Genomic DNA, 72,089 nt, shown 5'->3' with positions numbered 1-72,089 from the left:
AGGTTGAAGCTCAGCTTTATTTAGTTGAGGGCAACACCAGGGAGGGGCAGAAGCCGTTAGTAGGCCCTAACCACCATTTTGTTTTTTAAAAACCACTTAATGAGAGCCGGAAGGTTGAAGCTCAGCTTTATTCAGTTGAGGACAACACCAGGCAGGGGCACACAGACAGACACCTTTAGTAGGCCGGAAAAGCCTATTGCATTTTTTAAAATGGTAATTTGGAGCAGAAGGTTGAAGCTCAGCTTTATTTAGTTGAGGACAACACCAGGCAGGGGCACACAGACAGACACCTTTAGTAGGCCGGAAAAGCCTATTGCATTTTTTAAAATGGTAATTTGGAGCAGAAGGTTGAAGCTCAGCTTTATTTAGTTGAGGGCAACACCAGGGAGGGGCAGAAGCCGTTAGTAGGCCCTAACCACCATTTTGTTTTTTAAAAACCACTTAATGAGAGCCGGAAGGTTGAAGCTCAGCTTTATTCAGTTGAGGACAACACCAGGCAGGGGCACACAGACAGACACCTTTAGTAGGCCGGAAAAGCCTATTGCATTTTTTAAAATGGTAATTTGGAGCAGAAGGTTGAAGCTCAGCTTTATTTAGTTGAGGACAACACCAGGCAGGGGCACACAGACAGACACCTTTAGTAGGCCGGAAAAGCCTATTGCATTTTTTAAAATGGTAATTTGGAGCAGAAGGTTGAAGCTCAGCTTTATTTAGTTGAGGGCAACACCAGGGAGGGGCAGAAGCCGTTAGTAGGCCCTAACCACCATTTTGTTTTTTAAAAACCACTTAATGAGAGCCGGAAGGTTGAAGCTCAGCTTTATTCAGTTGAGGACAACACCAGGCAGGGGCACACAGACAGACACCTTTAGTAGGCCGGAAAAGCCTATTGCATTTTTTAAAATGGTAATTTGGAGCAGAAGGTTGAAGCTCAGCTTTATTTAGTTGAGGACAACACCAGGCAGGGGCACACAGACAGACACCTTTAGTAGGCCGGAAAAGCCTATTGCATTTTTTAAAATGGTACTTTGGAGCAGAAGGTTGAAGCTCAGCTTTATTCAGTTGAGGACAACACCAGGCAGGGGCACACAGACAGACACCTTTAGTAGGCCGGAAAAGCCTATTGCATTTTTTAAAATGGTAATTTGGAGCAGAAGGTTGAAGCTCAGCTTTATTTAGTTGAGGGCAACACCAGGGAGGGGCAGAAGCCGTTAGTAGGCCCTAACCACCATTTTGTTTTTTAAAAACCACTTAATGAGAGCCGGAAGGTTGAAGCTCAGCTTTATTCAGTTGAGGACACCAGGCAGGGGCACACAGACAGACACCTTTAGTAGGCCGGAAAAGCCTATTGCATTTTTTAAAATGGTAATTTGGAGCAGAAGGTTGAAGCTCAGCTTTATTTAGTTGAGGACAACACCAGGCAGGGGCACACAGACAGACACCTTTAGTAGGCCGGAAAAGCCTATTGCATTTTTTAAAATGGTAATTTGGAGCAGAAGGTTGCAGCTCAGCTTTATTTAGTTGAGGGCAACACCAGGGAGGGGCAGAAGCCGTTAGTAGGCCCTAACCACCATTTTGTTTTTTAAAAACCACTTAATGAGAGCCGGAAGGTTGAAGCTCAGCTTTATTCAGTTGAGGACAACACCAGGAAGGGGCACACAGACAGACACCTTTAGTAGGCCGGAAAAGCCTATTGCATTTTTTAAAATGGTAATTTGGAGCAGAAGGTTGAAGCTCAGCTTTATTTAGTTGAGGGCAACACCAGGGAGGGGCAGAAGCCGTTAGTAGGCCCTAACCACCATTTTGTTTTTTAAAAACCACTTAATGAGAGCCGGAAGGTTGAAGCTCAGCTTTATTCAGTTGAGGACAACACCAGGCAGGGGCACACAGACAGACACCTTTAGTAGGCCGGAAAAGCCTATTGCATTTTTTAAAATGGTAATTTGGAGCAGAAGGTTGAAGCTCAGCTTTATTTAGTTGAGGACAACACCAGGCAGGGGCACACAGACAGACACCTTTAGTAGGCCGGAAAAGCCTATTGCATTTTTTAAAATGGTAATTTGGAGCAGAAGGTTGCAGCTCAGCTTTATTTAGTTGAGGGCAACACCAGGGAGGGGCAGAAGCCGTTAGTAGGCCCTAACCACCATTTTGTTTTTTAAAAACCACTTAATGAGAGCCGGAAGGTTGAAGCTCAGCTTTATTCAGTTGAGGACAACACCAGGCAGGGGCACACAGACAGACACCTTTAGTAGGCCGGAAAAGCCTATTGCATTTTTTAAAATGGTAATTTGGAGCAGAAGGTTGAAGCTCAGCTTTATTTAGTTGAGGGCAACACCAGGGAGGGGCAGAAGCCGTTAGTAGGCCCTAACCACCATTTTGTTTTTTAAAAACCACTTAATGAGAGCCGGAAGGTTGAAGCTCAGCTTTATTCAGTTGAGGACAACACCAGGCAGGGGCACACAGACAGACACCTTTAGTAGGCCGGAAAAGCCTATTGCATTTTTTAAAATGGTAATTTGGAGCAGAAGGTTGAAGCTCAGCTTTATTTAGTTGAGGACAACACCAGGCAGGGGCACACAGACAGACACCTTTAGTAGGCCGGAAAAGCCTATTGCATTTTTTAAAATGGTAATTTGGAGCAGAAGGTTGAAGCTCAGCTTTATTTAGTTGAGGGCAACACCAGGGAGGGGCAGAAGCCGTTAGTAGGCCCTAACCACCATTTTGTTTTTTAAAAACCACTTAATGAGAGCCGGAAGGTTGAAGCTCAGCTTTATTCAGTTGAGGACAACACCAGGCAGGGGCACACAGACAGACACCTTTAGTAGGCCGGAAAAGCCTATTGCATTTTTTAAAATGGTAATTTGGAGCAGAAGGTTGAAGCTCAGCTTTATTTAGTTGAGGACAACACCAGGCAGGGGCACACAGACAGACACCTTTAGTAGGCCGGAAAAGCCTATTGCATTTTTTAAAATGGTACTTTGGAGCAGAAGGTTGAAGCTCAGCTTTATTCAGTTGAGGACAACACCAGGCAGGGGCACACAGACAGACACCTTTAGTAGGCCGGAAAAGCCTATTGCATTTTTTAAAATGGTAATTTGGAGCAGAAGGTTGAAGCTCAGCTTTATTTAGTTGAGGGCAACACCAGGGAGGGGCAGAAGCCGTTAGTAGGCCCTAACCACCATTTTGTTTTTTAAAAACCACTTAATGAGAGCCGGAAGGTTGAAGCTCAGCTTTATTCAGTTGAGGACAACACCAGGCAGGGGCACACAGACAGACACCTTTAGTAGGCCGGAAAAGCCTATTGCATTTTTTAAAATGGTAATTTGGAGCAGAAGGTTGAAGCTCAGCTTTATTTAGTTGAGGACAACACCAGGCAGGGGCACACAGACAGACACCTTTAGTAGGCCGGAAAAGCCTATTGCATTTTTTAAAATGGTAATTTGGAGCAGAAGGTTGCAGCTCAGCTTTATTTAGTTGAGGGCAACACCAGGGAGGGGCAGAAGCCGTTAGTAGGCCCTAACCACCATTTTGTTTTTTAAAAACCACTTAATGAGAGCCGGAAGGTTGAAGCTCAGCTTTATTCAGTTGAGGACAACACCAGGAAGGGGCACACAGACAGACACCTTTAGTAGGCCGGAAAAGCCTATTGCATTTTTTAAAATGGTAATTTGGAGCAGAAGGTTGAAGCTCAGCTTTATTTAGTTGAGGGCAACACCAGGGAGGGGCAGAAGCCGTTAGTAGGCCCTAACCACCATTTTGTTTTTTAAAAACCACTTAATGAGAGCCGGAAGGTTGAAGCTCAGCTTTATTCAGTTGAGGACAACACCAGGCAGGGGCACACAGACAGACACCTTTAGTAGGCCGGAAAAGCCTATTGCATTTTTTAAAATGGTAATTTGGAGCAGAAGGTTGAAGCTCAGCTTTATTTAGTTGAGGACAACACCAGGCAGGGGCACACAGACAGACACCTTTAGTAGGCCGGAAAAGCCTATTGCATTTTTTAAAATGGTAATTTGGAGCAGAAGGTTGCAGCTCAGCTTTATTTAGTTGAGGGCAACACCAGGGAGGGGCAGAAGCCGTTAGTAGGCCCTAACCACCATTTTGTTTTTTAAAAACCACTTAATGAGAGCCGGAAGGTTGAAGCTCAGCTTTATTCAGTTGAGGACAACACCAGGCAGGGGCACACAGACAGACACCTTTAGTAGGCCGGAAAAGCCTATTGCATTTTTTAAAATGGTAATTTGGAGCAGAAGGTTGAAGCTCAGCTTTATTTAGTTGAGGGCAACACCAGGGAGGGGCAGAAGCCGTTAGTAGGCCCTAACCACCATTTTGTTTTTTAAAAACCACTTAATGAGAGCCGGAAGGTTGAAGCTCAGCTTTATTCAGTTGAGGACAACACCAGGCAGGGGCACACAGACAGACACCTTTAGTAGGCCGGAAAAGCCTATTGCATTTTTTAAAATGGTAATTTGGAGCAGAAGGTTGAAGCTCAGCTTTATTTAGTTGAGGACAACACCAGGCAGGGGCACACAGACAGACACCTTTAGTAGGCCGGAAAAGCCTATTGCATTTTTTAAAATGGTAATTTGGAGCAGAAGGTTGAAGCTCAGCTTTATTTAGTTGAGGGCAACACCAGGGAGGGGCAGAAGCCGTTAGTAGGCCCTAACCACCATTTTGTTTTTTAAAAACCACTTAATGAGAGCCGGAAGGTTGAAGCTCAGCTTTATTCAGTTGAGGACAACACCAGGCAGGGGCACACAGACAGACACCTTTAGTAGGCCGGAAAAGCCTATTGCATTTTTTAAAATGGTAATTTGGAGCAGAAGGTTGAAGCTCAGCTTTATTTAGTTGAGGACAACACCAGGCAGGGGCACACAGACAGACACCTTTAGTAGGCCGGAAAAGCCTATTGCATTTTTTAAAATGGTACTTTGGAGCAGAAGGTTGAAGCTCAGCTTTATTCAGTTGAGGACAACACCAGGCAGGGGCACACAGACAGACACCTTTAGTAGGCCGGAAAAGCCTATTGCATTTTTTAAAATGGTAATTTGGAGCAGAAGGTTGAAGCTCAGCTTTATTTAGTTGAGGGCAACACCAGGGAGGGGCAGAAGCCGTTAGTAGGCCCTAACCACCATTTTGTTTTTTAAAAACCACTTAATGAGAGCCGGAAGGTTGAAGCTCAGCTTTATTCAGTTGAGGACAACACCAGGCAGGGGCACACAGACAGACACCTTTAGTAGGCCGGAAAAGCCTATTGCATTTTTTAAAATGGTAATTTGGAGCAGAAGGTTGAAGCTCAGCTTTATTTAGTTGAGGACAACACCAGGCAGGGGCACACAGACAGACACCTTTAGTAGGCCGGAAAAGCCTATTGCATTTTTTAAAATGGTAATTTGGAGCAGAAGGTTGAAGCTCAGCTTTATTTAGTTGAGGGCAACACCAGGGAGGGGCAGAAGCCGTTAGTAGGCCCTAACCACCATTTTGTTTTTTAAAAACCACTTAATGAGAGCCGGAAGGTTGAAGCTCAGCTTTATTCAGTTGAGGACAACACCAGGCAGGGGCACACAGACAGACACCTTTAGTAGGCCGGAAAAGCCTATTGCATTTTTTAAAATGGTAATTTGGAGCAGAAGGTTGAAGCTCAGCTTTATTTAGTTGAGGACAACACCAGGCAGGGGCACACAGACAGACACCTTTAGTAGGCCGGAAAAGCCTATTGCATTTTTTAAAATGGTAATTTGGAGCAGAAGGTTGAAGCTCAGCTTTATTTAGTTGAGGGCAACACCAGGGAGGGGCAGAAGCCGTTAGTAGGCCCTAACCACCATTTTGTTTTTTAAAAACCACTTAATGAGAGCCGGAAGGTTGAAGCTCAGCTTTATTCAGTTGAGGACAACACCAGGCAGGGGCACACAGACAGACACCTTTAGTAGGCCGGAAAAGCCTATTGCATTTTTTAAAATGGTAATTTGGAGCAGAAGGTTGAAGCTCAGCTTTATTTAGTTGAGGACAACACCAGGGAGGGGCAGAAGCCGTTAGTAGGCCCTAACCACCATTTTGTTTTTTAAAAACCACTTAATGAGAGCCGGAAGGTTGAAGCTCAGCTTTATTCAGTTGAGGACAACACCAGGCAGGGGCACACAGACAGACACCTTTAGTAGGCCGGAAAAGCCTATTGCATTTTTTAAAATGGTAATTTGGAGCAGAAGGTTGAAGCTCAGCTTTATTTAGTTGAGGACAACACCAGGCAGGGGCACACAGACAGACACCTTTAGTAGGCCGGAAAAGCCTATTGCATTTTTTAAAATGGTAATTTGGAGCAGAAGGTTGAAGCTCAGCTTTATTTAGTTGAGGACAACACCAGGCAGGGGCACACAGACAGACACCTTTAGTAGGCCGGAAAAGCCTATTGCATTTTTTAAAATGGTAATTTGGAGCAGAAGGTTGAAGCTCAGCTTTATTTAGTTGAGGGCAACACCAGGGAGGGGCAGAAGCCGTTAGTAGGCCCTAACCAAAGTTGAAGGCCAAATGCAGTTTAATTTCTGATACTATAGGCCGAAAGCCAGAAGGTGGAAGCTCCGATTTAGACAGTGGAGGACAATTTGAATTAGGGACTGCAGACAGACTTAGTAGGCTGTCCCCTGTGGACCATGCATCCAACACATTAACCCATTGCGCCGTAATGGACACGTAATCTTCCGTGGCCATGCCTACAGGTCCATGCGTCTGTTGTCAGGTGCACCTTTGTACTCACAGATTGCCAGAGTGCATGGACAATGCGGTCTTCTACATGCTGGTGGAGGGTTGGGATGGCTTTTCTCGCAAAAGAAGTGTCGACTGGTTAGCTTGTAGCGTGGTACAGCGTAGTCCATCATGGCCTTATTAATAGTAAATAAAATATATAACTAGGCTCTATGAACTTTTAAATAGGTTCCAGGGGTACACGGGCAGCATTGGTGTGGTCAGTGGAGGAGTATTGCAAGTAGGGGCTGCAGACAGGCTATCAAAGGCCTAAAATACCAAACAGTAGGCACTCATGGCAGTTTTACATCGGTTACATGGATACACAGGCAGGCACTCCAGGCAGCATTGTGGTCAGTGGAGGAGTATTGTAAGTATGTAAGTAGGGGCCGCAGACAGGCTATCAAAGGCCTAAAATAACAAACAGTAGGCAGTCATGGCAGTTTTACATCGGTTACATGGATACACAGGCAGGCAATCCAGGCAGCATTGTGGTCAGTGGAGGAGTATTGCAAGTAGGGGCCGCAGACAGGCTATCAAAGGCCTAAAATAACAAACAGTAGGCAGTCATGGCAGTTTTACATCGGTTACATGGATACACAGGCAGGCACTCCAGGCAGCATTGTGGTCAGTGGAGGAGTATTGCAAGTAGGGGCCGCAGACAGGCTATCAAAGGCCTAAAATAACAAACAATAGGCTCATTGCAGTTTTACAGCGGTTACATGGATAGACGGGCAGGCAGCTTGGTGGTGAGTGGAGGAGTATTTAAAGTAGGGACCGCAGACAGGCTTCAAAGGCCTAACATAAGAAAATGGGCTGGCTGTAGGCACTTTATAATTGGTTCCAGGGGTACACGGGCAGCAGTGGTCTGGCCAGTGGAGGACTAGTGGAAGGAGGGACCGCAGACAGGCTTCAAAGGCCTAACATAAAAAAATGGGCTGGCTGTAGGCACTTTATAATTGGTTCCAGGGGTACACGGGCAGCAGTGGTCTGGTCAGTGGAGGACTAGTGGAAGGAGGGACCGCAGACAGGCTTCAAAGGCCTAACATAAGAAAATGGGCTGGCTGTAGGCACTTTATAATTGGTTCCAGGGGTACACGGGCAGCAGTGGTCTGGCCAGTGGAGGACTAGTGGAAGGAGGGACCGCAGACAGGCTTCAAAGGCCTAACATAAAAAAATGGGCTGGCTGTAGGCACTTTATAATTGGTTCCAGGGGTACACGGGCAGCAGTGGTCTGGTCAGTGGAGGACTAGTGGAAGGAGGGACCGCAGACAGGCTTCAAAGGCCTAACATAAAAAAATGGGCTGGCTGTAGGCACTTTATAATTGGTTCCAGGGGTACACGGGCAGCAGTGGTCTGGTCAGTGGAGGACTAGTGGAAGGAGGGACCGCAGACAGGCTTCAAAGGCCTAACATAAAAAAATGGGCTGGCTGTAGGCACTTTATAATTGGTTCCAGGGGTACACGGGCAGCAGTGGTCTGGTCAGTGGAGGACTAGTGGAAGGAGGGACCGCAGACAGGCTTCAAAGGCCTAACATAAAAAAATGGGCTGGCTGTAGGCACTTTATAATTGGTTCCAGGGGTACACGGGCAGCAGTGGTCTGGTCAGTGGAGGACTAGTGGAAGGAGGGACCGCAGACAGGCTTCAAAGGCCTAACATAAAAAAATGGGCTGGCTGTAGGCACTTTATAATTGGTTCCAGGGGTACACGGGCAGCAGTGGTCTGGTCAGTGGAGGACTAGTGGAAGGAGGGACCGCAGACAGGCTTCAAAGGCCTAACATAAAAAAATGGGCTGGCTGTAGGCACTTTATAATTGGTTCCAGGGGTACACGGGCAGCAGTGGTCTGGTCAGTGGAGGACTAGTGGAAGGAGGGACCGCAGACAGGCTTCAAAGGCCTAACATAAAAAAATGGGCTGGCTGTAGGCACTTTATAATTGGTTCCAGGGGTACACGGGCAGCAGTGGTCTGGCCAGTGGAGGACTAGTGGAAGGAGGGACCGCAGACAGGCTTCAAAGGCCTAACATAAAAAAATGGGCTGGCTGTAGGCACTTTATAATTGGTTCCAGGGGTACATGGGCAGCAGTGGTCTGGCCAGTGGAGGACTAGTGGAAGGAGGGACCGCAGACAGGCTTCAAAGGCCTAACATAAAAAAATGGGCTGGCTGTAGGCACTTTATAATTGGTTCCAGGGGTACACGGGCAGCAGTGGTCTGGTCAGTGGAGGACTAGTGGAAGGAGGGACCGCAGACAGGCTTCAAAGGCCTAACATAAAAAAATGGGCTGGCTGTAGGCACTTTATAATTGGTTCCAGGGGTACACGGGCAGCAGTGGTCTGGTCAGTGGAGGACTAGTGGAAGGAGGGACCGCAGACAGGCTTCAAAGGCCTAACATAAAAAAATGGGCTGGCTGTAGGCACTTTATAATTGGTTCCAGGGGTACACGGGCAGCAGTGGTCTGGCCAGTGGAGGACTAGTGGAAGGAGGGACCGCAGACAGGCTTCAAAGGCCTAACATAAAAAAATGGGCTGGCTGTAGGCACTTTATAATTGGTTCCAGGGGTACACGGGCAGCAGTGGTCTGGCCAGTGGAGGACTAGTGGAAGGAGGGACCGCAGACAGGCTTCAAAGGCCTAACATAAAAAAATGGGCTGGCTGTAGGCACTTTATAATTGGTTCCAGGGGTACACGGGCAGCAGTGGTCTGGTCAGTGGAGGACTAGTGGAAGGAGGGACCGCAGACAGGCTTCAAAGGCCTAAAATAACAAACAATAGGCTCATGGCAGTTTTACAGCGGTTACATGGATACACGGGCAGCTTGGTGGTGAGTGGAGGAGTAGTGCAAGGAGTGTCTGTCCCAGTACTCCCAAAATATAAATAGATGTTAATGTCTCGCAAAACAACCAAAACAAAAAAAAAGGTGGCATACTTAGGTACAGGGGTGGGCTCATCTGCTGAGTTTCTGACATAGTAATTTGGCAGTAACTATTTAATGGTGCCAATATAGGACACAGACACAGACTACTTTAAGTTGCATCATAGATGTCTACAAATTTGTATTGTCAGTGCCAGACATTGAATGATGTCAGCGAATAGACTAAAGATTGGTGGAGCTGTGCGACATAATTTTGCATGTGGTAGAGCACATTTTGAGCTGGGGTAGGGGGGAACTCTCTAGAGGCCGGCGGGACCGCCCCAGGGCCCCTCATGTTACAACGGTGTGTCTGACGTTGGGTGCGCACCACCACCGCCAGAGACACTACATTGTACTATGAGGGACCCAGTAGCAATGCCGTCAACCAAAAGCGAGCACACCCACCTCTTCAGACAAACAGCAGTCTCACGGGTGCTTGCGCCAAGTCGCGATACCACGGCCCCGTGTGGGGAGTTTGGCCATTTAGGGAGGTGTAAACATGTCGTATGCTGTACAATCAGCTGCAGCAAATTAGACATTAGAAAAGTAATTCACAGGCAAGAGCCTTTCATAGGAAAGCTAGGTGTCGGCCGGGCAAGGTGGGGCAAAAGATTTCGAAATCCAGTTGTGGTTCATTTTAATGAATGTTAGATCGTCAACATTTTGGGTAGCCAGACGAGTCCTTTTTTCGGTTAATATTGAACCTGCAGCACTGAATACTCTTTCTGATAGGACACTTGCTGCCGGGCAAGCAAGCTCCTGCAATGCATATTCTGCCAATTCTGGCCAGGTGTCTAATTTGGAGGCCCAGTAATCAAATGGGAATGACGGTTGAGGGAGAACATCGATAAGGGATGAAAAATAGTTAGTAACCATACTGGACAAATGTTGTCTCCTGTCACTTTCAATTGATGCAGCAGTACCTGTCCTGTCTGCGGTCATAGCAAAATCACTCCACAACCTGGTCAGAAAACCCCTCTGTCCAACGCCACTTCTGATGTGTGCACCCCTAACACTCCTAGTCTGCTGCCCCCTGGAGCTCGTGTGAGAACGATCACGTGCGCTGTGTGCTGGGAATGCCTGAAGCAAACGGTCAACAAGAGTTGATTGTTTGGTTGCTAATATTAGTTCCAAGTTCTCATGTGGCATAATATTTTGCAATTTGCCTTTATAGCGTGGATCAAGGAGGCAGGCCAACCAGTAATCGTCATCGTTCATCATTTTCGTAATGCGTGTGTCCCTTTTTAGGATACGTAAGGCATAATCCGCCATGTGGGCCAAAGTTCCAGTTGTCAAATCTCCGGTTGTGATTGGTTGAGGGGCAGTTGCAGGCAAATCTACGTCACTTGTGTCCCTCAAAAAACCAGAACCCGGCCGTGACACGCAACCAATTTCCTGTGCCCCCGGGAAAGGTTCGGCATTAAAAATATACTCATCCCCATCATCCTCCTCGTCCTCCACCTCCTCTTCGCCCGCTACCTCGTCCTGTACACTGCCCTGACCAGACAATGGCTGACTGTCATCAAGGCTTTCCTCTTCCTCTGGTGCAGACGCCTGCTCCTTTATGTGCGTCAAACTTTGCATCAGCAGACGCATTAGGGGGATGCTCATGCTTATTACGGCGTTGTCTGCACTAACCAGCCGTGTGCATTCCTCAAAACACTGAAGGACTTGACACATGTCTTGTATCTTAGACCACTGCACACCTGACAACTCCATGTCTGCCATCCTACTGCCTGCCCGTGTATCCTCCCACAAATAAATAACAGCACGCCTCTGTTCGCACAGTCTCTGAAGCATGTGCAGTGTTGAGTTCCACCTTGTTGCAACGTCTATGATTAGGCGATGCTGGGGAAGGTTCAAAGACCGCTGATAGGTCTGCATACGGCTGGCGTGTACAGGCGAACGTCGGATATGTGAGCAAAGTGCACGCACTTTGAGGAGCAGGTCGGAGAACCCAGGATAAGTTTTCAATAAGCACTGCACCACCAGGTTTAAGGTGTGAGCCAGGCAAGGAATGTGTTTCAGTTGGGAAAGGGAGATGGCAGCCATGAAATTCCTTCCGTTATCACTCACTACCTTGCCTGCCTCAAGATCTACTGTGCCCAGCCACGACTGCGTTTCTTGTTGCAAGAACTCGGACAGAACTTCCGCGGTGTGTCTGTTGTCGCCCAAGCACTTCATAGCCAATACAGCCTGCTGACGCTTGGCAGTAGCTGGCCCATAATGGGACAACTGGTGTGCAACAGTGTCATCTGCCGATGGAGTGGTTGGCAGACTGCGTTCTGTGGAAGAGCTGTAGCTTCTGCAGGAGGACGAGGAGGAGGAGGAGGAGGGGGTGCGAACGCCTACAGCCAACTGTTTCCTAGACCGTGGGCTAGGCACAACTGTCCCTAAATTGATGTCGCCTGTGGACCCTGCATCCACCACATTCACCCAGTGTGCCGTGATGGACACATAACGTCCCTGGCCATGCCTACTGGTCCATGCATCTGTAGTCAGGTGCACCTTTGTACTCACAGATTGCCTGAGTGCATGGACGATGCGCTGTTTAACATGCTGGTGCAGGGCTGGGATGGCTTTTCTGGAAAAAAAGTGTCGACTGGGTAGCTCGTATCGTGGTTCAGCGTACTCCATCAGGGCTTTGAAAGCTTCGCTTTCAACTAACCGGTAGGGCATCATCTCTAACGAGATTAGTCTAGCTATGTGGGCGTTAAAACCCTGTGTACGCGGATGTGAGTATAAGTACTTCCTTTTTCTAAACAGAGTCTCATGTAGGGTGAGCTGGACTGGAGAGCTGGAGATCGTGGAACTTTCGGGTGTGCCGGTGTACATGGCAGACTGAGAGACGGTTGGAGACGGTATTGTTTCCGCCGGTGCCCTAGATGCAATATTTCCTCCTACAAAACTGGTGGTTCCCTGACCCTGACTGCTTTTGGCTGGCAAAGAAACCTGCACAGATACTGCCGGTGGTGCAGAAAATGGTGGCCTTACAGTGACGGAAGGGATGTTGCGTTGCTGACTAGCTTCATTGGCCGAGGGTGCTACAACCTTGAGGGACGTTTGGTAGTTAGTCCAGGCTTGAAAATGCATGGTGGTTAAGTGTCTATGCATGCAACTAGTATTTAGACTTTTCAGATTCTGACCTCTGCTTAAGCTAGTTGAACATTTTTGACAGATGACTTTGCGCTGATCAGTTGGATGTTGTTTAAAAAAATGCCAGACTGCACTCTTCCTAGACTCGGATCCCTTTTCAGGGATTGCAGACTGAGCTTTAACCGGATGGCAACGCTGTGCTCCAACAGGTTTTGGCTTTGACACGCGTTTTGGGCCAGATACGGGCCCGGCAGATGGAACCTGTTGCGATGTTGATGCCTGCTGCGGCCCCTCCTCCACCTCCGCTTCTGAACTACTGCCGCCTGCACCCTGTTCCCCCAATGGCTGCCAATCGGGGTCAATAACTGGGTCATCTATTACCTCCTCTTCGAGCTCGTGTGCAACTTCGTCTGTGTCACTGTGTCGGTCGGTGGTATAGCGTTCGTGGCGGGGCAACATAGTCTCATCAGGGTCTGATTGTGGATCTGTACCCTGAGAGGGCAATGTGGTGGTCTGAGTCAAAGGAGCAGCATAGTACTCTGGCTGTGGCTGTGCATCAGTGCACTCCATGTCAGAATATACTTGTAATGGGCATGGCCTGTTAAATGTTTCACTTTCTAAGCCAGGGACGGTATGTGTAAAGAGCTCCATGGAGTGACCCGTTGTGTCGCCTGCTGCATCCTTCTCTCTTGTTGTAGTTTTTGCTGAGGAGGACAAGGAAGCGACTTGTCCCTGACCGTGAACATCCACAAGCGACGCGCTGCTTTTACATTTACCAGTTTCGGAAGAGGAGGCAAAAGAGCTAGAGGCTGAGTCTGCAATGTAAGCCAAAACTTGCTGTTGCTGCTCTGCCTTTAAAAGCGGTTTTCCTACTCCCAGAAAAGAGAGCGTTCGAGGCCTTGTGTAGCCTGACGACGAAACTGGCTCCACAGCTCCAGACTTAGGTGGAATATTTTTATCCCCACGACCACCTGATGCTCCACTACCACTACCATCATTACCAGCTGACAATGAACGCCCACGACGACCTCTTGCACCAGACTTCCTCATTGTTTTAAAATCTTAACCAAAGTAACTTTATTTGTTGCTGTCAAACAACTTACACGGTGAGCTATAACTTCAGTATGATTTCAATATCCCTTAACAGGTTGGTGAGACCACAAGGAAAATCAGGCACAATGTTACACACTCTGTTTTCTGTGGCACAAAATCACAGAGATGACACACACGCAGGACTGTCACTCAAGCACTAATGTCAATATTAATCTCCCACCTAATTTTTTTTTTTTTTTTTCTCAGGGAGACTTTAGAAACCAAATAATATAAAAAAAAAAAAAAAAAAAAAAAGGCTTTCTATGGCCCACAATTAGAGAGAGAGAGGTGGCACACCCAGGAGTCAAGACTGGCGCACAAGCTGAAAGGGCAATATGACTCTCCCACTGTTTTTTTATGTATTTTTTGTTTTTTAAGGGAGACTTTAGAAACCCAATAATATTTTTTTAAAAAAATAAATAGGCTTTCTATGGCCCACTGAATGAGAGGGAGAGAGGTGGCACACCCAGGAGTCAAGACTGGCACACAAGCTGAAAGGGCAATATTACTCTCCCACTGTTTTTTTATGTATTTTTTGTTTTTTAAGGGAGACTTTAGAAACCCAATAATATTTTAAAAAATAAATAAATAGGCTTTCTATGGCCCACTGAATGAGAGGGAGAGAGGTGGCACACCCAGGAGTCAAGACTGGCACACAAGCTGAAAGGGCAATATTACTCTCCCACTGTTTTTTTATGTTTTTTTTTTTTTTTCAGGGAGACTTTAGAAACCAAATAATATTAAAAAAACCAAAAAAAAAAATAGCCTTTCTATGGCCCACTGAATGAGAGAGAGAGGTGGCACACCCAGGAGTCAAGACTGGCACACAAGCTGAAAGGGCAATATTACTCTCCCACTGTTTTTTTATGTTTTTTTTTTTTTTTTTTCAGGGAGACTTTAGAAACCAAATAATATTAAAAAAACCAAAAAAAAAATAGCCTTTCTATGGCCCACTGAATGAGAGAGAGAGGTGGCACACCCAGGAGTCAAGACTGGCACACAAGCTGAAAGGGCAATATTACTCTCCCACTGTTTTTTTATGTATTTTTTGTTTTTTAAGGGAGACTTTAGAAACCCAATAATATTTTTTAAAAAAAAATAAATAGGCTTTCTATGGCCCACTTAATGAGAGGGAGAGAGGTGGCACACCCAGGAGTCAAGACTGGCACACAAGCTGAAAGGGCAATATGACTCTCCCACTGTTTTTTTATGTATTTTTTGTTTTTTAAGGGAGACTTTAGAAACCCAATAATATTTAAAAAAATAAAAAAAAGGCTTTCTATGGCCCACTGAATGAGAGGGAGAGAGGTGGCACACCCAGGAGTCAAGACTGGCACACAAGCTGAAAGGGCAATATTACTCTCCCACTGTTTTTTTTATGTATATTTTGTTTTTTAAGGGAGACTTTAGAAACCCAATAATATTTAAAAAAATAAAAAAAAAAGGCTTTCTATGGCCCACTGAATGAGAGGGAGAGAGGTGGCACACCCAGGAGTCAAGACTGGCACACAAGCTGAAAGGGCAATATTACTCTCCCACTGTTTTTTTATGTATTTTTTTTTTTTTCAGGGAGACTTTAGAAACCAAATAATAAGAAAAAAAATAAATAAATAAATAGGCTTTCTATAGCCCACTGAATGAGAGATAGCACACACAGCAGTGGCACACAAGCCCTGACTGAGGCCAATATTTTTCTCCCACTGATTGATGTAGTGTTTTTGTGTTGAGGTAGATTTTAGAACACAAATCAAGGAAAAAAAAAAAAATGCTTTCTATGGCCCACTGAATGAGAGAGAGGTGGCACACCCAGGAGTCAAGACTGGCACACAAGCTGAAAGGGCAATATTACTCTCCCACTGTTTTTTTTATGTATTTTTTGTTTTTTAAGGGAGACTTTAGAAACCCAATAATATTTAAAAAAATAAATAAATAGGCTTTCTATGGCCCACTGAATGAGAGGGAGAGAGGTGGCACACCCAGGAGTCAAGACTGGCACACAAGCTGAAAGGGCAATATGACTCTCCCACTGTTTTTTTATGTATTTTTTGTTTTTTAAGGGAGACTTTAGAAACCCAATAATATTTAAAAAAATAAATAAATAGGCTTTCTATGGCCCACTGAATGAGAGGGAGAGAGGTGGCACACCCAGGAGTCAAGACTGGCACACAAGCTGAAAGGGCAATATTACTCTCCCACTGTTTTTTTATGTATTTTTTGTTTTTTAAGGGAGACTTTAGAAACCCAATAATATTTTAAAAAAAAAATAAATAGGCTTTCTATGGCCCACTGAATGAGAGGGAGAGAGGTGGCACACCCAGGAGTCAAGACTGGCACACAAGCTGAAAGGGCAATATTACTCTCCCACTGTTTTTTTATGTATTTTTTGTTTTTTAAGGGAGACTTTAGAAACCCAATAATATTTAAAAAAAAAAAAAAAAAAAAAAAGGCTTTCTATGGCCCACTGAATGAGAGAGAGAGGTGGCACACCCAGGAGTCAAGACTGGCACACAAGCTGAAAGGGCAATATGACTCTCCCACTGTTTTTTTATGTATTTTTTGTTTTTTAAGGGAGACTTTAGAAACCCAATAATATTTAAAAAAAAAAATAAATAGGCTTTCTATGGCCCACTGAATGAGAGGGAGAGAGGTGGCACACCCAGGAGTCAAGACTGGCACACAAGCTGAAAGGGCAATATTACTCTCCCACTGTTTTTTTATGTTTTTTTTTTTTTTTTCAGGGAGACTTTAGAAACCAAATAATATTAAAAAAACAAAAAAAAAAATAGCCTTTCTATGGCCCACTGAATGAGAGAGAGAGGTGGCACACCCAGGAGTCAAGACTGGCACACAAGCTGAAAGGGCAATATTACTCTCCCACTGTTTTTTTAGGTATTTTTTTTTTTCAGGGAGACTTTAGAAACCAAATAATATTAAAAAAAATAAATAAATAAATAGGCTTGCTATAGCCCACTGAATGAGAGATAGCACACACAGCAGTGACACACAAGCCCTGACTGAGGCCAATATTTTTCTCCCACTGATTGATGTAGTGTTTTTGTGTTGAGGTAGAATTTAGAACACAAATCACGGAAAAAATAAATAGGCTTTCTATGGCCCACTCAGTGAGAGATGGCACACACAGGGATGGCACTGTAGCAGAAATGCCAATCTTAATCTCCCACAAAAAAAACAAAAAAAAAACAGGGACTGTCCTACAATTACTATCTCCCTGCAGTAATCTAAGCCAGGTATGGCAGGCAGCAATAGGAGTGGACTGATGCACAAATTAAATAAAAAGTGTGGACAAACAAAAAAGATAGCTGTGCAGAAAGGAAGGAACAAGAGGATATGTGCTTTGAAAAAAGCAGTTGGTTTGCACAGTGGCGTACACACAGCAATACAGCTATCACGGAGCCTTCTAGGGCAGCCCAATGAGCTACAGCGCTGAGGGGAAAAAAAAAAAAAAATAGCTTCCACAGTCCCTGCACACCGAAGGTGGTGTTGGACAGTGCAAATCGCTGCAGCACAAGCGGTTTGGTGGTTAGTGGACCCTGCCTAACGCTATCCCTGCTTCTGACAAAGCGGCAGCAACCTCTCCCTAAGCTCAGATCAGCAGCAGTAAGATGGCGGTCGGCGGGAACGCCCCTTTATAGCCCCTGTGACGCCGCAGACAGCAAGCCAATCACTGCAATGCCCTTCTCTAAGATGGTGGGGACCAGGATCTATGTCATCACGCTGCCCACACTCTGCGTTCACCTTCATTGGCTGAGAAATGGCGCTTTTCGCGTCATTGAAACGCGACTTTGGCGCGAAAGTCGCGTACTGCATGGCCGACAAGCACAGGGGTCGGATCGGGTTTCATGAGACGCCGACTTAGCCAAAAGTCGACGACTTTTGAAAATGATCGACCCGTTTCGCTCAACCCTACTCGCAAGGTCCCCCCGCTCAAGGAGGCAAATGTGCAGGCCTGTCTGAAGTTTGCCAATGAAAACTTAGATAATTCTGTGAGTGATTGGGAGAAGGTGCTGTGTTCAGATGAGACAAAAATTGATGTCTTTGACATTAAGTCAACTCGCTGCGTTTGGAGGAAGAGAAATGCTGACTATGACCTAAAGAATACCATCCCCACTGTAAAGCATGGACGTGGAAACATTATGTTTTGGGGGTGTTTCTCTGCTAAGGGCACAGGACTACTTCATTTCATCAATGGGAGAATGGATGGAGCCGTGTACCGTAAAATCCTGAGTGATAACCTCCTTCTCTCCACCAGGACATTAAAAATGTGTTGTGGCTGGGTCTTCCAGCAAGACAATGACCCACAACATACAGCCAAGGCAATAAAGGAGTGGCTCAAAAAGAAGCACATTAAGGTCATAGAGTGGCCTAGCCAGTCTCCAAACCTTAATTCCATAGAAAACTTAAGGAGGGAGTCGAAGTTCTGAGTTGCCAAGTAACAACCGCAAAATCTTCATGATTTTGCTTGATGATCTGCAAAGAGGAGTGGACCAAAATTTCTCCTGACATGGTGCCCCAGATTGATGTCGATTGACAGTGATTTTGCATTTCTTCCATTTTCTTACTATTGCACCAACAGTTGTCTCCTTCTCACCCAGCATTTTACATATGTTTTGTAGCCCATTCCAGATTTGTGCAGGTCTATGATCTTGCCCCTGACATCCTTATAAGGCTCTTTGGTCTTGCCCATGTTGTAGAGGTTAGAGTCTAACTGATTGATTCAGTCTGTGACTATGTAGACAGCTGTCTTTAATGCAGGTAATGAGTTGATTAAGATCATCTAACTAGTCTGTAGGAGCCAGAACTCTTAATGGTTGGTAGGGAATCAAATACTTATTTCTCAATGCAAAAATGCAAATAAATTTATATAATTTATACAATGTGATTTTCTAGATTTTATTTTTGATATTCTATCTCTCAATGTTAGAATTAATCTCCCCCTTAAAATTATAGACTGTTCATGTCTTTGTTAGTGGGCAAGGGATCAAATTCTTATTTCCTCCACTGTATATGGAAGCTATCTCTAGCTCAGTGAGATTGGATGGAGGTGTCTGTAAATAGCAATTTTCAAGTTTTGCCACAGATTCCCAATGGGATTGAGGTCTGGTTGTAACTGGCCCATTTACACACATGAATATGCTTTAAAGGGAACCTGTCACCTGAATTTGGCGGGACCGGTTTTGGGTCATATGGGCGGGGTTTTCGGGTGTTTGATTCACCCTTTCCTTACCCGCTGGCTGCATGCTGGCCGCAATATCGGATTGAAGTTCATTCTCTGTCCTCCAGAGTTCACACTAGTGCAAGGCAATATTGCCTTGCGCAGGCGTGTACTCCGGAGGACAGAGAATGAACTTTTAATTGTTTTTAATTGTTTTTACATATTTTCTATGGAGTTAAATAAAGGTTTGTTATTACTCTTCTACCTTATGTGGTTGTGCAGGCCTTTTCTTTAGTCCAACCTTTTTCTTCTCGTTTTGTCATTATACATGTGGACTAAGCTTTCCACCCCATCCATTATATAAAGGTAACCAGAGTGCACCATTCTCTATATATATGTATCTATATCTATATATATGTTAAATACAAATACACGTCACAATTTTTTGTGGGTGTTCCAAAAAAAATTGTGCAAAAGGTCATGGCGTATGAATACTTTTGCAAAACATTGTGTTTAGAGATCTCTACAACCACTTTTCAGATGAGGTCAGAGGGCATCCTCCTATGTACCATTCTGATACTACATACCACAGGATTGTTGTGGTGGAACATAGGCCGGTAAGATATAACATTATAAAGGTTGTACAACTTTAACTAAGTTTTGAGTTGAATTATAAACCTCATGAATATCTTACTGAATTTAGGTACAAGTTACATTGACTCCCACTCAAAGTGATCTCATATGTTGCCAAGCGACAACATATTTGTCAATGAATAGGATGAGTCATTAATAATGAGGAAAAAACTGAAGCAAATAGCGCTGTTATAAAAAGTTCAAACATTGGTTCCTCCCTCCCAAGTATTGGAAGGAATAATAATATCCTGTGTATAATTTTCAAGATGTTTGGAACGACCTCCCTGCCGAGTTCCTCAAAAACTGTCCACAAGTCTACCTGGAAGAATGGAGGCTTTGATGCTGTTTTAAAGACAAAGAGCGGTCAAAGCAAATGTTGCTTTGATTTAGATTTGTCTTTTGTTCATCATTAACTTTGCATTTTGATAATTGATAAAAAACTATTAACATTTTTGTTGTTGTTAATTATTTATGCTTAGCAGCGTTTTTTCTACACCTATCCTAAAACGTGTGCACAGTATTGTATGTCATGCAAATCTTCAGTTCTCTTGTCTATCCTTGTTTTGTATGGTCAAAATGATCTTTATTTATTTTTTCGATTTATTTATTTATTTATTTATTCTTTATTTATTTATTTTATTTTTTTGCACCATTATCTAAAGATTAGTGTTGAGCGATACCTTCCGATATCGGAAAGTATCGGTATCGGAAAGTATCGGCCGATACCGTAAAAGTATCGGATCTAATCCGATACCGATACCCGATCCCAATGCAAGTCAATGGGACGAAAATATCGGAATTAAAATAAACCCTTTCTTTCCTTGTAGGTTCATTCTACATGAAGGAAAACAACTAAGAATAATGTAGGATGTATTGAGGGAGGTGGCGGAGACATTAAAGGCACAGAGGTTTAGCCCAAACAAATAGAATAGCAGGTTTTTTTGTTTTTTTTTATGACGTTCGGCGTTAGAAAGATTTTGACTATTTTTTTTTTTTTTTTTGTCAGATATTGATGTTTCACTACTTCCACGTCCTTCACCTTCTTTTTTACTTCTCCCACACTTTCTTCTTCATTATACTCATCATCAGCTTCTTTGACATCAACTATCTTCACATTATTCATCTTCTTCTTCTTCTACCTCTAATTTTTTTTTTTTACATTGTTCATATTCTTTTTATTTAACTATTATCTTTTTCATATTCAACTTCTTCATCATATTCTTATTTGTGACAGGCATTCCCGTAGTTGTTATCTATAAAAGTTTGAAGATTACACCTTCCGTTCTGCCTGTCACAAAAGAGTTACATTTGTCCGCTTTCAGTTTGGCCTGCAGCATCAGGCTTTATCCAGGGGCACCACGAGGAGGAACGGACTCACCCCCATACACTGCTTAGTCTTCTTCTGCTTATAATTTAGATAATATCTTTTGCTCTGATATTTAGTGTTATGCTTAATGTTCTTCTGCTCTTTGTTCTGCAGCCTCTTGTTCTTCTGCTTCTCGGTCTCCCATGTCGTCGTCGTCTCCAGGGTCGTCGTCATCTCAGTGGTTGTCGTCTCTGGTGTCGTCGTCATCTTAGGGGTGGTCTTCCTGGTCATCGTCTTTAGGGTGTTGAACTTGGAAATGTAGCAGAAGGTACAAGAAAGCTGAGAAAATGCCGATAAACAGCTGATGGAACTGGAACTCGGATGGGTAGCCGAAGGTCCAAGAGCCAATGGAACTACCGAGGACCAGCTGACGTTACTGGAACCCGGTTACTAAGCAGGAGGTACCCGTGCCTGAAAGCACTACCAAGGACCACCTGATGTTGGTGGAACTCGGATACCCAGAGGGAGGCACCTAAGCCAAAGGCTCTGCCCGGAACCAGCTGACGGTACTGGAACCAGGATGGGGAGCAGAAGGTACAAGAGCAAAAGACACTGCCGAGAACCAGCTGACGGTACTGGAACCCGGATGGGTAGCCGAAGGTCCAAGAGCCAATGGAACTACCGAGGACCAGCTGACGTTACTGGAACCCGGTTACTAAGCAGGAGGTACCCGTGCCTGAAAGCACTACCAAGGACCACCTGACATTGGTGGAACTCGGATACCCAGAGGGAGGCACCTAAGCCAAAGGCTCTGCCCGGAACCAGCTGACGGTACTGGAACCAGGATGGGGACCTATTCAAGCTTGTCTTCCTAGAGCCCCAACTGGCGGTGTTAGAGCCCAGGGTCAGCAGGAGGAGGAGCAGGAGGAGGAGCAGGGGGAGGGGAGTGTAGGCCGAAGCCTCACTGGCGGCAGCTTTGGGTCTGTTGTGTCTGCGTGGCGGTCGCAGGACACGTTGCTGGCTACACAGCAGGGGAACAGCTGGCGGTGCTGGACCCCACTGACACATTGGCGAGGTATTTGGCTCTGTGCAGCCAGCACTTCCGGACAGCAACTAGCGGTGTTGGAGCCCGGGCTCTGCAGGTGGAGCAGAGTGTAGGCCGAAGCCTAATTGAACCGATTTTAAAAGTAACCTTTAACCCCCCCTCAGGGGTTACAAACTAGAAGAGCCACAGCTTATGCAGCAGTAGTGCTGCACAAGTCAAAGGTTGCTCTTTTAATTTTTCTCCTTGCACACGCTGAATGAAACACGTATAACATTTAGCCCTTTATACAGTCAAACTGTGTTGGAGGCGAGAGTTCCCTTCGTAATGAGACGCAGCACAGATGTCAAGAATCCCACCTTGGTGCTGAGCGCAGCCTCCTGAGCGTTGTTATTTGCTGTACAGGAGTCTGCGCTGTCGTGTTATCCCTTGGCCTTGCGCTGTTAGCGCTGCCCATCTTCTGACATCATTTAATGTCGGCCGTTGCGCTTTGCGATGACCATGAATCCCAGCCCCGCAGTGTCTTTACATAGTTAAAACACTGCGGGGCTGGGATTCATGGCCTGGCGCAGTACATATGTTCGCCTCTCACACTCGGGTCCTTACACCCGCTTCAGACTGTGTGGCGTCAGCTGATCCCTTATCGCATGCCACGGCCATGAAGCCGCACAGTCTGAAGAAGGCGGAAGGAGATGAGGGACAGGCGAACATAGGCACTGCTCATGCCCATCAATCACACCCTCGCAGTCCAAATAAATAAGACACCGAGGGGCGTTGTGTGGGTCAGGGCGGCCGCAGAGGCGCAGCCAGCCAAACAATGATGCCAGAAGACGGGCAGCGCTACCAAGGGGGTTGCAGCGTGTCATTGCAAAGGAAAGTCACACCTCCGGGACGGTTAAATGGTCACAGAGGACACATTTTAGACGTGTTCAGTTCCCCATGGGCAAGGAGAATAAGTTTCCGAGCCACCTTGCACACATGCAGCATTACTGCTTTACAAGGTGGCTGTAAAACATAGAAACACCTGGGGGAGGGGGGACAGGTTCCCTTCAATTTCAGTTCCTGTGTCTGCGTGGCGGTCGCAGGACACGTTGCCGGCTACACAGCAGGGGAACAGCTGGCGGTGCTGGACGCCACTGACACATTGGCTGGTGTTTTTCTCTGTGCAGCTAGCACATCTGGGCCCCAACTGGCGGTGTTAGAGCCCAGGGTCAGCAGGAGGAGGAGCAGGAGGAGGAGCAGGGGGAGGGGAGTGTAGGCCGAAGCCTGCACTGGCGGCAGCTTTGGGTCTGTTGTGTCTGCGTGGCGGTCGCAGGACACGTTGCCGGCTACACAGCAGGGGAACAGCTGGCGGTGCTGGACCCCACTGACACATTGGCGAGGTGTTTGGCTCTGTGCAGCCAGCACTTCCGGACAGCAACTAGCGGTGTTGGAGCCCGGGCTCTGCAGGTGGAGCAGAGTGTAGGCCGAAGCCTAATTGAACCGATTTTAAAAGTAACCTTTAACCCCCCCTCAGGGGTTACAAACTAGAAGAGCCACAGCTTATGCAGCAGTAGTGCTGCACAAGTCAAAGGTTGCTCTTTTAATTTTTCTCCTTGCACACGCTGTATGAAACACGTATAACATTTAGCCCTTTATACAGTCAAACTGTGTTGGAGGCGAGAGTTCCCTTCGTAATGAGACGCAGCACAGATGTCAAGAATCCCACCTTGGTGCTGAGCGCAGCCTCCTGAGTGTTGTTATTTGCTGTACAGGAGTCTGCGCTGTCGTGTTATCCCTTGGCCTTGCGCTGTTAGCGCTGCCCATCTTCTGACATCATTTAATGTTGGCCGTTGCGCTTTGCGATGACCATGAATCCCAGCCCCGCAATGTCTTTACATAGTTAAAACACTGCGGGGCTGGGATTCATGGCCTGGCGCAGTACATATGTTCGCCTCTCACACTCGGGTCCTTACACCCGCTTCAGACTGTGCGGCGTCAGCTGATCCCTTATCGCATGCCACGGCCATGAAGCCGCACAGTCTGAAGAAGGCGGAAGGAGATGAGGGACAGGCGAACATAGGCACTGCTCATGCCCATCAATCACACCCTCGCTGTCCAAATAAATAAGACACCGAGGGGCGTTGTGTGGGTCAGGGCAACCGCAGAGGCGCAGCCAGCCAAACCATGATGCCAGAAGACGGGCAGCGCTACCAAGGGGGTTGCAGCGTGTCATTACAAAGGAAAGTCACACCTCCGGGACGGTTAAATGGTCACAGAGGACACATTTTAGACGTGTTCAGTTCCCCATGGGCAAGGAGAATAAGTTTCCGAGCCACCTTGCACACATGCAGCATTACTGCTGTACAAGGTGGCTGTAAAACATAGAAACACCTGGGGGAGGGGGGACAGGTTCCCTTCAATTTCAGTTCCTGTGTCTGCGTGGCGGTCGCAGGACACGTTGCCGGCTACACAGCAGGGGAACAGCTGGCAGTGCTGGACCCCACTGACACATTGGCTGGTGTTTTTCTCTGTGCAGCTAGCACATCTGGGCCCCAACTGGCGGTATTAGAGCCCAGGGTCAGCAGGAGGAGGAGCAGGAGGAGGAGCAGGGGGAGGGGAGTGTAGGCCAAAGCCTGCACTGGCGGCAGCTTTGGGTCTGTTGTGTCTGCGTGGCGGTCGCAGGACACGTTGCCGGCTACACAGCAGGGGAACAGCTGGCGGTGCTGGACCCCACTGACACATTGGCGAGGTGTTTGGCTCTGTGCAGCCAGCACTTCCGGACAGCAACTAGCGGTGTTGGAGCCCGGGCTCTGCAGGTGGAGCAGAGTGTAGGCCGAAGCCTAATTGAACCGATTTTAAAAGTAACCTTTAACCCCCCCTCAGGGGTTACAAACTAGAAGAGCCACAGCTTATGCAGCAGTAGTGCTGCACAAGTCAAAGGTTGCTCTTTTAATTTTTCTCCTTGCACACGCTGAATGAAACACGTATAACATTTAGCTCTTTATACAGTCAAACTGTGTTGGAGGCGAGAGTTCCCTTCGTAATGAGACGCAGCACAGATGTCAAGAATCCCACCTTGGTGCTGAGCGCAGCCTCCTGAGCGTTGTTATTTGCTGTACAGGAGTCTGCGCTGTCGTGTTATCCCTTGGCCTTGCGCTTTTAGCGCTGCCCATCTTCTGACATCATTTAATGTTGGCCGTTGCGCTTTGCGATGACCATGAATCCCAGCCCCGCAGTGTCTTTACATAGTTAAAACACTGCGGGGCTGGGATTCATGGCCTGGCGCAGTACATATGTTCGCCTCTCACACTCGGGTCCTTACACCCGCTTCAGACTGTGCGGCGTCAGCTGATCCCTTATCGCATGCCACGGCCATGAAGCCGCACAGTCTGAAGAAGGCGGAAGGAGATGAGGGACAGGCGAACATAGGCACTGCTCATGCCCATCAATTACACCCTCGCAGTCCAAATAAATAAGACACCGAGGGGCGTTGTGTGGGTCAGGGCGGCCACAGAGGCGCAGCCAGCCAAACAATGATGCCAGAAGACGGGCAGCGCTACCAAGGGGGTTGCAGCATGTTATTACAAAGGAAAGTCACACCTCCGGGACGGTTAAATGGTCACAGAGGACACATTTTAGACGTGTTCAGTTCCCCATGGGCAAGGAGAATAGGTTTCCGAGCCACCTTGCACACATGCAGCATTACTGCTGTACAAGGTGGCTGTAAAACATAGAAACACCTGGGGGAGGGGGGACAGGTTCCCTTCAATTTCAGTTCCTGTGTCTGCGTGGCGGTCGCAGGACACGTTGCCGGCTACACAGCAGGGGAACAGCTGGCGGTGCTGGACCCCACTGACACATTGGCTGGTGTTTTTCTCTGTGCAGCTAGCACATCTGGGCCCCAACTTGCGGTGTTAGAGCCCAGGGTCAGCAGGAGGAGGAGCAGGAGGAGGAGCAGGGGGAGGGGAGTGTAGGCCGAAGCCTGCACTGGCGGCAGCTTTGGGTCTGTTGTGTCTGCGTGGCGGTCGCAGGACACGTTGCCGGCTACACAGCAGGGGAACAGCTGGCGGTGCTGGACCCCACTGACACATTGGCTGGTGTTTTTCTCTGTGCAGCTAGCACATCTGGGCCCCAACTGGCGGTGTTAGAGCCCAGGGTCAGCAGGAGGAGGAGCAGGAGGAGGAGCAGGGGGAGGGGAGTGTAGGCCGAAGCCTGCACTGGTGGCAGCTTTGGGTCTGTTGTGTCTGCGTGGCGGTCGCAGGACACGTTGCCGGCTACACAGCAGGGGAACAGCTGGCGGTGCTGGACCCCACTGACACATTGGCGAGGTGTTTGGCTCTGTGCAGCTAGCACATCTGGGCCCCAACTGGCGGTGTTAGAGCCCAGGGTCAGCAGGAGGAGGAGAGGGAGCAGAGTGTAGGCCGAAGCCTGCACTGGAGCAAGTTGAAAGGGAACCTTTAACCCCCCCCAGGCGTTTGTAGCTGAAAGAGCCATCGTGTACAGCACTAATGCTGGAAAAGGTAAACTTAGCTCTTTTAATTATGGTCCTTGCACATGCTGAACCTAACATTTATGAAATGTGTCCCCTCACACAGTTAAACCGTCCAGTAGGTGGAACTTTCGTTTGTCATGTGACGCAGCACAGCCATCATTCTTACCCCCTTGGCGCCGTGCGCCGCCTCCTCAGCGTTGTTTGAATCTGTCCCGGAGCCTGTGCTGTTAGGTTAGCCCTTGGCCATGCACACATTTTGCGCTGCCCGTCTTCTGACATCATTTGGTGTCAGGCTGGCTGCGCCTGTGCGGCCGCGCTGGCCGAGAGCCCGCCTCGCTGTGTCATCTAATGTAATCCCACTGCGGGCCTGAGATCCGTGGCCATGCGCAGTGCATATCCTCGCCTCTCACTCCCCTCCCTACGGCTTCTTCAGACTGTGCGGTGTCACGGCCGTGGCATGCTATTAGGGATCAGCTGACACCGCACAGTCTGAAGAAGCCGTAGGGAGATGAGTGAGAGGCGGAGGTTCAGATATGCACTGCGCATGTCCATGGATCTCAGGCCCCCAGTGGGATTAAATCAGAAGACAATGCGAGGCGGGCTCTCGGCCAGCGCGGCCGCACAGGCGCAGCCAGCCTGACACCAAATGATGTCAGAAGACGGGCAGCGCAAAATTTGTGCATGGCCAAGGGCTAACCTAACAGCGCAGGCTCCGGGACAGATTCAAACAACGCTGAGGAGGCGGCGCACGGCGCCAAGGGGGTAAGAATGACGGCTGTGCTGCGTCACATGACAAAGGAAAGTGCCACCTACCGGACGGTATAACGGTAGGAGGGGACACATTTCATAAGTGTTAGGTTCAGCATGTGCAAAGAGCACCACGAAAAGAGGCACTTTTTCCCTTTGCATCATTACTGCTGCACAAGGTGGCTCCTTCAGTAACAAACGCCTGGGGGGGGGGGGGGGGACAGGTTCCCTTAAAATTAACTTGTTGTGCCTGCGTGGCGGTCGCAGTACACGTTGCCGTATACACAGCAGGGGAACAGCAGGCATTACTGAACCCCACTAACACATTGGCGAGGTGTTTGGCTCTGTGCGTACAGCACTTCTGGACAGCAACTAGCGGTGTTGGAGCCCAGGGACAGGGGGAGGAGGAGGTGGAGGAGATAGGAGGGATTGCCACACACACAGCAGGGGAGCAGCTGACGTTACTGAACCCCAATAACAGAGGAGCGACTGTTGGGACTGTGCGTACAGCACTACCAGGCAACAACTAGCGGTGTTGGAGCCCAGGGACAGGAGGAGGAGGAAGTGGAGGAGATAGGAGGGATTGCCACACACACAGCAGGGGAGCAGCAGGCGTTACTGAACCCCACTAACACATTGGCGAGGTGTTTGGTTCTGTGCGTACAGCACTTCTGGACAGCAACTAGCGGTGTTGGAGCCCAGGGACAGGAGGAGAAGCAGAGGAACACAATGTAGGCCGAAGCCTGATTGGAGAAAGTCGAAAGGGAACCTTTAACTCCCCCCCCAAGGCGTTTGTAGCTGAAAGAGCCAGCTTGTGCAGCACAAAAGATGCAAAAGGAAAAGGTGGCTCTTTTCATTATGCTCCTTGCAAACACAGAACTAAACACTTATAAAATGTGTCCCCTGAAACCGTGAGACCGTCCCGGAGGTGGGACTTTCCTTCGTAATATGACGCAGCACAGCTGTCATTCCTACCCCCTCGGCGCCGTGCCCCGGCTCCTCAGCATTGTTTGATTCCGTCCCGGAGCCTGCGCTGTTATGTTATCCCTTGGCCAGGCACACTTAGTGCTGCCCATCTTCTGACATCATTTGGTGTCAGGCTGGCTGCGCCTGTGCGGCCGCGCTGGCCGAGAGCCCGCCTCGCAGTGTCGTCTAATGTAATCCCACCGCGGGCCTGGGATCCGTGGCCATGAGCAGTGCATATCCTCGCCTCTCACTCCCCTCCCTACGGCTTCTTCAGACTGTGCGGCGTCACGGCCGTGGCATGCTATTAGGGATCAGCTGACGGCGCACAGTCTGAAGAAGGCGTAGGGAGATGAGTGAGAGGCCGAGGTTCAGATATGCACTGCGCATGTCCATGGATCTCAGGCCCCCAGTGGGATTAAATCAGAAGACAATGCGAGGCGGGCTCTCGGCCAGCGCGGCCGCACAGGCGCAGCCAGCCTGACACCAAATGATGTCAGAAGATGGGCAGCGCTAAGTGTGCCTGGCCAAGGGATAACATAACAGCGCAGGCTCCGTGACGGAATCAAACAACGCTGAGGAGCCGGGGCACGGCGCCGAGGGGGTAGGAATGACAGCTGTGCTGCGTCATATTACGAAGGAAAGTCCCACCTCCGGGACGGTTTTACGGTATCAGTGGACACATTTTATAAGTGTTAAGTTCTGCGTGTGCAAGGAGCATAATGAAAATAGCTACCTTTTCCTTGTGCAGCATTACTGCTGCACAAGGTGGCTCTTTCAGTAACAAACACCTTTGGGGGGGGACAGGTTCCTTACATTTCAATTGTTGTGTCAGCGTGGCGGTCGCAGGACACATTGCCAGCTACACAGCTGGGGATCAGCTGACGTTACTGAAACCCAATAACACTGGGTCGTATGTTTTGACTGTGCAGACGGCACTTCTGAGCCTCAACTGGCGGTGTTGGAGCCCAGGAATTTAAGTTCAGGTGGTAGAAAGATGAACACAACAGGAGACCTGGATAACGTAGACAGTCACCTAATTATTTAATCAGGAAGAGGAGTGGCAAATTCCTTCGAGATCCAGGCCTTGTTCATTTTCAGGAAAGTAAGCCGGTCAACGTTATCGGAGGATAGTCACATGCGACGGTCAGTTAGTACACCACCTGCAGCACTAAAGACGCGTTCCGATAATACACTAGCCGCAGGGCAAGCCAGCACCTCCAATGCATACTGGCTTAGCTCTGGCCATGTATCCAGCTTTGAGACCCAAAACTTGAAAGGGGAAGAGCCGTCTGGGAGTACAGCAAGAGGGCAAGACATGTAGTCTGTCACCATCTGATGGAACCGTTGCCTCCTGCTGACTGGAGCCATCTGTGATGGTGTAGACTTTTGTGGCGGGCACAGAAAACTGTGCCACAGTTGGGCCATACTGGTCTTGCCTTGGGCAGAGGCACTGCTTCTGCTCCCTCTTTGTGCAGAGCCTCCACCACTGCCTGGACGCACTGAGCTGCTTTGTAATGCACTAGCAGCACTTCTCTCACTTGGAATGGAGAAGATGATGGAATTCACCAGTGTGTCTTGGTACTCCCGCATTTTTCGCTCCCGGTTCAACGGTGTGATGAGGCTTTCTACGTTGTCCCGGTAGCGAGGATCGAGGAGGGTGAACACCCAATAATCAGACATGTTGAGAATGTGGGCGATGCGGCGGTCGTTTCTCAGGCACTGCAGCATGTAATCCACCATGTGCTGCAGACTGCCAACTGCCCAAGAAACGCTGTCCCCTGCTGGAGGCGTGATCTCTGCCCACTCGTCATCACCCCACCCTCGCTGTACACACTGAGTACTGGACAATTGTGTAACTCCCTCCTCTGGATGGATGTCTTCCTCCTCCATTGACTCCTCCTCATCCTCCTCACAAACTGTCCCCTGCCTACGCGTTTGTGAGGAACCACGTGGCGCTGACTGTCCAGAAGATGATGGAAGTGGTGAATCCTCATCCTCCACCTCTTCCACAACATCATCCCTTAGCGCTTGCAGTGATTTTTCAAGCAGGCAGATAAGGTGGACAGTCATGCTGACTAGTGCATCATCTGCACTCGCCATCCGCGTGGAATAATCAAAGGGACGCAAAACCTGGCAGACGTCATTCATAGTGGCCCACTCTGTGGTTGTGAAGTCTGTACGGTGCGGAGTGCAACTTCTTTGCGCCTGATACAGCTGGTACTCCATTACAGCTTGCTGCTGCTCACACAACCGCTCCAACATATGTAACGTGGAATTCCACCTGGTAGGTAGGTCACATATGATGCGATGTTCCGGCAGGTGGTGTCGGTGCTGCAGAGCCGCAATGCGCGCTTTTGCCGTGCTGGAACACCGCAAGTGAGCACACTCTAGGCGGACCTTGTGCAGCAGCGCATCAAGATCCGGATAGTCCCTCAAAAAACTCTGCACGACCAAATTGAGCACATGTGCCAGACATGGGATGTGAGTGAGGTTGCCGAGGCCCAGAGCTGCCACCAGATTTTGGCCATTATCACACACTACCATGCCTGGTTGGAGATTCGCTGGCACAAACCACACATCGCTCTCCTGCTTGATGGCATTCCAGAGCTCCTGCGCTGTGTGGCTTCGATTCCCCAAAGAAATTAATCTCAAGACGGCCTGTTGACGTTTGGCCACGGCTGTGCTCATGTCGGTCGTAACAGGTAAACGTTCATCACGGGTCCATGTGGAGGTGGACTGTGACGGCTCCTGCAGCGATGATTCTGAGGAACTGGTGTAAGAGGAGGAGTCAATGCGTACAGAATGGATTCCTGCAATCCTTGGAGTGGGCAGGACACGTCCTGCGCCACTCGCACGATCTGTACCCGGCTCAATGACATTAACCCAATGGGCAGTGAGGGAAAGGTATCGCCCCTGTCCATGTTGACTGGTCCACGCATCGGTGGTGAGGTGGACCTTGCTACTGACGGCATTCAGTAGCGCGTGTTTTATGTGTCCCTCCACATGCTTGTGCAGGGCAGGGACGGCTTGCCTGCTGAAGTAAAAGCGGCTGGGCACATTGTACTGGGGGACTGCCAATGACATCAAGTCACGGAAGCTGTCAGTCTCCACCAGCCTGAATGACAGCATTTCCAGTGACAGAAGTTTGGCAATGCCTGCAGTCAGAGCCTGTGCTCGTGGGTGGTTTGACGAGAAAGGCCGCCTTTTCTCCCATGCCTGTACTACCGATGGCTGTAGACTGGGCTGGGAGTGTGTGGATGACTGGGAAAGTGGTGCTGCGGGTGGAATTACAGTGGGTCTCTGGACAACAGGGCCAGAGGTTCTTCCACGGCGATCCTGTGAGGAAGCCGAACCAGCTGCGTGTGAGCTGGAGGAAGAGGCAACACGAGCTGAAGAGGTGGTAGCTGCCGCTGTTGTTTGGCCTAGCTCTTCAGTGTGTTTTTGTAACTCCGCCGCGTGCCTGTTGCGCACATGTTTCCACATGTTGGAGGTATTGAGGCTGCTGACATTTCGACCTCTTTTTACTTTGTGATGACACACCTTGCATTTGACATAGCAAATGTCATCTGCAACTGTGTCAAAAAAGGACCAGGCACTGCAAGTCTTGGGAGCGCCCTTTTTGGCTTTTGGAAGAGACATGCTCCTAACGGCTGCCAAAGCGGAGGCTGCAGGATCCGCAGTCTTCCCCCTCCCTCTCCCTCTTTGGGCCGTACGGGGAATCTCTTCCTCAGAGCTGCTCCCACCACCTTCCTGTCCCTCACGCCAAGATGGGTCAAGGACCTCATCATCTACACTACCCTCTGCCCCCAACTGCTCCTCCTGGGTAGTCTCAGCAGCAGAGCACGCACCAGTAAGTGGCACCTGAGTGTCATCATCAGCGGATGCGGCCTGCGATGTGGTGACCGGAGGCACTGGCCCACCCGCCTCTTCAGACTCAGAGAGAAAAAGCTGTTGGGCATCACTGCACACTGCCTCTTCTTCCATTTCTCCAATGCTGCTTGGCTGGCCCCCTGTTTCCAAGCCAAGAGATTCAGAGAACAGAAGTAGAGACGGCTCCTGTCCTGGGCTCTCTGTCTGCCTGGGCAATTTGGCAGGTGGTGAAGAGACAGATGGCTGCTCTCCAGTGCTCTGTGTCTGAGAGGATGTGGCACTAATTGAAGTTGATGCATTAGCTGCCATCCATCCGACAACGGCTTCAATTTGTTCTTCACGCAGCAGCGGTGTACGGCGCTCTGCGACAAAGCTGCGCATGAATGACTGTTCCCTGGTGAAAGTGGGTGCTGATGAGTCACCGGTGCCCGCAGCAGGCATAGAATCCCCACGTCCCCTCCCTTCTCCGCGCCCACGCCCACGCCCACATGCCTTACTCACTGCCTTCTTCATCTTGGTTGACTGATAAAGATAAGCAGAAAAGTACTAACGGCTTTGTGTGCTTATTCCTGAGCAACTCCTCCTAACAGGTATAAGAAACACTAATTTTCTAAAGTGTGGACTAGACTTTAATATGAGCTAATGTGGCCTACACAAATGTAAAGTGGTGTCACTGGTGTGTTTGGTGAACTTTATTATTTATTTTTTGGGGGGGGCTGAACTGACAACAGAGAGAGCTGCAGTCACATGGAGACCGTGCAGACAGCCGTAAACGGCGCTGCAAGGCCAGAAAACCCTCCTCTACGTTATCCTATGTAGTGTTTTTCCACAAATTAGCTGGAGACGGGTGGAAAGACACTAATAGGATTTTTTTGAAAAAATGTGCAGCAGCCTGCACTACTTAAAAGGAAAGGAAAATTGATTTTACGGTATGACGCAGTGAAGAACCCTGAGCTGGAGACAACCAGGCTATGGCTGCTCACAGACTACAGGGCGAGCTGCAGTCACACGGAGACCGTGCAGACAGCCGTAAACGGCGCTGCAAGGCCCAAAAACCCTCCTCTACGTTATCCTATGTAGTGTTTTTCCACAAATTAGCTGGAGACGGGTGGAAAGACACTAATAGGATTTTTTTGAAAAAATGTGCAGCAGCCTGCACTACTTAAAAGAAAAGGAAAATTGATTTTACGGTATGACGCAGTGAAGAACCCTGAGCTGGAGACAACCAGGCTATGGCTGCTCACAGACTACAGGGCGAGCTGCAGTCACACGGAGACCGTGCAGACAGCCGTAAACGGCGCTGCAAGGCCCAGAAACCCTCCTCTTCATTATCCTATGTAGTGTTTTTCCACAAATTAGCTGGAGACGGGTGGAAAGACACTAATAGGATTTTTTTGAAAAAATGTGCAGCAGCCTGCACTACTTAAAAGAAAAGGAAAATTGATTTTACAGTATGACGCAGTGAAGAACCCTGAGCTGGAGACAACCAGGCTATGGCTGCTCACAGACTACAGGGCGAGCTGCAGTCACACGGAGACCGTGCAGACAGCCGTAAATGGCGCTGCAAGGCCCAAAAACCCTCCTCTACGTTATCCTATGTAGTGTTTTTCCACAAATTAGCTGGAGACGGGTGGAAAGACACTAATAGGATTTTTTTGAAAAAATTAGCAGCAGACTACACTACTTGGAAAAAAAAAAAAACAGTATGAGGCAATGAACCACCCTCCCTGAACTGAATACAACCAGCTATGGATGGCCTATGTGGCTGCACTCAGACTAGAGAGTGGGCTGCACTCACACACACACACACACACACACACACAGACCTTGCAGATCGCTGTGAAAACAGCGCTACAAGGCAAAAGCAAGGTGAATAGTAGGTGAACACAGCGGTTGCTAAATTAGCCTTTGAAAAGCACAAAAAAGCAAATCGCTATCTCTAAACTGGCCCTCAGTCAGCAAACAGCGTCCTGTCACTATCTGAATTCACAGCAGAGTGAGCGCAAAATGGCGCCAGCGACTTTTAAACTGCATCATGACATCATTTCAGCAGCCAATCACAGCCATGCCAGTAGTTTCATGCCCTCCATGCTGAACAGGATGTGCCCACACTTGGAATCATTGTCATTGGCTGAATTTGTGCAGTTTGAATCTGGGAACTTCCGATTCCGGTATCCGATACGCGGCAAGTATCGGAATCCCGGTATCGGAATTCCGATACCGCAAGTATCGGCCGATACCCGATACTTGCGGTATCGGAATGCTCAACACTACTAAAGATATATTGAGACAGGTAAGGAACCTCAAACAACTTTTACTAATGTTTCATAAATGTTTTGGCTACCTCTTTACTTTCCATAAGGTTGCATCAGAGCATTGCTAGATTACCAAATTTTACAGCTTTGCAAATGGATAAGCTTGTTGATAAGCCTCATGGGAGATAAGAGAAAAGGACGGCTAAATAGATTGTACCCAACATTCCCATGAACCGGTATAAATAAGACATTTTGGTAGATGTATAAACATGTCAGTTGCTTATATATTCTAATAATATATTGGCACAAAATAGTTACTTTTCCAGAACATTCCATACCAATCTCCAGAACATGTGCAGATATAAAAATATCCGGAAAAAACAACACATTCAATTTAGGCCATTGTGAGTGTTGCCTTTGTGTGAGGGCCTCCGTGTTGATTTTACGCACAGCTTTCCATCTATGAATGCTTTACTTCCACATTTGTGTGCGAGCACTGACAATTACATTCTTGCCTTTCAGTTTTCTTATGATAATGGCCCATCACTTTGAGAATCAGGAAATGAAAAAAGATAAAAGGACGGTTCTCCTTCAATGACTTCCGACAAATAATGTTTTGGGATAGAAGAGATATGCTGTGGCACGCTTTGTATCCAGTTTCTCCGCCGTTCACATTATATGCAAGAATGTGCTTTGATTTTTTTTTTGTCAGTTGCAGCAAATTGCGCTGCTCTCTATTAGACGCGTAGCATAAAAATAACTGTCCTGCTATAAAATCATAGTGGGTGAACATAAACCCGTCAATACCAACTCCCTCTGACATGGCCGTCAAATTAAAATGCCCATTCTAGCAATGTTACAGGCATTAGCAAATATTAGCTGACAATTTGTATGAACAAAAAAAAATCTGCCTGCCAGAATCTGTCAGGCTGCAGTACTACAGAAATATAGATCCTGGCAGGTGTCAAGGCTCTGGGATAGATTTATAGAAACAAATTAGAATTTGAACTACTAAGTCATAGGCACTAGAAATATTTCTATATTGTGCCATCATACGGCATCATAGTTTTCCAGCAGGACACCATAAAGTTGTATTATTGTTGTATTACTGCTTTTTATAAGATATATTGATAATATATCTATAGGATGGGTCATCAATATCTGATTGCACTGCAGAGCTCCTTTCAGTGTGTAGCGGCTGCTACCAGGTCCTACAGATTAGCTACTATTGTTTCTGTTCCACAGTTGTCTTGAGAAGGAGCTGTTCTGTAAGCACTTGGAAGTAACCACTACATTTGTTCCATGTGTTTACATCCACCCCTGCCGGAGCTTGAGACAACTAATTGATTTATTCTGACCAGACATCCCTTCTAGGCTTATATGGTCCACAATTCCTCCTTACCCATGAGCCCTAAAACAGATGTTAGCACAAAGGAAGGAATTCTTTCAGATAAAATGTCGTTGTTTAAGTAGACCCAGATCCTAATAATTTTGTAAGATCATCTAATATGTCCAACAACAGTCCTGATTCCTATGCTCTGTACCATGCTATCGACACTTATGAGTGGACTGTTCCTCTTAACTAGCATTTTCTTTACTTACCAACATGGATAGCTTCTTCTATTGTCCAATGAGTTGTCTGTCATGAACTGAAATGCTGCTTCTATGTTCTACCTTAGTGGGATTTTGAGTACAGGAATAGAAAGAAAAAGAGCCTATCCCACTTCCTGTAGAGAGAGGAAGTCCTGCCTCTAACTTCTTGTAATCTGTCTTCTCAGATAGAGATGGAGTGCACTTGACAACAGACAAGGGACAGCAAGTTAGACTGAAGTGAGACACCAAATGGTCTGCACGTTGGGGTGATTTTTTGGTGGGATAAATCAACATATTTTTAAAAGGATATTCTCAAGTTTAGAAGTTATACCTTATGTGTCTGATAGGGGCTAACTTCCCAATCACTGGGGATCTGAAGACTTGGACACCCACAGATTCCAAGAACCGAGGCTCTGAAGAGCCCCATGTAAAAAAAGCAATGATCAATCATGCTTACTGCCTCTCCATTTATTTTTATGAGAGTGCCCAAATCAGCTTTCTCTGGTGGTCCCATTTAAAATTAATGGAGCTGCAGTGTGCATGATTGATCACAGCTCTATTCACATGGTTCTCAGGATCGGTGGGGAAGCTGGCAAATCCCCAGAGATTGGGAAACTATGCTGTAACCAAACTTGAGAATATCCCTTTAAATAAAGTGATTTGTAAATTGTCAATTTATTACATTGTCTATCAAATGAGAGTGACCATTTAAACTCCATTATTTTATAGGTTTTCAAAGGGACTTTCAATTTAATTTCTGGCTGAGCTTTTTCCAAGTGACGGAAATATAGATGCGCTTCCACCAGTGATCAATTGATGACAGTATCCAGACCTGTATTGCAATACCATCTCAAAGTACTTAAATTATTTAAAGCCTTAGTGGATACTTATGTACAGGAAAAAGATAAAGGGGCTTTTCCAGGATATTCATAGTCCATTGTCTTATTAGGACATACAGATATCGTAGAGGGTGGTCCCCAACTGGAAACTCCTTCAACACTTTAGAGCCTCTAAATATCTGTGGATAATATTATGGAACATATAGTTGGCCATTCATTTCAATGGCTTTGTACTAATGCATTTCCGATTTCATACTTTAGCAGCTGATTGTTCCTTCAATTTCAGTAGTTTCAGCTGATCAGCAATCTTCTGCAGGGCAATAGTCAAAAATTGCATTTTTTTAATACTAAAATGATTAATAACTTAGCTATTGGCAGATCAACAATGAAGTCACTAGACAAGGTCTTCAAATCAAGAAACATTTCACTGGCAACATAGACACGGCTCCTACATAGTTTGGTCTTTTCTGTGGTAACGTATGGATGTGAAACCTGGATGATAAAGAAACAAGACAGAAGAAGAATCAACGCCTTTGAAAGGTGGTGCTGGAGAAGGTTGTTATCAATACCATGGATGGAAAGAAGAACAAAAATCAATTTTGGAACAAATCAAGACATACATGTCACTCAAAGCAAGGATCACAAAGCTAAGACTTACCTATTTTGTACACATAAGAAGAGAGCAATCACTGGAGGAGGACATTATCGTCAGAAGAATAGAAGGAATAAGGTTAAGAGGAGACCAACAACCCGGTGGAGAAGACCCTGGTGGACCTATCTGGCCTTGAACAAAATTGATCTTCCTGAAGATCTTTCATCCATCAATTATTATAATAATAATAATAATAATAATAATAATAATAATAATTTCCCATGGCTCCAGATGGAGTCAAAGGCTGTTAAAATAAAAAAATAATATATAAAATAACAATAATCGCATGTCGAAGCCACGTTACTGTGTATGTATTCCTTTATAAAGTTACTGGCATGAAGAGTAACTTAGTTAAAAATAGTCTAAAAAACATTTAAATAAAATGTATATAAAAATATCAATGATTAATCAAAATTTAATTTCTTTTTGCAATATTCCATTAACTATGGTTAGTGTCTCCAGGTACTGTATATCAAGTCAATTGAAAATTGCAAACACTACATAAAAGGAATACTAAAAGCTGAGAAATATAGCAGCAATATGTGTCAGTATTATGAGTTATGCAAGTGGTGGTGACAGATGGGTAATAAACTGAAGGAAATGATTCACAGCCTCACCGGTATCTCTAGTATAGTTGCCGCATACATATATTGTGATTGATTAATATTACATGATTTTCCTAGCAGCTCCAGCCATGGCACTATAGATTGGCTAGCAACCACTTGACTTGTACTCCTGGTGACTTTCATTACAGTAATGTGTACAGGAGTGATCACAAGGAGGTCATGTGCCATCAATTCAAGGGAGGAAAGTGCAGGAACAAGAATGATTGAATGTATGCTTGCAGGGCCGGACCGGGACAAAAATCAACCCTGCCACACAAACACCACCAGCCCGCATACTATAACACTTTCCCCGCCCGATCAGTGAATTTTGCTATACTTTGTTGTGTCCCTCAACACACCTCTTAAAGGAGTGTTATTAGAAGAACCACATGTGAAGGGCATTGCAGTGTACATGATCGACCACAGCTCCATTTACATGGTACTCTTTAGAGCTCCAGTTCTCAGGATCATGGGGATCCCAGCAGTCAGACCCCCAGGGATTGGAAAAGTCTCAGGATAGGGGATTACTTGGGATAATCCATTTACATGGGTTTTTAATTTTTTTATTTTTACATAGTAATATTGAAAATAATAAATTATTATTGACCCCCCCCCCCCAAAGTCCAATGTCTCCTCTCCCACAGCAAGACAGAAATTGTACTGTGCAGTGTAAATGCACAAAATAAGGCCACACTCACATGTTCAGTATTTGGTCAGTATTTTACATCAGTATTTGTAAGCCAAAACCAGGAGTGGGTGAAAAATACAGAAGTGGTGACGTTCCTATTATAATTTTCCCCCGATTGTCCCATTGCTGGTTTGGGCTTAAAATATTGACCAAATACTGAACATGTGAACATGGCCTTAATATGGATACTGAGAATTAAGGTAGAATTGTACCACCCTGGCCGGGCCACTGTGGTAACGGTACTAGGTCACGGCGGTTATGACTGCTGGTCGAGTCCGACTGGGGGTGCGTGTCAGTCTTTGTCATTTGTAGGGTTAATAATAATATTAATAGAAAGGTATGTGACACAAGTTGGAATGTTCGTAATTGTATGGCCGAGCACTAATGAGGGTCCTTGGGAGTTAGCTGGTGATGGACAGTGCCAGATGATGTGATGACACCAATGGTGTCACTGGCACTGCCTAGGGGACACTATCAGAGGGCAGGGGAATGAGTGCAGTGAGTGCAGCAACACAGCACTCTGTTCACAAGGACCTGAGACTAAGCATTGAGTACAGGACCTGGCACTGAGCAGTTGCGTGTCCAGGGGAGTGGAGTCACCGCACGTGAATGCAAGGAAGGCAACTGAGTGCAAGGCATAGACAGTAAACATGGTCAAGGAAAGCCGAGGGTCAAAAGTCAGACAAGAGCATAGTACCTAGGGATAAGACAAAGAGTAAACGGAGACAAGCCAAGGGGTCAAATAACCAGGAATGACAGAGCAGTACAAAGCAGGATACAGAGGCAAAAGTCAGGGGACAAAGCAGGTCATACACAGCAGAGCACACAAGCACAGAGGCACAACATTTACGGATGAGTAACCTGGGTCAGCAACCACAAACTGACTATACGGACGTATCACCGACACTGAATCCAGGAACTGCCAATATTAAGTAGCCACCCCAGAACCAAAGAGAGGCGAACTGAAACTAACCTGGACCTAACCAGGATGGAACCATCCTGTCCAGAGTCATGGCACAGGGAAGTTGGAGCAGGAATGGTGCAGCAGCAGAGAATAATCAGCATTAGAGAGGCTAATCATCAGCTTGCCCTATTTACTGAAGTTCAAACACTTCCAGAAGTTTCCATACAATTCACATGCATGGTTTTGATCTGGCCTGAGAGTTTAGTTTCTCTGCTATGATGTAGTATTGCTTTCCTCCTGGTAAAGGTACCTTCACACGAAACGACTTTGTAACGATATCGCTAGCGATCCGTGACGTTGCAGCGTCCTGGCTAGCGATATCATTTCGTTTGACACGCAGCACTGATCAGGATCCTGCTGTGATGTCGCTGGTCGCTTTAACTTTATTTGGTCGTCCGATCGCCGTGTATCGTTGTGTTTGAAAGCAAAAGCAACGATACCAGCGATGTTTTACACTGGTAACCAGGGTAAACATCGGGTTACCAAGCGCAGGGCCGCGCTTAGTAACCCGATGTTTACCCTGGTTACCAGCGTAAAAGTAAAAAAAACAAACAGTACATACTTACCTGCGCGTCCCCCAGCGTCTGCTTCCTGACACTTACTGAGCGCCAGCCCTAAAGTGAAAGTGAAAGCACAGCGGTGACGTCACCGCTGTGCTGTTAGGGCCGGAGCTCAGTCAGTGTCAGGAAGCAGACGCTGGGGGACGCGCAGGTGAGTATGTACTGTTTGTTTTTTTTACTTTTACGCTGGTAACCAGGGTAAACATCGGGTTACTAAGCGCGGCCCTGCGCTTAGCAACCCGATGTTTACCCTGGTTACCCGGGGACCTCGGCATCGTTGGTCGCTGGAGAGCGGTCTGTGTGACAGCTCCCCAGCGATCAAACAGCGACGCTGCAGCGATCGGCATCGTTGTCGCTATCGCTGCAGCGTCGCTTCGTGTAAAGGTACCTTAATTATACCTCTGGTAAACAATTCCTTGGATCCCCAGGGATCTGAGGTAAACAGTTACTAGATTTGTGATCCCTTCCAGAGAGCAGGCAGCTCCAATCCTGTGGAAAACACTCTATCTTGCAGCAGTGTCCCTCATTCTATGTGTTGCTGAGCTCCTGGGCAAAATCACACTACTGCTCGTTATATGAAAACCGAGCAGTCTTTCAGTTTAGAACAGACCTTGGAAGTCTCTGTGCTCTAGGGACTGATACCCTGCCTCGTGCAGCTTGTCCTGACAGGGAGAGCACTCTCCTCTACTCTGCCTGCGTACCTCCATGTTCCTACCTATTCCTATATCTTCACTGCTCTGCACATTAGTGATGGGTTATTCGTGAAGGACTGTGGGGAAATTGCCAGTGATGAGGTCACTGCAGTTCAGCCTGCTGGGAACACAGCCCCACTGCCCGGCGGTAACCTCGATGATGTCACCGCTGGTCAATGATGCTGCACTCACAGAAGCTTATTCACCAGTGGTTCTCAGCCTGGACAGTCACATCTTGGCATAGTCCAGGTTGAAAACTATTTCTCCCCCAGACATGGATTATGGCGTGGAACAGAACGACGGATAGGAGAGGGATATTGTTGTTTTTTTATTTATGTTTTATCACTGGAGAATGAGGAATTTGGTGGAATTAGGCATTATGTGAGTATAACTGTGTTTGTTATTTTTAAATAAAAAAGGAAAAGTGTGTTTTGTTTTATTTCTAATAAAAGACGTTATTCTGGCTGTCTCTTTATTTAGCATATAACTATAGGATTAGTATTGGATAAGTGTCTTATAGATGCCTCTCCATTACTAAGCCGTGGGTTTGATGTCACCTGACAATACAAAAGTGACATCAACCCCACAAATATGAACCCCACTAGCCACCGCTACAGGGCAAGCGGTAAGAGCAGGGCAAAGTGACAGAATTGGTGCATCTAATAGATGCGCTTTTTCTGGGCAGCTGCGGGCTGCTATTTTTAGGCTGGGGGGCCTATATCAGTGGCCCCTAACCAGCCTGAGAATAGCAGCCCCCAGCTGTTTGCTTTAGCAAGGCTGGTTTTCAAAAATGTGGGGACCCCACACCTTTTTTTAAATTATTTATTTACATAATTAAAAAAAACAGCATGGGGACCCCTCTATTCTGGATAAACAGCCTTGCTGAATCTGTCAGCTGAGGGTTGCAGCTCCCAGCTGTGAGTTTTGCCTGGCTGGTTATAGAAAATACGGGGGGAAATCCACACAGGGGATTTCATTTACTTAGTTATAGTGCAGGTGGTGGGTGAGGAATACCTTCATCATCCGCTCCTGCTGTCACTGTTATTAGCGGCAGCAGGTGTAGGTTGATGGCAGTAATAGTCCCAAAAGCGTCTACCTGCTGTCATTGTTCTGACTTGAATATAACTCTCATCATTGTCCTCTGCTCGTGCCGATCGCCAGCAGAGCAGGGGAGAATGATGAGAGCCATCTTCAGCACCCGGAGCATATATATATATATATATATATATATATATATATATATATATATATATACATATACATAATATGGGACCTCCATTTCTTCTCACACAGATGGCTACGTTAGAACAGAGCTTTGTGGGTGTCTTGTATTTTATGTGCTGGCAATTTTGTAGAACATATTTACTAGTGTTTACGAGGGGTTATGCATTACCTCTCATTTCCACATTTGGAAGTGAGAATCATTATCTATGCGACCTCCTTCTGCTGTTTGCCAGATTTTAGCAGGTTTTCTGCACAGGTATTGTGCACATGTCCTATTTTAAATATCAGGCTTATGATACCTGCAGAATGAGCACGAAAACTGGCAAACGACCAATTAATGCCAAATCTGTAGCACCTTTCACCTTAGTATTAAAACCGTCTGGATAACACCTCCAATCATTACAGCAGAGGATTAAATGTCTGGGGTCTGAGTTTTCTGTGATCCTGGTCAATACACTTGAAGTTAAACTGTCAATCAACCACACAAATATGGGTGATCTCTGCTGCACAGGTTTGAGCATTTTGTCTTATCCCCAATCATATTGGACCATACAATACATGTACAAACAAGTAATTTTTTTGAAACCATCCATTTATTTCATAAAGGTAAATTAGTGCATAATTAGAAAATCAACTATTAATCCTGTTAAATGTATTGTATTGTTTTTATGCATTGACTTTTAGATTTTTGCTAAGATTTTGAATTTCTCAAAAAATTTAAAATCTTGCAATTTTAACAAGGGACACTAAGGTTATTGTAGACCCTTCTTTACAGTATGCTTTTCAGAAGTCTCATTATCATTAGAGGCAGGATTACAATGACAGGTGACACCTGTATACACAGCTGATTACACAGGATGTTAGGGCTAGCGGAACGCACCAAATAATATAAAGGGAGATAAAAGGTGCGTTCGCATCCCGGGGTCCACCGTGCAGAGATGGAACCTGCTGCTGAGTAATGGCGGATGAATGCTTGCTCACACGTGGGTTTAGACCTCACCCAGTGTGAATGGAAGTGAACTCTGTTGCTTCACAGAGTTGCCAAATATATGCTGCGCCCTATTAGCAGTCACAGGGTGCAGCTGAAAGACGCTAGTGGGATCCCTATGAATCACCCCCACTAAACTGGTGATTGGACTCGCTCTGACCCTCGGTGGCTTTTGAGCCCACGCCTGAGGACGCCTGAGTCAGATGCTGAGTCCAAGCTGGAATTCCCACCCTACACTGACCGGTTGTCAGGACAGGACTAACGAAAACATTTACCGCACTGAGTGTGTACAGCGCCGCTCTGGCGGATGCCGCTAACAATCCTAACAAGGGTCAGGAAAGCGCACTGATTGCGCACAGCGCCACACTGGCGGTCGCTGCTGATATATGCTGTAGCTTGTGCCTAGTGCTGGATGGCACAGTCTGGCGCTAGGTAGCTCAATCACCCAAGTACTTTAAACAACACTAGGGATGGGAATGATTAAGGAGCTTTCACCAGATTCAGTCATACATCCACACACACACAATTTCAGTTTTATACTAGCGCATGGCTGAGCGGCCATGCAAACCTTTTATAGCTGTAGCCTTCCGGGACCTTCCTAGTGATCCAATCGGAGATGCTACAGGACCTGAGTATGTGACCCCTGACCTCCAATGAGAGGTCGTCCCGTGGGCATGCTCAATAAAAGAAAAGCAGGACTTTGTCCCTGGAATGTCTGCTCGCCGCTGATCAATGCTGGTTACAAAGGCTGAGCTGGAAAGGCAGCTGTAACCAAATGCACAGTATCTGCTTGAGCCAGACACTGGGATTGACGTCTATGCTGAGCAGGCTTCACTGTGGCTGGAGTAGAATGGGAGACCGCAGTGGACATGGTTCGAGATTCCCCTGTGCAGCAGCAGGAACTTGACACCTAACATTACCCTACCTCCTTGGGCCTCGCTACGCTTGAAGGCAGCAATGAACTGAGGTGCTCAATAGGCTCTCAGGACCTGCCCTCTGGGCCATGACCCTTCCAATCCACTGGAGAGAATTTTTTTGCCACGTACCACCTTACACCCAATGATAGCGTTCACATCGTAATCGTTTGTGGATGAATCCGATGTCCCGGCAGATGACTCAGAAAACCGGGACATGTGAACAGGTTTTAGGAGGGACACATGAAAGGCGTGGAGGAAGAGCCAACCGGTAGACCACAGGATTACTTGTTCCAGGACCTTGAAGGGGCCTATGTAGCGAGGTACAAACTTAGTGGACTCAACTCACAGCCTGATGTTACGGGCGGAGAGCTACACTAACTCGCCAGGAGCAAAGGTCGGAGTGGGGTGCTAGTGTGCATCGGCAGAAACCCTCATTCTCTCCTTGGAGGCCTGGATGGCATCCTGTGTGCGGTCCCAAATGTCATGTGCCTCCACCGCCCAGTCTAGTGCAGCGCCCCAGAGTCCTGGTTGCTGCAGTAATGTCATTCTTCTACCAGGGGGAGTGATATTACATCTGATGGTACTAAAGGAGTTCACCTTGCCAGGTATCACAGTCACACACTACACTTCACACTCCAGTCCACCAGGGGGAGCCTTCCTTCTATCTATTAGGGCACTCCTCACACACGGGTAAAACTGGTGGGTTGGATAGGAAGTCATTCAGAAGCTGCCTGGGTTCGACCCAGAGAGGATCTGTTAGGGGTGGGATCCTGACAGAGGCCTAGCAAAAGATAGAACGGAGCTGCGCCTGCACCCATTGCGGCAGCATCCTAAGAAAGGACGTGAAGCGAAGGGTATTGTGGAGAGTGAGAAACAAAGTCACAGCACAAGGAGATAATACCAGGAGGAGTCCTGCCCCGAGATCGGCAGCCTCCTTCCGAGGCGCGTAGCGATGGAGTAATTGACTCTAAGTATTACTTCAGAGACCGGCAGGACAGCTAATTCCAAGTTGGCTGCCCGACCTTAATACTTAAGAAGACACGGAGGCAAATTGTGGAAGAGGGGCGTCTCTAGGGTCCCTATAAATAAGTTCCAGGCCTACCCCGTCATACGGGTTGTCCTATCCATACCATCTGGGGGACAGAGAGAGAGAACATCAGAAACATCCAAGAAAGTTGTGAGGACTATCCCGTGGTGCTCAGCAGGGAGGTACTACAACACACAGGCGCTAGTAGGAAGGCTACTGATTTCCACCTGAACAAGGGAACTCTGGATGTGCCTTCGGACAGGCCGGACTCTGCCTGCCCCGTGATCTGTGCTTTGGACTGTGGACGCTGAAGTCTTCAGTAAAAGGTAAAGAGACTGCAACCTAGTGTCCTTGTTATTCATTGTGCCTTACATCGTCCACCATCACTACCTACACATCTGGGAAGCCCTGGGGACATACTTCACCTGTGGGAAGGTATACCATCTAGCTGCCATTCCATCACCCCAGCAGACCCCTAAGCAGCGTCGATCACCCTGACCGAATACCACAGGTGGTGTCACGAACACCAGACAAACTTCACCTTTAATTGAACGCCCCTGAGAAGGGCCACGGACCGGGTCGGGCCACCGTGACATCCCCAGAACCGAGAGAGAGATAGACCCGGTGCTGGGTACCCCATTGCCCTTAACATGGGGGCACTCCACTGCCACCCTAGAATCGGTGGATGACACGGGCATGGCACAGGGACACGCGGATGCTGGCCGTAGTTAAGGAGGAATGGGGTCTGCCCAGTGGAGTTGGCTACAGCATTGTTCAATGCAAATACCGCCCAAGATAGCAAAGATGCCCAGTCATCCTGCCTGGTGGAGACAAAATGTCGCAGGTATGTGACCAGAGTCTGGTTGGCCCTCTTTACCAACCCATTCGTCTCGGGATTATATGCTGAAGAAAGATTCAGCTCAATGCTGAGTAAATGAGAGAGTAAGCTCTCTCCAGAACCAAGACGCAAACCAGGGACCCCGGTCACTGAAAATTTTGTCAGGCATACCGTGTAGGCAAAAAAATGCTTAATAAACAACGCCTGAGCAGAAGGTAACCGTGGAAGAGGCACCATGTGCACCATTTTGGAAAAATGGTCTGTGACTACCCAGATAATGGTGCAGCTATGAGACTTGGGTAAGCCCACCACAAAGTCCATCCCGATCATTTCCCAGGGCCTGTCCGCCACTGGCAGGGGGTAAAGTAGCACAGCAGGCCGTTGCCAAGGAGACAGAGTCTTGGCGCGGGAGACACACACCCGAATATAGTCTACGATGTCACGGGCCATATGCAGCCACCAGTACGTCCTCGCCAAAAGCTCTGATGTCCTCTTGATCCCAAAATGTCCACCCACCCTGGATGAGTGAGCCCAAGAGAGAACCTCCGGTCGCAAATTAGGTGGAACAAAAGTCTTGCCCGGAGGCACAGACTCTAAGGAGACCGGGGCCACAGTTCTCAGGCTCTCAGAGGGAACCGTTAGTCGAGGCTTATCCTCCTCCTCCACTGATGACACTACGGAGCGGGAGAGAGCATTGGCATGGATGTTCTTCTCCCCGGATAGATAATGGAGGGTGAAGTGGAAGCGGGAGAAGAACAAGGACCATCTAGCCTTGCGAAAGTTTAGCTGCTGGGCTGTCTGTAAATAAACCAAATTTTTGTGGTCAGTGTACACTTGGAAGGGAAAACGATCCCCCTCCAGGAGGTGTCTCCACTCTGAAAAGGCTAACTGCATAGCTAGCAACTCCCTTTCCCCAATGCAATAATTCCTCTCTGCTGGTGTGAAGGTCTTAGAGAAAAAGAAGCAAGGATGCTTCCGACCTTGAGCATCCTTTTGGAATAGTACTGCTCCAGCACCGACGGATGAGGCATCCACCTCCATTATAAAAGGTTTATCTACATCAGGACAATGTAGAATGGGAGCGCTAGCAAAGTGGGACTTGATAGAGAGGAAGGCCTTGGAGACCTCCTCCGACCACAATTTGGGATTTGCTCCCTTCTTGGTGAGGGCTACCTAGGGAGCTACCAAAGTTGAGAAGTGGGGAATGAACTGGCTATAATAGTTAATGAACCCCATAAAGCACTGCACCGCTTTGAGAGAATGGGGTTCCTGCCAGTCCATCACAGCCTGTAGCTTGGCAGGATCCATAGCCAATCCCTGGGCGGAGATTATGTAGCCCAGGAAAGGCAAGGAATCCTGCTCAAACACACACTTCTCCAACTTGGCATAGAGGGAGATTGCCCGTAGGAGGTCGAAGACTTTGCAAACATCTCTCCGGTGGGAGTCTATATCTGGAGAGTAGATGAGAATATCATCCAGATAGACTACAACCGAGGTGGTAAGCATATCCCGGAAGATGTCGTTCATAAAGTCTTGGAAAACGGCAGGAGCATTAGAGAGCCCGAAGGGCATCACCAGTTATTTATAGTGCCCATCCCTAGTGTTAAATGCCATCTTCCATTCGTCCTCCTCACAGATGCGAATCAGGTTGTAAGCACCCCACAGATCAAGCTTAGTAAATACACTAGCTCCCCGCTACCTATCGAGGAGCTCAGATATTAGTGGCAGAGGGTATTTGTTCTTAACGGTGATGGCATTAAGACCCCTGCAATCTATGCATGGATGTAGTTCTCCATTCTTCTTCTGCATGAAGAAGAACCCCGCCCCTGCAGGTGACACTGACTTCCTAATGAATTCTCTTGCTAGATTCTCCTGGATGTATTGGGTCATTGCCTCCGTCTCCGGGAGAGATAGGGGATAGACTCGACCCCGGTGAGGCTCTGCACCAGGCAAGAGCTCAATAGTAAAGTCATAGAGCGGTGGGGAGGAAGGATTTCCACAGCCCTCCTGGAGAACACGTCTGCATAGGGCCAATAGTGCTTGGCGAGAGAGGAAAAATCTGCGGGTACTTCAGTAGTAGCAACCTGAACGCACTCCCTCAGACATCTACCCTCACAAAATTCACTCCATCCCAGAATTCTCCCAGACGACCACTCTATATGAGGAGAGTGGTAGCGTAGCCATGGTATTCCTAACAGGACCTCATCAATTCCCTCGGGAATGACTAGCAGGGAGATAATCTCCTGATGAGATGGAGAAATGGAAAGTAAATGGGATGGTCTGGTGTGTTATCTGTGAGGGCAGTGTCGACCCATTTACCACTCGTACGGACACAGGTTTGGTGAGCATCACCAGGGGTATTGCGTGCCGTTGGGTGAAGGCAGATGACATAAAATTGCCCTCCGCCCTGGAATCCACACAAAGCTCTACCATAAGAGTGGATGGGCCTATGGTAATTGTCCCCTTGAAGGACAGTTTGGAGGAAAACGTCGCCATGTCTAGTGTACCTCCTCCTACAACCACTAGATGCTGACGTTTTCCCGACCGCTGGGAACATCTGGAGGCAAGATGTCCTGCCAGCAGACATGACAGACCTTGAGTGCATGAGCAGTCCGGGACTTAGATCCCACTCGTGACACCTCCATGGCCTCATGTGCCTCAGACACCTGGACCGGAGATTCCAGAGGTTTGGCGAAGGTGGCAGCCAGCCGAAACCTCTGCCTACACTCAGCTCGCTCCAACCTTCACTCGTTAAAATGAAGGTCGATGCAAGTGGAGACCGCTATTAGCTCCTCCAGTGTGGCGGGAATCTCTCTGGTGGCCAAAACGTCCTTCACATGGTCAGCCAGCCACCTCCAAAACACAGGGATCAGGGCTTTATCAGGCCACTCAAGCTCTGATGCTAAAGTCTGGAAGTAGACGGCAAAATGACTGACCATGAATGAGCCCTGTGTCAATGCCAGCAGTTGGAGCGCTTTATCATGGGTGACTCGAGGTCCTAAAAAGACCTGTTTCAGAGTGCTCAGGAACTGCGGAGCACTCTGCACCACATGATCGTCGCGCTCCCACAGTGGCATAGCCCACTCCAACGCCCTGTCCAGCAAGAGAGATATAAGAAAAATCCCACTTTAGCCCGCTCTGAAGGGAAATCACGCACTGGCTCACAAATCCCCTACATGAGTTGCTATCACCAGAGTATTTATCTGGCAGCAGGAGGTGGGATAAGGTCAGAACAGGGGAGGCAGTAGACAAACTTGCTGCAGCCACACTAGCAGCCTGAACAGCTACTGCGGTAACATCCACAGCTGAGGTTGCGCACTGGAGAGCCGCCAACCTGCCCTCCAGCTATTCGATGTACCGCTGCAGTCACTGTTCATTCGCCATTACTAGCCAGACCCTGGCACTAGTATAATGTTAAGGCCCCGTCTCACATAGCGAGATCGCTAGCGAGATCGCTGCTGAGTCACAAGTTTTGTGACGCAACAGCGACCTCCATAGCGATCTCGCTATGTGTGACACGTACCAGCGATCAGGCCCCTGCTGCGAGATCGCTGGTCGTGTCGGAATGGCCTGGACCTTTTTTTGGTCGTTGAGGCCCCGCTGACATTGCTGAATCGGTGTGTGTGACACCGATCCAGCGATGTCTTCACTGGTAACCAGGGTAAACATCGGGTTACTAAGCGCAGGGCCGCGCTTAGTAACCCGATGTTTACCCTGGTTACCAGCGTAAATGTAAAAAAAAACAAACAATACATACTCGCCTTCTGATGTCCGTCAGGTCCCTTGCCGTCTGCTTCCTGCTCTCACTGACTGCCGGCCAGAAAGTGAGAAGTGAGAGCACAGCAGTGACGTCACCGCTGCGCTCTGCTCTCAGTGTACGGCGGCTCAGTCAGTCAGAGCAGGAAGCAGACGGCAAGGGACCTGGACACCGAAAGGCGAGTATGTAGTGTTTGTTTTTTTTGGTAACCAGGGTAAACATCGGGTTACTAAGCGCGGCCCTGCGCTTAGTAACCCGATGTTTACCCTGGTTACCCGGGTGCTGCAGGGGGACTTCGGCATCGTTGAAGACAGTTTCAACGATGCCGAACTCGTTCCCCTGATCGTTGGTCGCTGGGGAGAGCGGTCTGTGTGACAGCTCCCCAGCGACCACACAGCGACTTACCAACGATCACGGCCAGGTAGTATCGCTGGTCGTGATCGTTGGTAAATCGCTAAGTGAGACGGGGCCTTTAGGGCTAGCAGAACGCACCAGATAACCACTGTGCAGAGATGGAACTTGCTGCTGAGTAATGGTGGAAGGAAACTTGCTCACACGTAGGTTTAGACCTCACCCAGTGTGAATTGAAGCGAACTTTGTTGCTTCACAGAGTCGCCAAATATACGCTGCACACTGTTAGCAGTCACAATCTGGCGCTAGGTAGCTTAATCACCCAAGTATTTTCAACAACACTAGGGATGGGAATGATTAAGGAGATTTCACCAGATTCAGTCATACATCCACACACACAGTTTCAGTTTTATACTAGCGCATGGCCGAGCGGCCCTGCGAACCTTTTATAGCTGTAGCCCTCCGGGAACTTCCTAGTGATCCAATCGGAGACGCTACAGGACCTGAGCATGTGACCCTTGGCCTCCAATGAGAGGTCATCCCGTGGGAAAAGCAGGAATTAGTCCCTGGAACGTCTGCTCACCGCTTATCAATGCTGGCTACAAAGGCTGAGCCTGGAAAGGCAGCTGTAACCAAATGCACAGTATCTGCTTGAGCCAGATGCTTGGATTGACATCTCTGTTGAGCAGGCTCCACTGCGGCTGGAGGAGAATGGGAGACTGCAACGGACATGGTTCGAGATTCCCTCTGTGCAATGTTGGGAACTCAACTCCTAACACAGGATACACCAATCACAGCAGCTGTTGTGGCAGCTCCCTCTGTTCTCCTCACTCCATAATGACCTTTGCACACTCATATTACATGTTTCAATTGAAGTCATTCATCTTTGCTTTTGACTTCTTCCAGCCAGGGATTGACTCTGCAGAAAGTAACACACTTACATCAATAGATGATCACTTGTAGAGCACCCTCCCCTCTTATTTCCCCTACACTGCCCAGATGAAGAAGAAAAGTGCCACAGTATCTCCTTTAACGTCCTATACCGTAACAGTACCTCCCTTTTGTTCCACCTAACAGTAACAATATCCCCATAATTAAAATATATTGCATTAGTGATGTCTCCATTTGTGACCCCTTCACAATAGAAATGTTGCCTCAATGGCCTCTGAACTGTATTAATGCATATTTCTCCCTTTGTAGCCCCCATAAAATAGTAAAATTCCCCTTTGTGCCTCCATACACAAGTAATGTCTGTCTTTGTTCTCAAACACAGCAGTAATGCCACCTCTCCAGTGGCATCAGTACAGTAAGAACATTCACCTTTTACTCCTCTAACCAGTCTGAACAACCCAAATTGTGACTCAATAAATAAATTAATAATGTATGGACCATAAAGGGGAGTATTATTAATGTTGCCCATTGTGGAGTAACAGTGTCCACCATTCTGCCCCCACACAGTAATATTGTCCCCCAATTCAATCTAAATAATAATTATGTATACAATTGGCAACATATTGTAGTAATTGGCCCTATACAGTAATTATGCCCTAAATAGTAATAATGTTGCTACTTTGGCCCTATATAGTTCAAATGTTCCCCAATTGGCCATTAACAATAATTATGCCTTCTAATTGGCAACTATATAGTAATAATGTCCCTCAATTACCTCTAACTAGAAATTATGTTCCTCAGTTGGTCACCACATGCAGTAATTATCTCCCCAACTGGCCATATATAGCAATAATATTCCACAATCGGCCCTAAATAATATTAATTCCCCCAGGTGTCTCAGTAGTAATAATGTTCACAAATTGGCTATAAATAGTAATATTGTCCCCCAATTTTCCCTATGTAGTAATAATACAGCCTAGTTTACCAGATCATTAATAACATCCCCCATTCTAGCCCCAATACTATAATAACATCCCCCGTCCTGGCCACAAAGCTGTAATAACATGTCCACCCAGGCCCCAATACTGTAATAATGCCCCCTGTCCTTGCCCCAATACTGTAATAATGTTGTTATCCTAGTTTCAATATTGTACTAATGTCTCTATGTAGTAATAATGTTCCCCAATTGGCCATATCTATATATATAATTGTCTAAGGGTTTTTCTGTCTGTCCTGGAAATCCTGCATCTCTGATTGGTCGAGGCCGCCTGGGCCTTGACCAATCAGCGACGGGCACAGTATCGACGTAGATGTCATAATGGAAATCCCGCGTCTCTGATTGGTCGAGGCCACCAGTGCGATGGGCACAGTATCGACGTAGATGTCATAATGGTTGCCATGGTGACGATGATGTCATATAGGTTGCCTTGACCAATCAGCGACGGGCACAGTCTGCCGCGAATTCTGGAATCATCATTGTCCATATACTACGGGGACATGCATATTCTAGAATACCCGATGCGTTAGAATCGGGCCACAATCTAGTATAGCAATATTGACCTCCAGTTGGCCCTATATAGTAATAATGGTCCCCAAATGCCCCCATTAATAACATCTCCCATTCTGACCCCAATACTGTAATAATGTCTCCTATCCTGGTCCCAATACTGTGATAATGTCTTCTTCCCCAACGCTTTCTCTATGACTCAGTCGGCATGAACACAAACGAGGTGGCCAGAAGAGGCCTATTCCACTGAAAGAAGCTCAGCCACAAGGAGTGGGCTGGAGAAATAAGAGATTCTTTTTATTTAATTAAATACATTCGGGGAGAGGACATGAATTCATAATGAACTGGGGATGTAGAGTGGGAGAGAGGACTTGTAATTATAATAAAATAGGGGAGAGGACATATATTTATAATGAACTGGAGGAGCGGGAGGAACACAGTGGTGGGAAGCTGAGGACACAGGAGAGTGATTAGCAATGAATTGGAGGAAGAGTACAATGGTTGATTTATATTTTTATTGGATTCTGGAAAAGTGGCTAATTATAGTTTATTTGAGGGTCACAGTGTTAACTTATCATTTATATCTATATTTTGAATGGTGGGTTGCACAATTATATATTAACTAGACTGTGGCCCGATTCTAACGCATCAGGTATTCTAGAATATGCATGTCCCCGTAGTATATGGACAATGATGATTCCAGAATTTGCGGCAGACTGTGCCCGTCGCTGATTGGTCGAGGCAACCTTTTATGACATCATAGTCGCCATGGCAACCATTATGACATCTACGTCGATACTGTGCCCGACGCTGATTGGTCGAGGCCTGGCGGCCTTGACCAATCAGAGACGCGGGATTTCCAGGACAGACAGACAGACAGACAGAAAAACCCTTAGACAATTATATATATAGATGGTGTGGTCCATATTTGTATTCACTGACACTGTTGGTTTAGAAAACAAATTTATATATGTATAATTTATTCATGTATAAATGTATACATATATGTGACCTTTTTATTTTGAGAGGAACGATGATCACTGCGACAATCTCTGCAGTGAGTCATGGCTTTAAGACGGCAACATGAATGTTTGACAAGATAAAATAGCAAAACAAAGAAAATGGCTCTAATCAGATGAGATGTCAGGCAGTGAGTCACTGAATGTAAATATTCTGTATATACACTGTATATGTTGCGGAGACAACTGACCTGGCAGGTGGACCAGAGTCCCTAATATAGATCCACCCAACTCTAACAATGTCCCTTACTACATAGGTTCTAGTGATGAGCGAATACATTCGGCACTACTCATTACTTGCACGAAAATCGTATGTGATAATTTAGCAGGGGTAATAATCTTCATTACACTGCATTTGGAGTATGTCAGCAAGACGATCTCTAAAAAAATAGCCACACATTGCTAGATACAGTGAATTTGTACATAAGTCCTTTGTAAGGGTACTTGTCAAAATAAAGCCAGTATTTTATGGTTTAATAAGCATAATGCATTGAAGATGCAAAAGGGTGACGTTAAGGGACGTGGATGTGGTGATGCCCGCCAAGTCCATGAGGTAGATCCGAACTGTATGGCGTTCTAGGCTCCTGTCAAAATTTTGTCAGCATGCTACACCACTAACGAACCCAGACAAGTGCAAGTATATTGTGGGTTGGATGGCAGACAAAGGCTCCAGTGTGTTGACAAGCTGCACCACAAAGTCTTCCATACGGTCCAGTCTCAGTAGCCAAGAGGATGGGCATCTGAATCTTCAAGAGTCCAAGGAGACATATGACCCCAAAGCTGGCCACTCTGAGGAAATGTTTACATTCCCTTGTAATTTGTCAGAGCTCTCAATGTGCGCCATTAAAGAGGGTCATGGAGAGGTGGAGTACAGTGATGCCCAAACATTTGAGCACCCACAACCAGGAGAAAGCCACATTGGTTAAGGTCAATTGATGTCTGAAGAAGTGGAAGATAATCATGAGGCACAGTTGCCATCAGGTCAGCCTCAAATTGCAGCTCAGAAGGAGGATCAGATTGAGGAATTGGAAGCCGGCGTGATCGCTGATGAGGCCATTGATCCAACCAGGCACAGTGGCACTCCTAGCGAGCACAGCAATGCAGAGAGAGATGGATCCTTAGCAAGAAAACAGGTAAGAAAAGGTAGTGGTATCATGGGCACAGTTGCAGACTTACAGTAAAGGGCTGCGCACGTGTCCTAGAGGAGCATGGGACAGCAACAGGTGTGCCGGCAGGTGCATAGGACCTGCATCACGTGACCTCCAGGGGAAGCGCCCGGAGGCGGGTCCAGATGCCAAGTAATGGTAAGCAATGGCGGGGGCCGGCGATGCCGGAGGAAAGTCAGAGGAATTCGAAGTCAAGCCAGGAGGACAAGGTGGTGCCGAAGGGTGAGAAGTAAGGGATGGTGTTGTCAGAGCCAATAGGTCAGAAACCAGGGATAGCGATGCAGTACAGAAGGGACAGACAGGCGGAGAGTCAAAGTACGGAGCCGAGGTCAGGACCAATAGAAGATAGTACACACAGAATCAGCAGACAAGCTCACACATCAGAAAACAGACCGGGTAATGCACTAAGAGACAAACAAGCACAAGCAGTATACAAGTACACCAGGGTGTCAGCTACTCAGCCGAGAACGAATGCATCACTGACAGGGAACTCTGTCAGGAGTGGGTAAATATAGCCCTCCCCAAACCAAAAGGAGGCCACACAAAATTAACCCTGAGAGGATAGGACAAGGAAATCCCTTCCACAGCCGTGACAAGTGGTTTGCACAGAGGTAGAACTCAGTCAACTGTTCCACAAAGCCCCCCACTCAGCTAGATAACAGGCGAAGGATGCATTGTTTCCCTGTATTTCTATTTTTTTCTGAAAGTCATGCAAAAGCACATGGCAGCCAAGCACCCCAGTAGGTGGGCGGAACACCTGGGTACCAAATCTGTATCTGAAGGTGAAACCACTGCCCCTTCCCGTGTTACAGCCTTCCCAATCTGCTGACCATGAAGCATGCGCTAATGCCTCCTGCCCACAACCAGCGGTTGCACACAGACAAGAGTCAGCAACCATGTCCACTTCGTTGTTCCAGCACAGCATTCAGTTTTCCCTCACCAGACATTTACTAGAAAGAAGAAATATCCAGCCACCCACCCACAGGCCCAAACGCTAAACATCCACATTGCCAGATTGCTATCACTGGAAATGTTGCCATTCTGACTTGTAGTGAACTGAATCTTTCCATGATCTCTTGGCAATGGCAGCCCCATGGTACTCGATTCCCATCTGACACTATTTTTCCCTGTGAGCCATCCCTGCATTACATAAGCACGTGTTACACAATATTGGTGGCTCTGGCCACCGCAGTCACAGGGAAGTTCAAATAACCACAGACATGTGGACAAGTTCTTGTGTACAGGGAAAATACATTTCCCTGACAGCACACTGGGTTAACCTGGTGTAGTCTGGAACAGAGTCAGAGGCTGGGACATCACACATGTTACCCACACCAAAAATAGCAGGCCCAACCTCCATCAGGGTTTCAGCCTCCTCGTATTCCACTTCCAGTCTTTTCTCCTCCTCATACTCAGCAGAACTACCCTCCCCATCACTCCCCAACTGAGAAATCTGCAGCACTGCCTTGGCGATGCAGCAGCACGCTCTGCTGAAGCTCATCTGTTTAGGTGATAAAGCTCACCACGCAGCAATGCTGTTGAAAGCGAAAAAGGAACAGACCGATCAGTGGATCTCCCTGCTGAACTTCCAACCAGGTCTGCTTGTGTGCGATAATAGGCGTAACTTGGTGGCGGCTTTAAAGATCGGCAAGCTGGTACATGCTCCATGCATGGCCCACTTGGTTGTACAGCGGTTTTTAAAAACATACGTTGACTTGCCTGACCTACTTGCTATGGTACGCTGTTTCAGCACATATTTCCGAAAGTCATCTCAGGCTTTCACCTGTCTAGATTTGCTGCAGCAGCGCTTTAATTTGCCTCATCACCGACTGATTTGTGACCTGCCCACATGCTGGAATTCGACCTTCTATATATATAAGGATTAGTGAGCAGCAGAGGGTAATTTCTGAATTCCAGCTTTTCAATGCCCATCAGAGTAACACTCTGCCCCCACACATAACAACTGCTGAGTGGCTGTAGATTGCTGACCTGTGTAAGGTTTTTCAAAACTTTGAGTACTGCACCAAGATGGTGAGCGCTGATTATGCTATTATGAGTGTAACCATCCCACTGCTCTGTCTATTAAAACGTTCAATGCAGAATCTGAAAAAGGAAGCCTTTTATGCTGAGCAGGTGGCTATGGAGCAAGACTGATACAACACAGCCCAGCCTCACACAGTATTCTCAGGCCACATTGGGTGATGATGAGGAACAGGAGGAGGAGGAACAGGATTTTTTGCTCTGTGCTACAAAGGGGACTCCCAATCCCAGCTTCATGCTTGTCCAGCATGTATGGCCTAAAGAGGAGGAGGAAGTAGAGGAGAAGGCTATGCATCATGAGGAGGAGAAGATGGTTAGTGTTACCCCTGGTGAGGACACTGAACATTTGACTGTTTGTAGTCTGCCACACATGGCAGATTTCATGTCCAGATGCCTTTCCCAAGACACTCGCGTGAAACACATTTTGTCCAACATGAAATACTGGCTGTGCACCTTTTTGGATCCACGGTACAAGGAGAAATTTGCTTCTTTCATGTCGGAGGCAGACATGCCATTTTCAGTGCATGCATGCCAGGAGGCCGTAATTGAAGACTTCGGTCAAAAGATTTCCCCCAGACAACGCTGGTGGCAGAGGTACCAGCTCTTTTTGCCCACAAGGATAACAAGGGAGGGCCACAAACACCAGTGGCAACTCGGGGGGGATGTCTGCCAAATGGGCCATTTTCATTATACCATTCCATCAGCAATGGCTATCTGTGGGTGTAACTATGACGAGGAGGGAGAAATTGACCAAGAAGGTGAAGGACTACTTAAGTGACCATACCAGCATCCTTTCTGATTCTTCAGTGTTCTTTAACTATTGGTTGTCTAAGCTGAACACTTGGCTCGACCTCTTTTTGTACGCCTTGGTGGTGCTGCCATGCCCTGCTACGAGTGTGCTGTCTGAGCGGGTTTTTAGCTTGGCAGGTGCAATCATAATGGATAGGCTCACACGCCTGTCAATGGAAAATGAAAACAGGCTAACTCTTCTAAAATTGAACAAGGCCTGGATTTCCTCCGACTTTGTAAGCCCTACGGATGACAGCAATGTTATGTAAATGCAGGTCAAATGGTTTTTTGGAAGTTGCTTAACGTCCATCCCTTACCATCGAAAACCATTTTATTTAGGAAATCAACTCCTCCTCCTCCTGCTTCTGCAACAAGTACTTAGTCTTCATCTATGTATACCTCACGTGGGTATTGTTTTGTAATATTTGAAACCTTTGCATCTATCTGGTAGCTTGAAGTTGATTTTTGGGTCTGCACTTGGACATTTTGGAGCACAAATGCATTAATATGTTCCACACAATTCTTCATGTTTCAGTCTTACACAGAATAATAATATGAGTAATGAAACATGCTCTCTATATATGCTGCTAGTTCAAAAATCTTACCCACACATCCCTTTATGAAGGGAAATTTGACATAATATGTTTATTAGCATACGCCATATACTCATATACACAGCACCTCTGTAGGTGGGTTCAGCGCCTGGGTACAAAATATGCCTCTGATGGTGAAACCACTGGCCTTTCCCTTGTGTTACGTCATTCCCACTCTACTTTCCATTAAGGAGGTGCTGAGGCCTTCAGTCTACAACCTGCAGTTGCACAGACACAACAGTCATCAACCAAGCCCAGTTCTTTATCCCAGCGCAGTGTTCAGTTGTCCCTTGTTGGCATATATGTCTGTTCACAAATTGTTAGTTAGACTGGGCATACACATTTGTTAGCAATTTACATTGTCCTGAGCTGGACAAAAGACCATTGCTGACTTTTCCAGGCTCCTAAATAAGGCTTTTGTCACTTTATTAAACTATTGCTTCCCTTACATAATCTAGGTTTGAGTACTTACAAAAAAATGGTGGTGGGATATTGGCCAGTTTTTGTACATTTTAAGCACGTCTAAGAGACTGGGTTAATATGCTCCACAGGCCTATTCAGGCCACAGCCTTACACATATTGGAACATGGTCATTGCCACACTAAGGCCTTTACCTGAGCTCTGTATCACTGCATGTCACCTGAGTAATACACTCCACAGACCTCGACACTCTCTAGGACATATCTTGTAAAACTCCATTGTTGCTCAAGCCATGCAAAAGATATATTCTGCCTGGTTGGGTAGTTTTCAGCAGAAGTGCCTAGGCTTGTGCAGATTGGTCAATGGCACTCCTGTCTCTTTCCATTGAGGAGGCTGCTTCCAAGTAAAATGAAGCTTGACATGAGTCTCAGGTCTGACAGACTGACCACAATAAGGGTCCTCGCTTGCATACACTGTATTCAGAATTTAATTCTAATGCTTTTGGTGTCTGGTAGAATCCAATTTCCTGACGTTGATGATACAACTCCCCCAACTCCTGTATTATATTCACCTTACATCGGCTTCACCCCCTATGACAGTGGCTCCATTGGGATCTGGTGGCAAAAATGAACTGTGGTCCTTACAAAATGCAGGTTTCACAGCACATGACGGCACTCTGCTAATTGTCACCAAGGGCCGCATAATGACATGGTGGTGGACATGGTGCTGATGGCGGGCGCTGCCGAAAATTCAAATGGGCATGTTTGAAATGGCAATGTAAATGGATGGGGAATATGTATTCCACTAACTTGCTAACTATTTGACATGAGGAGAGACCTCCCAAATGTAAGAGTGAGAGCCCTCACAAATGTTAAAGGAAAAAAATAAAGCAAAAACGCTCCATGTGAACATATGCTAAAGGGGAGGTATATTTTTCTTTAATTTTGTAATATATACATGTAATTATGAAGCAAATTATATTTCTTAGCATTTTTCCCATTAAAAAAATGTTTGGTAGGTCTTTTTAAAAATCTGTAAAACCAGCACAAAAGACTGACAACATTATTCCCAGATACCATATGCGAGTCAGAAAGGCATGCAGGCATCTTCTCCATGCTGTTCCCATTTAGTTTTAGGACTTTCCTATCCATTTCAGCTTTTTTCTCATGGCCCCAGACCTGTTTGTTCGGTCCAACAGAAAAATATTCGGCTTTTCCATTGACTTGCATTGGATTCGTTATTTGGTATGAATATACGGATATTAGAAATTATTTGAGCCAATTTCCCCAAATACGAATATTTCACTATTCGATTACCACTAGCAGCTTCCTCTTTTATTATGCATAGCATCCTCCCATATTACATAACATCCCCTTATTATACTGTATATAGTGTCATCCCTTATTACATTGCATCCTCTATTGGTCTCTATAGTGCAATTCCTTATTACATAGCATCCTCTTGTTATGTATCGTGTATAGTTCTATCCTTTATTACATCATTTATTGCCATGTATAGTTCCATTCCTTATTACATATCTTTCCCTCTTCTTTTGTATAGAGCCATCTCTTATTATATAATATTCTTTATTGTTACGCATAGTGCAGTACATAATGTAATAAACTATGTGCAATATTCCCTCTATCTACTTATGTCTACAATTGTGCACCAATATCCCTGTGTGTTCATCACGTGACCTTACATATAACTTCCCAAAATGTCATGTAAGGCTAAGTTCACACTAGCGTTGTGCGCCGCTGCGTCGACGACGCAACGCACAACGCACGCAAAAACGCGGCAAAACGCACGCAAAAACGCTGCGTTTTGCGACGCATGCGTCGGTTTTTGCCGAAAATCGGACGCAAGAAAAATGCAACTTGTTGCGTTTTCTTGGTCCGACGCTTGCGGCAAAAAAGACGCATGTGTGGCACAACGCAACAATAAAAAACGCATGCGTCCCCCATGTTAAGTATAGGGGGCGCATGACGCATGCGTCGCCGCTGCGTCGCCGACGCAAACCCGACGCACATTAGCTTAACGCTAATGTGAACGTAGCCTAACATGTCACATGATACATCAGGTACTGGGGACCCGCATACATTTTAAACTGCTCAGGCCCCTGTTTACCTTTAATCCTCCCCTGGATACAATAATGAATTTCTGCAGAAAACAGTGAAGCGTGGATGAGTTTCCTTGCAAGTATGAGGCTGCGTTGGAGTTGGGCATTTGGTCAGGATTAATGGTGTCCTCAATTTTGAGAACAACAGGCAGATACTTATCCATCATACAATAGCACAATTGAGGCGTCTGATTGATTCAAAATTTGTTTTGCAGCAGGAGAAAAACCCCAAACATACAGCAAAAAAATATTAAAGGAGTTTTTCAGGACCATATTATTATTACAATGGGTATAAATTCTAAAATGCAGGTAGTTGACAACAGAGGTAGCTACCTGCCTGATTAACCCGTTGCCGGCTCAGAGTAATCATGGACCGCTTCTGCCAGTGATTCAACTGCTCCACATCTACAGAGCAGCTCTTCTTCAGGGCTCCTCTGTCAATAGGGTGCGACTGCTGGCTTCACGTTAACTGACAGTTGGCTCCCCACATTTTAGTAGCAGGGAGCCAGCTGTCAATCAGCATAACATTGGAAGTCAGGCCCTGTCAACAGAGCATCTCTTCTTCCGGGCTGCTCTGTCGATGAGGTGAGAGGGCTGATGTCATGCTGGTTGACAGTCAGCTCCACACAGATAGGCAGAGGGGAGTCGGATATCAATCAGCATAACGTTGGCCCTGTCAATAGAGCAGAGCAGATAAGAACCTGCAGCTTTGCTGATTTGATGTTTCTATGAAACTTTTGTTCAACTTTACTTGACTCCTGAATCCCATAACAGAACACTGAACTCATAAACTACTGTCCCAAAATGACACCATTACTGCGCATTCAAGTAGAAGCCAGCCATCTCACACAATACATCCAGCAAGCATGATGGAAGCAGAGCCACAGCAGGGATATATTTTATGTTCACAGCCCTGAGGAGATTGAATAAATCCTAGTTATCTGGATGTAGTTGCAGATTTGCTTTTTATTTATCTGTTTTTAGCAGAAAGGAGAGATTGTTTTATTGCGTTCTATCAGCGCCTCTCACAATGTCTTCTTATGTTTATGCTTTTTATGCTCAGAGCAGAAATCTTAATTCCTCCTAGACTTTGACATGCAATTTTTTCGATTTTCCTATTGTAACAAAAATATGTTTAGAGAAGACATCTCCAAGAAAATGACATATTATTTTCTGTTATTTTTTTTCCTTTTTCTAGGTAAAAAATGTCTTACCAGATTTTCATTGCAGAGACTGAAAGAAATTATGTTTTGAATTTTGAAGATTACATTGAAAACATTGCAAATTAATATTTTGTTTGTGATTGGTAATGTAGTTTTTATCCTCTAGGTCCTAAAGAGACTACGTAAAATAGATGAGCATAGCACAAAAAAAGCAGAATATCACATATGGGCCATTCACATACAGTGGGTACGGAAAGTATTCAGATCCCTTTACATTTTTCACTCTTCTTTTCATTGCAGCCATTTGGTAAATTCAAAAAAGTTCTTTTTTTTCATTAATGTACACTCTGCACCCCATTATGACTGAAAAAACAGAAATGTAGTATTTTTTGCAAATTTAATAAAAAAGAAAACCTGAAATATCACATGGTCATAAGTATTCAAACAGTTTGCTGTAATGAAACAAAGAGTGAAAAATTTAAAAAGGTCTGAATACTTTCCGTACCCACTGTAGTTGGAAAAATAATTGAAAAATATTAATCCAAATTGTGATTGCAATGTCACGTATGTGTTCTATCCATATCTTCAAGTGCCCATTTTAGTCTATAGGATTGTTGATGTCTGTAATTTTTTGTGAGTCCATTCCTCCAAAAAAGACTTGTACATTTTTTATATGAGACCTGGATCAAACTCAACTATTCAAATCATTAGGTCCATGGGGGGAAATAAATAAAAATGAAAACATCTAATTGGGGCCTTACTTGTTGTAGCTTCTGAAATTGTCCATGGTACAGGAGGGGCAAATAGGGAAAATGTCCTCAGGGTTTTACAAACTTTAAGCTTCACATCACCATCCAACCTGGAATATAAACTCGGAAAATTAGCTCTGGTATTTAGAAGAAACCAGTCTGTGTTGTTTTTCGTCTATAGACTGCCACAATTAGCTGACTTTGCCTTTTTTAGTTATATATTTCATTATTACCCATAGCAGATGCTGGACTTTTTTAGAACTTTAATTCCTACTTGTGCTATATGCTAAATACAATTTTGTAGTCAAGGAGGTGGAGATTGCAAGGAATGAAGTCAAAATGACCATAACCAAATCCTAGAAAAATTGAGATACTTTGCACTCCAAAATGTAATCCAGAATTTTATTTTAGGCAATCCAGAAACGAATAGTTACATTTCAGTCATAAAGTATGGACCTTCATCAGAAATGGATTGCTATGTGATGCAGAGAGACACAAAAGAGATAAAAGCAGCACTGAAGAGAAGGGAATCATCACAGGGAACAGGGAGATTCCTGGCTTGCCAAAAATAAAAAAGTGATTTATCTACATTTTGGAGTGTCAAGTATCTGTCACAAAACAACTGTCAAGTGACCTGGGATCAGGAGATCCTTTCCTGGCCCTATCAGGAGAGGGCACCCTAACTCGCCCTATTCCACCGGATACTTCAGATGGCGAAGACATCGAGGCCTCCGCCCTTGCCTTATCTCCTAAATTAGCCTTTCGTCTGTCTTCCATCCCACATCCAGGTAAGTGGGGGCGCTACAGTGAACCGCAGTACACCAACCAGAAAAACAGGGCAACAAAGACAAGGTAAACTGAAAACTCAACACACACAAAATATTCACTCATATATAACAGAGGGATCCACCAGGGTGTGCAGGAAGGGGAAGAAAACAAACAAGGAAGGATTACAAATTACCAAGCGTGCAAACCAAACAAAAGTCACTTCTAACTCCTCCAGCAATCCTTCTCAAACCAACTTCATTCCCTCCTATTGTCATGCAGCAAGTGCTAACTCTGACAAGGACTAGGTAATAGAGCCCAGATTTTATAAGAAAAGGGGTGGCTAACAGAGCACAGCTGACCACAGGGATTTCCAAAATGGCCGAATAACCCCTGTTCTGCTGGAAGAAATAAACACTAGGGTTGAGCGACCTTTACTTTTATAGGATCGGGTCGGGTTTCACGAAACCCGACTTTTTCAAAAGTCAGGTCGAGTGAAATCGGCCGATCCTATAAAAAAGTCGGGGTCGGGGTCGGCCGAAACTCGAAACCCAATGCAGTGCATTGGGTTTTCAATGGTTCCCAGGGTCTGAAGGAGCGGAAACTCTCCTTCAGGCCCTGGGATCCATATTTAAGTGTAAAATAAAGAATTAAAATAAAAAATATCGCTATACTTACCCTCTGACGGGCCCTGGTACTAACCGGGAACCTTCCTTCCTTAGAATCAGCCTTCCAGGACCTTGCGGTGACGTCGCGGTGACGTCGCGGCTTGTGATTGGTCGCGCGGCCGCCCATGTGACCGCTCGCGTGACCAATCACAAGCCGCGACGTCACCGTGACGTCACCGAAGGTCATGGAAGGGCTGATTCTTAGGAAGGAAGGCTGCCGGAAAGAAGCAGGGCGTGTCCGAGGGTGAGTATATACCTAATAGGAATATACTCACCCTCGGCTTCGTTCCGGCAGCCTTCCTTCCTAAGAATCAGCCCTTCCAGGACCTTCGGTGACGTCACGGTGACGTCGCGGCTTGTGATTGGTCGCGCGAGGGGTCACATGGGCGGCCGCGCGGCCAATCACAAGCCGCGACGTCACAGCGACGTCACCGCAAGGTCCTGGAAGGCTGATTCTAAGGAAGGAAGGTTCCCGGTTAGTACCAGGGCCCCTCAGAGGGTAAGTATAACGATATTTTTTATTTTAATTCTTTATTTTACACTTAAATCTGAATTCCGATACCAATTCCCGATATCTTAAACATATTGGGAATCGGTATCGGAATTCCGATTCCAGATTCAGAAGATCGCCGACTTCATGGCCGACCCCACACAGGGGTCGGGTCGGGTTTCATGAAACCCGACTTTGCCAAAAGTCGGCGACTTCTGAAAATTGCCGACCCGTTTCGCTCAACCCTAATAAACACATTAATAAATCAGAGAAGTGCTTCTTCTCAGCGGCAGAGTAGGAGCAACCAGACGCTTCGGTCTTCTGGCTCCCCTCCGTTGCAGTAACCCCTTGACAGTATCTCAATCATTTTAATCTAATGGAGTGGAACCCTTCTTGAGCACCCTATCCTCCTTACAGGAGTGCCATATACCTATTATATATGGACATAGTCCTGTTAACATGGTTTGGAATTACATCATCCTAACCTCTCATGGATGTCATTCAAGCCAGATTGGGTGCCCTCTTGACTTCAATCTTGAGTGTCTTCTCCTCTATGATTGCACGAGAAGACTTTAGATTGCACTGTTCATGGTGATTACAGTTGTTTCTTGTCAAAATCAAAAGTCTGCTTTGGCTAAAGCCAATGTCTGTTTTGACTTTTTTGGAAACCACAGGAGGGTTGCAGTGTACCATGGTGGGAGCTAGCGGGTTACTCCCTGACTCCTAAGGAATAAGATTAGTGTTGACCATTCCGATACTGCAAGTATCGGGTATCGGCCGATATTCGGGGTATCGAAATTCCGATACCGAGTTCCGATACTTTCAGTATATCGGATACCGGAATCGGAAGTTCCCATAATTCAAAGAGCCAGAATTCAGCCAATGAGGAATCATTAGAAGTGTGGGCACATCCTGTTCTGCATGTTAGGCATGTAACTACTGGCATGGCTGTGATTGGCTGCTGAAATGATGTCATGATGCACTATAAAAGTCACCGCTGCCATTTTGGGTGCACTCTGCTGTGAATTCAGTTAGGGACAGGACGCTGTGTTCTGACTGAGGGCCAGTTTTGAGATAGTGATTTGCTTCATTGTGCTATACCCAGGCTAATTTAGCAACCTCTGTGTGAGAACCTTGTTTTTGCCTTGCAGCTCTGTTCACAGCTGTCTGCAAGGTTTGTGTGTGAGTGCAGCTCACTCTGTAGTCTGGTCTGCAGCCACCGCTGGTTGCAGTCAGCTCAGGGTGCGTCACTGCCTCATACCATTCCATTGTCCTTTTTTCAATTAGTGCAGCCTGCTGCACATTTTTTCAAACTTATCCTATTAGTGGCTTTCCATCCGTATCCTGCTAGATTGTGGAAAAATACTATATAGGATTACATAAAGGAGCTTTTTTTGGCCTTGCAGCACCATTCACGGCTGTCTGCACGGTCTCTGTGTCTCTGTATGCCTTTAATGTCTCCTCCACCACCCATAATACATCCTACATTATTCTTAGTTGTTTTCCTTCATGTAGAATTAACCCCTTCACCCCCAAGGGTGGTTTGCACGTTAATGACCGGGCCAATTTTTACAATTCTGACCACTGTCCCTTTATGAGGTTATAACTCTGGAACGCTTCAACGGATCTTGGAGATTCTGACATTGTTTTCTCGTGACATATTGTACTTCATGATAGTGGTAAAATTTCTTTGATATTACCTGCGTTTATTTGCAAAAAAAATGGAAATTTGGCGAAAATTTTGAAAATTTTGCAATTTTCCAAATTTGAATTTTTATGCCCTTAAATCACAGAGATATGTCACACAAAATACTTAATAAGTAACATTTCCCACATGTCTACTTTACATCAGCACAATTTTGGAACCACAATTTTTTTTTGTTAGGGAGTTATAAGGGTTAAAAGTTGACCAGCAATTTCTCATTTTTACAACACCATTTTTTTTTAGGGACCACATCTCATTTGAAGTCATTTTGAGGGGTCTATATGATAGAAAATACCCAAGTGTGACACCATTCTAAAAACTGCACCCCTCAAGGTGCTCAAAACCATATTCAAGAAGTTTATTAACCCTTCTGGTGCTTCACAGGAATTTTTGGAATGTTTAAATAAAAATGAACATTTAACTTTTTTTCACAAAAAATTTACTTCAGCTCCAATTTGTTTTATTTTACCAAGGGTAACAGGAGAAAATGGACCCCAAAAGTTGTTGTACAATTTGTCCTGAGTACGCCGATACCCCATATGTGGGGGTAAACCACTGTTTGGGCGCATAACAGAGCTCAGAAGCGAAGGAGCGCCATTTGACTTTTCAATGCAAAATTGACTGGAATTGAGATGGGACGCCATGTTGCGTTTGGGGAGCCCCTGATGTGCCTAAACATTGAAACCCCCAACAAGTGACACCATTTTGGAAAGTAGACCCCCTAAGGAACTTATCTTGAGGTGTGGTGAGCACTTTGACCCACCAAGTGCTTCACAGAAGTTTATAATGCAGAACCGTAAAAATAAAAAATCATATTTTTTCACAAAAATTATATTTTCACCCCCAATTTTATATTTTCCCAAGGGTAAGAGAAGAAATTGGACCCCAAAATTTGTTGTACAATTTGTCCTGAGTACGCTGATACCCCATATGTGGGGATAAACCACTGTTTGGGCGCATGGGAGACCTCGGAAGGGAAGGAGCGCCGTTTGACTTTTCAATGCAAAATTGACTGGAATTGAGATGGGACGTCATGTTGCGTTTGGAGAGCCCCTGATGTGCGTAAACATTGAAACCCCCCACAAGTGACACCATTTTGGAAAGTAGACCCCCTAAGGAACTTATCTAGAGGTGTGGTGAGCACTTTGACACACCAAGTGCTTCACAGAAGTTTATAATGCAGAACCGTAAAAATAAAAAATCATATTTTTTCACAAAAATTATATTTTCACCCCCAATTTTATATTTTCCCAAGGGTAAGAGAAGAAATTGGACCCCAAAAGTTGTTGTACAATTTGTCCTGAGTACGCTGATACCCCATATGTGGGGGTAAACCACTGTTTGGGCACATGGGAGAGCTCGGAAGGGAAGTAGCACCGTTTGACTTTTCAATGCAAAATTGACAGGAATTGAGATGGGACGCCATGTTGCGTTTGGAGAGCCACTGATGTGCCTAAACATTGAAACCCCCCACAAGTGACACCATTTTGGAAAGTAGACCCCCTAAGGAACTTATCTGGATGTGTTTTGTGCGCTTTGACCCACCAAGGGCTTCACAGAAGTTAATAATGCAGAGCCGTAAAAATAAAACAAAAATTTTATCCCACAAAAATTATTTTTCAGCCCCCAGTTTTGTATTTTCCCGAGGGTAACAGGAGAAATTGGACCCCAAAATTTGTTGTCCAATTTGTCCTGAGTGCGATGATACCCCATATGTGGGGGGGAACCACCGTTTGGACGCATGGAAGGGTTCGGAAGTGAAGGAGCGCCATTTGGAATGCAGACTTAGATGGAATGGTCTGCAGGCGTCACATTGCGTTTGCAGAGCCCCTAATGTACCTAAACAGTAGAAACCCCCCACAAGTGACACCATGTTGGAAAGTAGACCCCCTAAGGAACTTATCTAGATGTGTGGTGAGTAGTGTTGAGCGATACCGTCCGATACTTAAAAGTATCGGTATCGGAAAGTATCGGCCGATACCGGCAAAGTATCGGATCTAATCCGATACCGATACCCGATACCAATACAAGTCAATGGGACTCAAGTATCGGACGGTATTCCTGATGGTTCCCAGGGTCTGAAGGAGAGGAAACTCTCCTTCAGGCCCTGGGAACCATATTAATGTGTAAAATAAAGAATTAAAATAAAAAATATTGCTATACTCACCTCACCGAGGGAACCGGCAGCGTTGTTTGCTTAAAATGCGCGCTTTTCCTTCCTTCCGTGATGTCACGGCTTCTGATTTGTCGCGTGCCGCCCATGTGGCCGCGACGCGACCAATCACAGCAAGCCATGACGTAATTTTCAGGTCCTTCTAGGCATTCAGTATTTTATAATTACGTTCCGGATTTGTGATTGGTCGCGTCGCGGTTACATGGGCGACGCGACCAATCACAAGCCGTGACGTCACGGGAGGCAGGAGACGCGCGCATTTTAAAATGCCCGCGTGTCCAGCCTCCCGTGATGTCACGGCTTGTGATTGGTCGCGTCGCCCATGTGACCAGCGACGCAACCAATCACAAGCCAGAACGTAATTTTAAAATCCTGAAGGACCTGAAATTACGTCACGGCTTGCTGTGATTGGTTGCGTCGCGGCCACATGGGCGACACGACCAATCACAAGCCGTGACGTCACGGGAGGCTGGACACGCGCGCATTTTAAAATGCGCGCGTCTCCTGCCTCCCGTGACGTCACGGCTTGTGATTGGTCGCGTCGCCCATGTGACCGCGACGCGACCAATCACAAAGCCGGAACGTAATTTTAAAATACTGAATGCCTAGAAGGACCTGAAAATTACGTCACGGCTTGCTGTGATTGGTCGCGTCGCGGCCACATGGGCGGCACGCGACCAATCAGAAGCCGTGACGTCACGGAAGGAAGGAAAAGCACGCATTTTAAGCAAACAACGCTGCCGGTTCCCTCGGTGAGGTCCAGGCTGCGTCAGAGAGGTGAGTATAGCAATATTTTTTATTTTAATTCTTTCTTTTACACATTAATGTTGTTTCGATACCGATACCCGATACCACAAAAGTATCGGATCTTGGTATTGGAATTCCGATACAGCAAATATCGGCCGATACCCGATACTTGCGGTATCGGAATGCTCAACACTAGTGGTGAGTGCTTTGACCCACCAAGGGCTTCACAGAAGTTTATAATGCAGAGCCGTAAAAATAAAACAAAAATTTTTTCCCACAAAAATTATTTTTCAGCCCCCAGTTTTGTATTTTCCCGAGGGTAACAGGAGAAATTGGACCCCAAAAGTTGTTGTCCAATTTGTCCTGAGTGCACTGATACCCCATATGTGGGGGGAACCACCGTTTGGACGCATGGAAGGGTTCGGAAGTGAAGGAGCGCCATTTGGAATGCAGACTTAGATGGAATGGTCTGCAGGCGTCACATTGCGTTTGCAGAGCCCCTAATGTACCTAAACAGTAGAAACCCCCCACAAGTGACACCATGTTGGAAAGTAGACCCCCTAAGGAACTTATCTAGATGTGTGGTGAGTGCTTTGACCCACCAAGGGCTTCACAGAAGTTTATAATGCAGAGCCGTAAAAATAAAACAAAAATTTTTTCCCACAAAAATTATTTTTCAGCCCCCAGTTTTGTATTTTCCCGAGGGTAACAGGAGAAATTGGACCCCAAAAGTTGTTTTCCAATTTGTCCTGAGTGCGCTGATACCCCATATGTGGGGGGAACCACCGTTTGGATGCATGGGAGGGCTCGGAAGGGAAGGAGCGCCATTTGGAATGCAGACTTAGATGGAATGGTCTGCAGGCGTCACATTGCGTTTGCAGAGCCCCTAATGTACCTAAACAGTAGAAGCCCCGCACAAGTGACCCCATTTTGGAAACTAGACCCCCCAAGGAACTTATCTAGATGTGTTGTAAGAACTTTGAACCCCCAAGTGTTTCACTACAGTTTATAATGCAGAGCCGTGAAAATAAAAAATCTTTTTTTTTTCCCACAAAAATTATTTTTTAGCCCCCAGTTTTGTATTTTCCCAGGGGTAACAGGAGAAATTGGACCCCAAAGGTTGTTGTCCTATTTGTCCTGAGTACGCTGATACCCCATATGTTGGGGTAAACCCCTGTTTGGGCACACGGGAGAGCTCAGAAGGGAAGGAGCACTGTTTTACTTTTTCAACGCAGAATTGGCTGGAATTGAGATCGGACGCCATGTCGCGTTTGGAGAGCCCCTGATGTGCCGAAACAGTGGAAACCCCCCAATTATAACTGAAACCCTAATCCAAACACACCCCTAACCCTAATCCCAACAGTATCCCTAACCACACCTCTAACCCTGACACACCCCTAACCCTAATCCCAACCCTATTCCCAACCGTAAATGTAATCTAAACCCTAACCGTAACTTTAGCCCCAACCCTAACCCTAACTTTAGCCCCAACCCTAACTGTAGCCTTAACCCTAGCCCCAACCCTAGCCCTAACCCTAACCCTAATGGGAAAATGGAAATAAATACATTTTTTTTATTTTTCCCTAACTAAGGGGGTGATGAAGGGGGGTTTGATTTACTTTTATAGCGAGTTTTTTAGCGGATTTTTATGATTGGCAGCCGTCACACACTGAAAGACGCTTTTTATTGCAAAAAAATATTTTTTGCGTTACCACATTTTGAGAGCTATAAATTTTCCATATTTTGGTCCACAGAGTCATGTGAGGTCTTGTTTTTTGCGGGACGAGTTGACGTTTTTATTGGTAACTTTTTGGGCACGTCACATTTTTTGATCGCTTTTTATTCCGATTTTTGTGAGGCAGAATGACCAAAAACCAGCTATTCATGAATTTCTTTTGGGAGAGGCGTTTATACTGTTCTGCGTTTGGTAAAATTGATAAAGCAGTTTTATTCTTCGGGTCAGTACGATTACAGCGATACCTCATTTATATTATTTTTTTATGTTTTGGCGCTTTTATACGATAAAAACTATTTTATGGAAAAAATAATTATTTTTGCATCGCTTTATTCTCAGGACTATAACTTTTTTATTTTTTTGCTGATCATGCTGTATGGCGGCTCGTTATTTGCGGGACAAGATGATGCTTTCAGCGGTACCATGTTTATTTATATCTGTTTTTTTATCGCGTGTTATTCCACTTTTTGTTCGGCGGTATGATAATAAAGCGTTGTTTTTTGCCTCGGTTTTTTTTTTTTTTTTTTCTTACGGTGTTTACTGAAGGGGTTAACTAGTGGGCCAGTTTTATAGGTCGGGTCGTTACGGACGCGGCGATACTAAATATGTGCACTTTTATTGTTTGTTTTTTTTTATTTAGATAAAGAAATGTATTTATGGGAATAATATTTTTTTTTTTCTTTCATTATTTTGGAATATTTTTTTTTATTTTTTTTTACACATTTGGAAAAATTTTTTTTTACTTTTTTACTTTGCCCCAGGGGGGGACAATACAGATCGGTGATCTGCCAGTTTGCATAGCACTCTGACAGATCACCGATCTGAGAGAAGTGCAGGCTGCTTCACAGTGCCTGCTCTGAGCAGGCTTCTGTGAAGCCACCTCCCTCCCTGCAGGACCCGGATCCGCGGCCATCTTGGATCCGGGTCTGGAGCAGGCAGGGAGGGAGGTAAGACCCTCGCAGCAACGCGATCACATCGCGTTGCTGCGGGGGGCTCAGGGAAGCCCGCAGGGAGCCCCCTCCCTGCGCGATGCTTCCCTGCACCGCCGGCACATCGCGATCATGTTTGATCGCGGTGTGCCGGGGGTTAATGTGCCGGGAGCGGTCCGTGACCGCTCCTGGCACATAGTGCCGGATGTCAGCTGCGATATGCAGCTGACACCCGGCCGCGATCGGCCGCGCTCCCCCCGTGAGCGCCGCCGATCGCGCTGGACGTACTATCCCATCGGTGGTCATACGGGCCCACCCCACCTCGACGGGATAGTACGTCCGATGTCAGAAAGGGGTTAACCTACAGGGAAAGAAAGGGTTTATTTTAATTCCGATATTTTTGTCCCATTGACTTGCATTGGTATCGGG

Source organism: Ranitomeya variabilis, chromosome 2, assembly GCF_051348905.1.
Source record: "Ranitomeya variabilis isolate aRanVar5 chromosome 2, aRanVar5.hap1, whole genome shotgun sequence".
Taxonomy (NCBI): domain Eukaryota; kingdom Metazoa; phylum Chordata; class Amphibia; order Anura; family Dendrobatidae; genus Ranitomeya; species Ranitomeya variabilis.
The sequence above is the reverse complement of the archived record's forward strand: the minus strand, read 5'-3'. Positions refer to the sequence as shown.